At 41.2% G+C, this 72,089-nt stretch overlaps 1 protein-coding gene across 2 annotated transcripts; it reads right to left on the bottom strand.

Annotated features, from left to right (window-relative positions):
- Positions 1 to 16,577: 16,577 nt before the first annotated feature.
- Positions 16,578 to 34,285, bottom strand: LOC104602044 (kinesin-like protein KIN-7E). Of its 2 annotated transcripts, none has more exons than XM_010265598.3 (16): positions 33,918 to 34,285; positions 33,600 to 33,760; positions 32,692 to 33,287; positions 32,360 to 32,603; positions 31,830 to 31,919; positions 31,632 to 31,732; positions 31,414 to 31,527; positions 31,261 to 31,342; positions 31,120 to 31,187; positions 30,945 to 31,010; positions 30,644 to 30,768; positions 27,894 to 28,230; positions 27,499 to 27,603; positions 26,424 to 27,410; positions 25,241 to 25,560; positions 16,578 to 17,208 (listed from the first exon to the last, which is right to left on the bottom strand). In XM_010265598.3, the coding sequence occupies exons 4-16, from the start codon at positions 32,577 to 32,579 to the stop codon at positions 16,905 to 16,907; spliced, it is 2,919 nt and encodes a 972-aa protein (XP_010263900.1). In that variant the 5' UTR covers positions 32,580 to 32,603; positions 32,692 to 33,287; positions 33,600 to 33,760; positions 33,918 to 34,285; the 3' UTR covers positions 16,578 to 16,904. The 2 variants fall into 2 exon arrangements, with proteins under 2 accessions (XP_010263900.1, XP_088745995.1); XM_088889869.1 differs by having other exon boundaries at positions 33,600 to 33,765; positions 33,918 to 34,219.
- Positions 34,286 to 72,089: the final 37,804 nt, after the last annotated feature.

Consider the following 72,089-nt stretch of genomic DNA (forward strand, 5'->3'; position numbering starts at 1 on the left):
ACGCCTTAGCTTTCCTGGCTATTCAACACCCCACTAAGATTGGTCGAGTGAAACTGAACTAAGTCGTCATGGTGCCAAGGCTGATGTCAGCTTGGTTGAGGACACGGTGCGCTTCCTACTTGGAAAAGTACTTAGGTTATTTTTAGTGTGTTTGTTTGTGGTAGGTCAAGGTCATTGGCTGATGCTTATAGCCGAGGTCCCGTCGTTCCTTGCATTAGCGCGAAGGCGAAGTTGACATATGGTTCGTAAGGAACCGTGTGCCTTAACCTTCCTCTAGTCTAAGCATGTAACATCAGGGGAGGTTGTATGCGTCGGCTGGTCTTGTGGCCGAGGGGTCCCGATAGTTAGCAAAATAAGAACTTATACACTAAGAGTTGGAGCCGAAGGGGGAGGAACTTTGAACTTTTATTCATTGTTCAGCCACTAAGGAGTACATTCACTGATAATACATATGAAGGTTCTCCGAGTTCAATGTTCGAGGGACTGGTCTTCCATTCAGATACTCTAGCCAAAATGTGTCGAGGCCGACAACCTACTTGATTCTATAGGAACCTTCCCAATTGAGGCCGAGCTTGCCTACACCAGGCTCGACACCATGACTTTCCTGAGGATGATGTCTCCTTTCTTGTACTGTCTTTCTTTCACCCTTGAGTTGTAGTAGCGGGCTACCCTCTGTTGGTAGGCCACCACCTTGATTTGTGCCTACTCTTGGACTTCTTCCAATAGGTCTAGGTTGGTTCTAAGTTCTTCATCGATTTTAGCTTAGGAACTTACATGATGACGAAGCCCGACAACCTGCTCTCCGAGGGGGTGCCATGTCAAGAATAGCTCAAATTTTTTCTGGGTTGGCCTCTATACCCCGCTGCGTGACGATGAAGCCTAGGAACTTGCCTGATGTGACATTGAAGGCACACTTGCTAGGGTTAAGCTTCATATTGTACTTCCACAAGGTGTTGAGGGTCTCGGCTAGGTCTGAGGTATGCTGGTTGGATTTCTGGCTCTTCACAACCATGTTGTCCATGTAGGATTCAATGTTTCTTCCCATTTGGTGCTTGAAGACTTTGTGCACGAGGTGTTGGTACGTGGCCCCAACGTTCTTGAGGCCGAAGGGCATGACCTTGTAACAATATGCGTTGTTCTCAGTGATGAACGGGGTCTTCTCCTCATCCTCGAGGTGCATCTTGATTTGGTTATATCTAGAGAAGGCATCCATGAAGTTGACTAGCTCATACCCTGCGGTGGCATCGACGAGGTGGTCTATCCTTGGCAAAGGAAAACTATCTTTGGGGTAGGCTCGATTGAGGTCTGTGAAGTCAAAATAGATCGACCACTTCCCATTAGCTTTCTTCACTAGAACCAGATTGGACAAACAGTTAGGGTAATGTACCTCTCGAATGAAACTGGCGTCGAGTATCTTGTCAACTTCCTCTCCTATGGTCTTCCACCACTCCGGTGTAAAGTTCCTCTTCTTCTTTCGAACTGGCCTAGAGCTCGGGTCCACGCTCAACCTATGAGTAAAGACCAAAGTGTCAATTCCGGGCATGTCAATGGCAGACCAAGCAAAGACGTCGACATTAGCTTTGAGGAAACTTACCAGTTTGGACCCGATACGAACCATTCTCTCAGGCTCGGCCTCGTCTAGGAGTATTGAGTCGAGGTCCTCGGTCGGTTGGCTTTGACTCGCTAGCTCCTCCCTAAGGTCGAGGCCTTCCAACGGAAGATTTTCCTTATTCTTGTCTTTTAGTGCCACCACGTAACACTAGCGGGCAGTTTGTTGATCCCCCCTGGATGACTCCAATGCCATGTCCAATGGGGAACTTGAGGGTGAAGTGGTAAGAGGAGATGGTTGTCTTGAGTGCGTGGAGGGTCGGCCGTCCAATGATGGCGTTGTAGGGTGAGCCAATATTCACGACTAGGAACTCATTCATCTTCATCACCTACCGAGGTTTTGTCCCTATCATGACTGGCAGGGTGACTCTTCCCTTCGGTTTGACCATGTTTCTGAAGAAGCTGACGAGCAACACATCAGTAGGTTGGAGGCTCTCGAGCGCCAGCTTCATTCTTTCAAAGGCATTGTAGAAGAGGATGTTGGCTGAGGAGACGCTACCCACCAGTATCCTCTTCACCATGAAATTCGTGATGACGACGAACACAACTAATGTGCTGTCATGGGGGACCGAGATCCCCTTCAAGTCCTCATATGTGAACGTGAGGACTTCACTCTGCTTTGGCTTCTTGGGGGCCGGCCCCTGGATATTTAATGATGACGTTTATGATGCCTGGTAACTGTTGTTGTTGTTGTTGTTGTGAGGATGAGGTGTCGGCCTCGCCACGCACGTATTGCTTCAAATGTCTGTGGCGGATGAAGGACTCGATCCCATTCTTCAGTTCGTAGCAGTCCTCAATATCGTGGCCAGTGCCGCGGTGGTACTTGTAATACTTCTTTGGATTGCCCCTTTTGGGGTTCCTCTTAATCTTTTCGAATCACTTCACATACTCCTCCTTCCCTAGTTGCATGAGAATTTTCGTTTGGGTGAAGTTGAGTGGTGTGTACTTTCTATAAGCCAGGGCTGGGGCCGGTGGCTTCTTGTTGTCCTTCTTGTTGTTGTTGTCGTTGTTGTTGTTGTTATTATTGTTGTGGTTGTCTCCATTTCTTCTCTTCTTTGGGCCTCCGTGGTGGTGGTCGGTCTCTCCCTCTTGGTGGTAACTGGTCGAGGCCTCCTCGGCGGTGATGTACTTATGTGACTTCTTCAAAAATTTCGCCTTGGACTTGGGCGGTGTCTTGGCTACTGAGCACTTTAGGGTCGAGACCGGCAAGAGGCCATTGATGGCTACATGCATGGAGACCATGGAGTTGAGGTCTTGTACCTCGAGCTCCTCCTTCTTGAAGCGATCGATATAGGACTGCAGATTCTTGTTGTGCTTTTGTTGGATAGTCATGAGTGAGATGACACTCTTCTGTTTTCGTTGGCTACTGATAAAGTGGGCGAGTAAGAGACTAGCGAATTGTTCCCACGAGCTAATGGACCTAGGGGGGAGCCAAGAGAACCATCGGTGGGCTGCACCCTTGAATGTCGCTTGGAAAGTCCAGCACATCAAGGCATCAGAGTATCCATAAAGGAGCATGAGTGCCTTGGAACTTTCCAAGTGGTTGTCCGGATCGGATGTTCCATTGTACATTTTGAGCATCGACGCTTTGAAGTGTGGTGGGTAGGGCTCTGAGGTGATGTCAGAGGTGAAGGCGTCCATCTTCCCAGACAAGGGGTTCTAGCTTGCTGAGGTGTCGGCTTGGCCCTTCTTAACCTGGCAGAGTTCATCTTTGACAGTGCCGAGTTGCACTACAGGTCAACGATTTTCTGGTTGATGGGGGCCTAGGCCTCATCCTGGTTCTCCGAGACACAGAACGGGTCAGCTTGTTCCCTGAGTACTCTGATGCGGGTACATGCCCGTTTCTTCTGGCCCTCCTATCATTCAGGAGTTCTCGAAGGTCCGAGACACGAGAGGGAGAGGTGCGGCATCGGCCTTCGGCCCTCGAAGGGGGTTGTGGGAGCCCGATCGCCCACCTTCGTCCCAATGGCTTTCTCGTTGGCGGTGATGATGTCCTTGGTCCTGGCGATGATCGCGAGACTGTGTTGATTCATCCCCTCGTCGGTTAGGGGGTCGAGAGGTCCTCGACAGCTGGCTGGCATGTTAGAAACTATTGGATTTTGAGGGGTTGGCCCTATTGGATCCGAATGGGCCAATGGATAATGGGTCCAGGGACACTCGTTCGCCATGGTGCCCTAGGCTTCCAGCGGGATGACTACCCTAAGGGTGGCTTCTTGCCAAGTGCCCCACCTCATCCAACCTTTGTACGAGGTTGTCAAGCTAGTTGAGGACCACTTTGAATTGGTTCATCGTGACCAAGTTCTAAGCATTCCTGGTGTTTCTTTCTATGTTGGCTGAAGTTTAAAAGTTAATTCTTAAGTTTGAGGTCAATGGACCGAGGGCAACAAGGTAAATCCACATCCAAGCGAGGACCGACTAAGGAGTCCAAGGTCTACCGTAGATGAGGGCCAGTAGGCCAGTCCTACGAAGAGAGAGAGGGAAAACGTTAGAGGCCCTAGGTGGAGACTCTGACAGTCAAGTTAATACAGGTGCAATGTAGGTTAGATGAGGCCTGAGGTTAGGACGTTTAGACGAGGCCACAAAGGGAATAAGGGTGCTCTTAGTAATTGGTGCACCCGGGATGCCAGTTTAATAATTTATATTTTTCCAATCCTCAAAACTAAATAAAGAACATAGTTTAGTGGTGAGGAAGAGGTCGAATCCTTAGGGAAGCAAGGTTAAAAATTATTATTTTGTTCCAGACAAATAAGAAAAAGAAAACAGATTTGGGATTTGCAGAAAATAAGAAAATAAAATTCAGAAATTAAATAAAACTGAAATTAACAAAAAATAAATAAAAATATGCTGAAATTCGGATCTAGTGGCGGTAGCTTTTCGGGAAGACAAACTGCAAGCAGTTCCTCCTCCGTTCATCCCTCGAACCCCTCAAGACACCTTAGCCTTGAACTGGACGAATTAAGATTTGCAAAAGACAAAGAAAAACAGAAATTAAATCAAACCAAAATCGAAAATTGCAGAAATTAAATTGCTAGAAAAACTGAATAACAAAAGAAAGAAAATAAAGCAAAATAAAAATGGTGGATCAGCCCCAGTGGCGGCAGTTGCAAGTTGGACGAATTGTTTGCAGGAACCCCTCCTGACAAGAACTAGAAGTCCTTCTTCCTGTAACCCTTGAACCACTCAAAAAGCCTTGGCCTTGTGAACTAGGCTAACCAACCCCTTCTCAAGGGTGGACAAAACTGGGATTAGAGAGAAAGAGAGGGGTGGCTAGTGGCTTTATGCAGAAAATGGGCATCCCTAGGGTTTAGGAATGGAGGATTAGGATTAAACTAGATGGATCCTACGGTTATAGTGAAAAGGAGAGGGCGCCTATAAGTATGGAGGGTTGGGATTTAAGCTCTTAGGATTGAATGGTGAAGATTTGGGCACCTAGGGCTGAAAGGTCGAGATTAAAAGGAGTGGGTGGCACCTTAGGGTTAGAATGCTAAAGAGATGGCGCCCTAGCATGGAGGGTGGAGATTGCAATGTGAAGATCTAAGGGTATGAGAGGTTGCTAAGGCTTGGATGGTTGAGATTAGATGTTAAGGCAGAGTGGAAGGTGAAGATTTAGCAGTTAGGGGCGGCTAGGGTTTGTTAGAGGTGAAAGGAATGAGTGGGGATGCACCCTAGGGTTTGCTAAGGAGAGGGGAGTATGCTAATACAGTAGGAGGGGCGCCTTTCTGTGTTTAGTAGATAGGAGGCGCCCTCCTGTGCTCTGTTTTTCACAGAAACACCCCCTCTCTCAACTGGAATTCTCACTAGCTTCCCAAAATTTACAGAAAACTCTATAAATTTCCCAGTTTTTACCCAGAATTTGCACAAGGACCCTCAGAGGCCACAACATTGAATTTAACCGAAAAAAATGGTACAGATTAGTCAGTCTAAGGTCTAAAATACCCCTAAAATGATGCCCTTAAGGCATCAAAATACAGAGTTATTAGTAATCTAGAGTCCAAATGTTTACCTTGAGAGGGTTTCCCCTATTTATACTTGAAGTCGCCAGGAGGTAGATGGGCGCAGACGATCAGGATGTGGTCCAGCCTTGAGGAGCGCGGCCATCCAAGGCCGTTGCGTATGGCCGCACTATTGGCCCCGCGTCATGTATCAACCTCTGCTTTGCGTGTACCCTCATTGGGTCCACCTTGCGCGTCGCTGTCTGCCACGTGCGCACGTGCTATTGATTTGGGCCATGGGCGCCTACATCAATATTCACATAACTTATCACACATAATTGATCAAGAATCAACTTAAATCTTGTAAAACCCAGGTCCACTTGTCTTCATATTTGATCCCAACTACAAGAATTAGTTCGGCCGATATTGTAGTCCATGCTGAAATGGGCTTATATTGCTTTAATCTAAACCCAACTAGGTTTCACAAGTGTGGGTCAAATGCAATGGCCTATCAAACCCCTGGCCTAGGTCCCAAATTGATCACTTAATCAGTTATCCAAGGGGCTATTAACCGTCCCTAAAGAACCCTAGGTTCGACCCATGTGAGGTAGACCAAAACTAGGCCAAATCAGCCTAGGCTTTGGTGCCCAAAACATGCATCAATTCAAAAGAACTATGATCTTGAAAATTCTTAGGTATGATTCACAATCAAATCAGCAAATGATCAGCAATATAATAGAATAAAATAACTAGGGCTGATAGTGTGATGGTTTGAATCTAATATGGACAATCTATAGGAATCCATCGACCTATTATCTCCACATCGATCTTGTTCTCCATCATTCTTTGTGATCTCTAACTTGTTCTAGAAAACCCTAATTTCTAATGCTTACATCAGGAAAAAGAAACCTAATACATTTTGTTTTGAAAAATAAAAAAATTAATTACAAACCATGAAAATCAAAATCGCATGGTGTGCTTTAAACTTGCCACCAATAAAGAATTTGATCTCCATCACACCTTCAGCCCAAGAATTCAAGAATTTACCATAAAATCATTCCAAATAATATAAAAAATATAAAGATAAAATTTCAGATCATTGTGCAGATTGTGCCACCCTCCCCAGGGATAATTTGGGGGGTTGGCCCGACACAGCCCACAACCCAAGCCCATGCAGGTCCGTGCTGTGCCATAGGCCTGGGCCAGGCGGGCTACAGGCCATGTCGGGTTGGGCCACAGGTTGGGCCTTGGGCATGGGCTGAACTGGGCTAGGCAATTTTTTTTTGACATTTTTTATTTTTTTATTTCTTTTCCAAGTAAAACTAAAATATTTAACTTTCCTTTGGGAACTATTTGAAAAATAAGAAATCTAACAAAGAAATGAAAAAAAAAATACTTAACCAAATAAGATGTCAAAGAGACAAAGACTCAAAGTGAATAACAAATTGGAATTTTATTTCATTTAAATTTGAATGATAAAAAGCATACAATGATTGGATGAATGAAATATGAAAATTGGAATAAATTAATAAAATATAAAAATACAATATAGTTACAAATTGAAAATAAAAAAATTACGTTATTAAAAAAATATCAAATAAATTAAATAAAATTAAAACAAAATTTACAATATTTTGAAAAAATGCTATACAACTTTTGAGTATACAAAAAATATTGACTTCATCAATTTCTTCTATTGTTCTTGACTTTGATCATTTGCTTCAAGTGAAACATCAGGTGTAGCATCATGCCCTCCTTTGTCTTGTAGTCTATCTTCAGCATCCAGTCAATCTTTAAAGCAAATGCACATCTCTAAGCTTTCATCATTCATACAACTTCTCTTGTCGTCCAACACCCCAGTACCTACACTAAAACTTGTTGAGGCAGTGGATTTCTTTCTTCCACTACTGGACTCAAGTTCAGAAGTGGAAGATGCAGTTGTACAAGTTATAGAATTTTAATTATTCCCCGTTACTTTAGATTCATATAAACTATACATTTCAAACAATAAACTATTAATTTCTTCTTTTTTATTTCCAATTTCAATATTCATATTTTCACAATATGTTTCAAGTAAAATATCTAAACCATCTTTCTTACTCCTAGGATCTGATATTGAACCAAGCAATAAAGAGGAGAAATGTTCTGCCAATATTTTTTAAATTTATTTTCCAGTATTTCAACATTACTTTTAAATTGTGGATTCTTTTTATATTTTGCAAAACAATCACTAATCATCATTAATTGATAAGATAAATTTCAACTAGTTGGATAATAAATACCCGATAATTCATTAGTTGCATCATAAAAAAGTGTAAAAAGATCTCTTATACAAATTGTCATTTCCCAGTCTCCCTCAAATATAATATCAGTAGGCATTTTTGCATTATAAAAATCACTAAGAACTTGTTTGTGAGAAATACAACTTTCTAACATAGCATAGGTAGAATTCCATCTATATTTAACATCTAATATAAAATGTTTATATTTTAAACCATAATTTTGACATAAATATTTAAATTCTTATTTTCTTGCTCTAGAACTTTTAAAATATATAATACAATTTCTAATTTTAGAAATATGAGCAGAAATAATATTTAAAGCTTCTTGAATACATAAATTTAAGATGTGACATGTACATCTGATATAAAATAATTTACCATTTAAACATAATTTTAATTGAGATTTTAAAATATTTATTTCTAAATCATTATTACTAGAATTATCAAAACTAATGTGGCCAATATGTGGTCATTCAAGCCTAGTAAAACTTAAAATTCTTTTATTTAAAAGCCAATTTTCATCAATAAAATAACCGGTAAACAAATATAACTTATGTTAAATTTAGAAGTCCAAATATCAGAAGTAATTGCAACTTTAGAATTAAGATTTGATAACATATAAATTAAATTTTGTTTATATGAATAAAAAAATTTTAAAGCATTTGATCTAATAGTATTCCTAGAAACTTTTGTAAATTGTGGATTTACAGAACTATGTAACCATTTTTCAAGTTTAGTATTTTCAGTTAACAAAAATGGTTGTTCAGCATATAACATGTATTTTGCTAATTCTTACCTCATTTTTTTTAGAATATTTAAAAGTACCAAAATCCCCCGTCCAATTTGTGTTTGTGTTGTTTCTCTCTCTCTCTTCTTCTTCTTCTTCTTCTTCTTCTTTCTACAATAGCTAAAGTTTTTCCTACATTTTTGGCAAATAACTCTTTTTCCCTTCCCCTGAACCTCCTTTATTTTAAATATTTTCCAAACCGGGCTAATCAACTTAGTGGCCTTCTTTTTCTTTACCCTAGTATCAGTATTAAGGGTGGAAGTTCCATCAATATCAATAGCATCCATATCGGTGCTAATACTACCATGTTGCGACTAAATACTGATGACTTTGAACATGTTGAGAAATTGGTTTTTGGAGGAACCGGCCATTTTTTAAATTCTAAAAAAATAAAAATTAATTTAATTGCACTTACCGGATTGTCGATTCAAAATCCCAACTTGATTCCAATGGTTGAAGCCTTTCAACTCCAAGACTCCAAGTCTCCCAAATTGCTAACTTGAGAATTGAGATACTTGAGCTGTCGAGCAAGCCTTCTTCTTGTTGAAACTTCAATAAAGTTGAGAATTAGAGAATTAGAGAATGTATGAGAGATTAAGAGATTGAGACTTGAGAAAGTATGAGAACTAGAGAAGAGATTAAGAGAATTGTTGAATTGGTGTAATGAGAATGGTGAAGGATATAGCTATTTATAGGAATTGAAAATAACTTAATTGCCCAAAATACCCTAAAAACTAGTCGTTTTTTAGTTATTGAGAGGGGTATTTTGGTCATAGTAAAGTTATTTATCACTTTACCCAAAATGCACCCCCAAACTAGTTGTTATATAGTTGTTGGGGGCATTTGTGTCATTCTTTCTCCCCCCAAAACCAAAATACATAAATACCCCCTATATAGCTGTTAGCGGTATTTTTGTAAAAAAACCCCAAAAGCTGGAACTAGTCGTTGGGCCCCTAATGACTAGTTCATAGGATGGGCTAAGTGTGGCCCGCTACGGGCCCACGGGCCGTGTCGTGGGCTGGGTCATGCCAGCATGTGGGCCGCGAGCGACACGGCATGGACAGTTGTATCGTATCGTGCTGGCCTGTGGACCTGGAACCAGATAATTCTGCATTTTGATGCCTTAAGGGCATTAATTCAGGGGTATTTTTGGCCTTAGAATAGTCAAGATGTGCCCTTTTCCCAATTAAATGCAATGTTGTGGTCTCTAAAGATAGTTGTGCAAATTCTGGGGAAAACTGGGAATTTTTCATGGCTGAAATGCAGGTTTTGGGAATCTGGTGTGAAGTCTAGCTAAGAGAATGGGTGTTTTTGTGAAAAACTGAAAGCAGGAGGGCGCCTCCTAGCTACTAAACCCAGTTTGGTGCCCCTCCTACTGTATTAGCATGCTCCCTACGCCTTACCAACCCTAGGCACCTTTTAACCCATTCTTTTCACTCTTAACAAACCCTAGCCACTCCTAACTGCTAAATCCTCACCTTCCATCCCTTATAATCTCCACCATCCATTCTAGGGCACTCTTTTTTTAGCATTCTAACACTAGGAGCCACCTAACCTCTAATCTTCACCATTCAACCTTTAGCCATTAAATCTCAGCCTTACATAATATTGGGTGCCTTCTCCTTTTTTCTCAGCCTTCTAATCTCCTTACACGTCGTCAACAAAGTGGCCCATACCCAACCTTGTCATCCTATCCATCATGTTCCATCTGTGCAAGCCTGGCCCATCATGTTAGCCAGTGCCCTACCGCGGGCCCATGTCAACTAGTCAGTCTAAACCAAGTACATGTGGCCAACAGATTTTTCCAACCCAATGCTAACCCATTCTTTAGTCCATATAACCTTGGGTGGGAAAATAAGCCCAACTTCACTTACAGGGCCCAAGCCCAAGAAACCCCCTGCCAGATATGCACTCTCAATGGGAGTACAAAGATTACCCTGGGACTCAACCGGCTTAACCATGTCAAACATATACACAGTCTCAACAGTATCATCATCCATCTAACTCCATGGCCCAGCAATTTCAAAGGCCACAAGTACAAAGTTAATTCCAACAAGTGTACCCTAGGAACCAACAGGTCCAACCGTATTAGGCTTACCCTCAACCTCCTCAAACCCGTACAGTAGATGACCAATTCATGCAGCTTCAACAGCTGATCCTAAATTAATAACAGTCCATCAATAGATTAGAGAGCCGAATATGACAGTTAGCCAAAGCCAAGAAGAGGAGAGGAGTAGGGCAATTACCGAGTCAATCGGTTTTGAGTCCTAGAAATCAGCCACCGGGTTTTCCTCCACAACAAATTCAACCACTTAAGGAGTGGGAGGATTCCCTTTTTTGAGGATGTCATTGTCAGGCTAGAGGGTTGTCACTTCCTAGTGGATTTCATCATCCCAGACATAACCCTAACTGAGGAACTGAACTATATCCCGATAATCTTAAGATGTCCGATTCTAGCGACGACCAATACAAACATCAACTGTAAATCGAGAGAAATGGACATTTCATTTGGGGAAAGTCCGGTTAAATGTTTTTAGTGCCTCTAAGTATCCAAACCTAGGGGAATATGAGTTCAAGGTAGATATAGTGGATGACTTTTTAAATGACCTGTCTACCCTTGGTTAGCCCAATCTGAACCATGTCTATCGGAAGATGAAAGTGAATTGGGGAGTATAGATGGGAACAATGCGTGAATGTGTCTGGCTGAAGACGTTAAACTTAGAGCTGGTTGGGAGGCAACTCAACATAGTTTTCAGTTGATTTTTGTCTATAGTGTTAGAATTGTTGTTTCTTTTCTTGATTCAAGACCATGTGGCATACCTTGAACCCCTTAGGAAAACCCTACTCGTTGTTCCCTTTGGCCCAAATCTTCTTTGTATCATTCTAGTCATGCCATTAGGGACAATGGCATTTAAGTTGGGGAGTAAAATTAGTGAGGAAATTGAAAAGAAAATTTGAAAAAGCTAAGCCTTTAAATGTGTAGAATTAAAATTTTACTAAAATTTAAAAAAAAATCCAATAAAAGAGACTCCCAAACAGAAAAAGTTAAGAAAGCTAATAAAAGAATATTGAATTCTGTAGAAATTGGTAGCAAGTGATAGGAGTAAAAAATTGGTCTTATTTGAATATTGTCGAAACCGTTTAGAAATTTGAAAAACTCCTAAGTTTGCCCCTTCCAAGATAAGAAAAGAAAGATTGAGAGATTAGACAAAAAAATTCATCAAAATTGTTAGAGACAGTGGACTACCGTGAACTGTGCTTCTGAAAAAAAAAAAAGAAAGAAAAAAGAGAGAGAGAGAGAGAATAAAAGGTCAATGGACACCCTAACCGGGTCTCTTCACCTAAGTCAAGTGTCGAGATTCGCGCCAAATGGAAAAGGGAATACCAAAGACACTCACCTAACACTTAGTAACTAGGTCTCTTCACCTAAGGCAAGTGTTGAGATTCGCATCAAACGGTGGAAGGTAGCAATAAAAAAAAGTGTGCAAATCAAGTTAAGGGGTAGAAATCCACTATCGGAAATGATAAGAAGAATACATGTTTGATTTTAAAAATCAATCTCAACTTATCAAGATAGTTTGCAAATTGAGGGGTAAATAAGATTTTGAAGCCAAGTTTCTGTAATATTCAAAACAAAACGGCTTTACCCCTAAAACCCAATACTGATCTATATAGAGTTTGAGAATGCTAGAATCATGATGCTTGACTAATTCAGTCAGGGAGGATCTTGAGATGGGAAAGATCTCTATGATCAGTGTAATTTTAAGGCTACATTGCTAAGGGACTAGCAATGTTTAAGTTGGGGGGTGTGATAACTCTGCATTTTGATGCCTTAAGGGCATCAATTTAGGGGTATTTTCGGCCTTAGAATAGTCAAGATGTGTCCTTTTCCTAGTTAAATGCAATGTTGTGGTCTCTAAGGGCCTCTGTGCAAATTTTGGGGAAAATTAGGAAATTTTCTTGGCTAAAATGCAGATTTTGGGAATCGGGTGTGAAGTCCAGCTGAGAGAGGGGGTGTTTTTGTGAAAAACTGAAAGTAGGAGGGTGCCTCCTAGCTGCTAAACTCAGTTTGGCACCCCTCCTACTATATTAGCATGCTCCCCACGCCTTAGCAAACCCTAGGGCGCCTTTTAACCCATTCTTTTCACTCTTAACAAACCCTAGCCACCCCTAACTACTAAATCCTCACATTCCATCCCTTCTAATATCCACCATCCATTCTAGGGCACTCTCTTTTTAGCATTCTATTCCTAGGAGCCACCTAATCTCTAATCTTCACCATTCAGCCTTTAACCATTAAATCTCAGATTTACATAATATTGGGTGCCTTCTCCTTTTCTTCTCAGCCTTAGGATCACCCTAGAACCATCCTAACCCTTTATTCTAAACCCTAGGACACCCATATTTTTTCTAAAACCCAGTTGTCGCCCCCCTCTTTCTCTCTATTCCCAGTTGTGTCCATCCTTTTCTATGAAAAGGACCTCAGGGGCCCTACAAAAGGGGTTGGTCAATTCACCTAGTTAACAAGGCTAAGGTTTCTTGAGGAGTTCAAGGGTTGTAGAAGGAGAGAACGCCCAGATCTTGTCAGGAGGGGTTCTTGCAAGTTGTTCAACCATTCTACAACTACCACCACTGGATCTGATCAACCATTCTTTTCTTTTCTATATTTTCTTTTTTGTTATTTTTATTTCTGCAATCTTTTGGATTTGATTCTTGTTCGTTTCTTTGTTTTGTAGATCTGAATTCGTTCGGTTCAAGGATAAGGTGTCTCGAGGGGTTCGAGGGTTGTAGAAAGGACAGACGCCTGATTCTTGTCAGGAGGGGTTTTTGCAAGCTGTCTAGCCGATCTGCAACTATTGCCACCGGATCCGGATTCTGGATTATTTTTATTTATTTATTTATTTTATTTCCTTTGTTGATTCCCATACTTTATTAAATTTTGATTTTTATTTATTGTCTTATTTAAATTCGAAACATTTAAATTTAGCAATAATAGATTTTATTTTCATATTTTCTGCCATTGCCGACTGCATTCTCTTGTTCGGATCTAAGTACATATTAATTTTTCCCTCGCTTCCCTGTGGATATGACCCGTTCTCATCCATTTACTACATTAGTAGTTGTTTGAGAAACGGAAAAATGTTATAAATAATTAAACTGGTGTTCTAGAGTGTTTAACGACGCGCTTCCAAACACACCAGAACCCCATGCCCAGCACGACCCGGACCATTGTGCCGAACCCGTTACGATTTGCGTGCCATCTTGTCAGGCCACGGGCGGCACAACCCGATTTATACCTCTAGGTGTTTATTGGAGGGGCATTTATCAAATAAACGATTTTTTGATAAACACTCATTTTAAATGTTTTTTGTTTGGTTGTTTGGTTGGGCCTATTTTGGGTGTTTCAAGAAACAACCCATTTACAACTCAATAGACATAAACATTTTCTCATGGGTTGGCTGTTTAGTGGCACATTTCAAGAAACAACCATATGAGTGTTTTAGTGTGACACTTTCACTTGGACGTCTAGGAGCCATTAGTCGATCCAATGGTCCAAATTACCCATGCTTGCACGCAATGGGCCAGTTTTTAGATCCAATGATGGATCTATGATAGGGGTGATCATGGGCTAGGACCAGGCCGAGCTTTGCCTTCATAACAACGGGCTTAGGCTAGGCCCGGGCCTAGGCCGGCCTGCATTATGGTCCTAAAAATATAAGCTCGGGCCAGGATTCGGAGCCTAATTATTGTATTTTAGTTCCAAAATTAAGCAATTATACTTTTTTTTCACTTATTGACATGGAGACTATAGTAACTTGTAAACTTTAAACTTAATATCGAGATAAAAGCTTCTAACATAAAAGATATTAAATAATTATACCTTGTAATTTATAAGCTTCAATTGTTCATTAGTATGCTAAAAATGATAATTTTAACAAACCAATTCTTCTATCAACAAAAAATCAACCTAGAACCTATAATATCTATCAAAAAATAACCATCCATTGTCATGTAATATCTACAAAACAACTTTAAACATCTCTGTAAGGGGCTCCATCTTCCATTCAACTCCTACAAATAAAAAGTGAAATAAAAAAGATATTAGCAAACTAAGAAAAATTAGTTCAAATTAATGTAAATAAATAAGTAATAAAATATTGAAAATGGTTTCAATTTTACCCAAAACTTGCAACCACTCTAAACTTTAGATTTATCTTCAGCAATGGTGTCTTCATCACTAGAAGATTTGTCTTTTGGTGAGAGAGAGAGAGAGAGAGAGAGAGAGATTGGGCGCAGTAGTGGTTTTGTGAAATTGGTGAGAGAGAGAGCCGAGAAGATTAGGGTTTAGTAATTTCTATATTTCATTAAATACTAGATTAGAATCTCTATTAATATCTATTTAATATATAAAACATTAATTATCAAATATTTTTAAATAACACATATACATAAAGATATATATTATTTATAAATATCTGGGCTAGGCCTAAAAAATTAGGCCCAAGCCTGGCCCTAAATTTTGCAGGCTTGACGCAGGCCCAAGCCCGAACTGGGCCTTAATAAAAAACCTAGGCACAAGCCTGGATTTTCCAGGCCAGGCCGGGCCAAGCTGAAATGATCACCCCTAATCTATGATGCAAACCACATCTAATGGTCAAAATGTGTGGTATAGGTCCTCAAAGTGTGAAATCAATATTTATTGATGTATATTATATGCAAATTATCCTTTTTTTTCTCCTAACATCATCTCATTCCTTGTTTGCTACTTTCCTTTGTTTGTGGATTCAAGAAAAATATTTTTTGGTAAAATATTTGTTTGATAAAAAAATTATTATGTAAAAAATATTTATTTGCACCTTGAAAATAAATTTTGAAAGTGGGTTTTCTACTTAAGATGTTTAAGCTTATGTGAAGAAGACTGATAAAAAGCAAAAGTTTTATTGGATGAAAGCTCAAATGGGATTGGTTAGGGATGAAGAGTGGAGCGACCAAATGGGACTGGTTTTACTCTGGTAACAGATCTAGGGCGAAACCTACAAAAAAAGAGAGTTATTGGCTTTGTTTTTCCCCAAAAAATTCAAGGAATAAAGGGGTTACCGACCAGAATGGCAACAGATTTAGGGCTAAACTTGCAAAACAATGGAGAGTTATTGGCATTTTTTCCTAAAAAAACAAGAACAAAGGGCTTACTAGCGTCAAACAGCACGACGAAATTTTTTTTGTTTGGTTGCTGAACCTCTTGTACAGAAGATGATGGACTGCCTTCGAGTAGATACCAGTCTATTAGCATTTTCTTTTTGGTTGCTCTTTGGTGGCCCGCAATACACAGAATCAATTCAAACTTCGGTGTTCACGAAACGAGGAAGCGAGAATTTGAAACTTCCTCAAACGGTTAGATGCACAGAAATTGATGTTTTTTCATCAAAGTCGAGGTAGCAATGTTTTTCAGCATTTTTTTGATGAACACATGAACCAAACAGTAGTTCAAGTCCAAATAAATGCTCACACTTAATGGGGTAAACGTGGCACCGTTTTTCAGGAAACACCAACGGTACGAAACATAGCCATTGTTTGATTAAATTGTTTATGAATAAAATGCTTTTCTCATTTTGTGTGAGTCTCATCCATTGGGAGATTTCTTCCAGCGTTCTACTGTTCAGCTTATAAATAAAAGCAACAATAAATATTTTGTCCCAATTTTCAAGAAAAAAATAATATAAAACGTTTTGAAAAACGGCAATACAACTAAACAGCCCCTAGTCGTTGAGATGATCATTTGGCGTTACTCCAAAAATAGAGACATGGATCAAAGCCGTGGTCTAACAGCTCTTTGTGCTGGTAGGCTGGTAGTAAGTGGGCCTCACATTCACCCTGCTTTGTCTACACTATACACACCCCTGAGGCTGAAACAAGAAAATGTCATATAAAAATGTTGTGCCATATGATCAATTATGGAATTAAAAAACCTTTTTCTTCCTTTTTAATAATAACAAATAATGATAATAATAAGTTCCTGATAATAAAATTAAGAAAGAAATACAACACGCATGTGACCATTACATACAAGATGGGGATGAACATTCAAACGAAATATAACTACACTGAGCAAATTTACAAGCCTTTTACTAATTTCTACATCTCGGTCACAGTGACAGCGAATCAGTCAAAATTCCATTCTACTGGAATTTAGCCGATATGAAACCACGATTACCACCAGATTTCCATGTACGTGTAGCACAGTGCCTGTGATATAATCATATAACCTCAGAGGAGAGCGAGAGACGTGTTTGTTTTTCACTTTTTCCAGCTGAAGGAGCTCCGTGTTGACAGTTCGGGGGTAAAGCAGAGGCCAAACATCTCCTTTAGGGCTTGCCCTTGCTCCAAGAATCCGACCAGCTTTGCGACAATTCTGGCGCTCTCCGTTATGTGGTCCATGTCTTTTGCGTCTGTCCATATGCGGCGAGCCAGCTGTAGCCTTCTCTGCTTCGTGTTCAATCCGATACCCCACTTCTGATAGAGTTGCTCTCTCTCGGCTACGGAGAATCTCTTCTGCATTTGCTTGCTGAGCATCTCCCTCTCGCGACGGAGGGCCCTCGCGCTGTGTCCCCAAAAGGAATTGTTAGCATTCTCGTGGTTAGGTTAGGTACAATATACAAAATAGGAAACATAAAAGAAAAGAAAGCACAAGGATCTGACTACTTGTGGATTAATATTCCTTCTTTTCTTGTTTATCTATATCTGCGCACTCGCCGGTAAGGGTGTCAATTGGACTGGATTTTGATCCAATCAGTATTATAGATGGACCAGGTCCAATCCAATCCAATGAATATTAAACAACTTTGGATCAATCCAATTCAATGTCTGAACCATCATCTAATCTATTTAAATTGGTTTTAATTTAGATTGGTTTCAACTCAAACCTGGTTCATTAACACGTATATTCTTATTTTTTATCAATAGAGTGGATATTAGTTCAATTTTTAACCCAATTCAATATAAATTCATTATGGATGGACTAGCTCCAATCCAATCCAATAAAAACTTTAGACCATTAAGTCTGAAACTCTGAACTGATCCAATTCAATATATCTTATTCCGTCCAACCAAATTGATTTTGATTTGAATGGGTCCAACCCAAAACCGATCCATTTGTTTCCACTGGAGTCGAGAAAAACCGTCAAGCTGCAGTCTGCTGCTATATTTGTTTCCAAACGATTCTTCAAGACAAAAACAGTGTAACATTTCATCCTTCAGTGCTTCATACTTACTGTGCGTGTGTTAGTTAAAATTGCAGCTTAGGCAAAATTACCATTTGTAGTTGCATCCAATGAAAATGAAAGCTGGGTCCCAAAATTTCAAAAAGGAAAAAAAAAAAAGCAACAAATGTTTCTTGCATTTTCCTCTTCAAAATTTGACTCGAGTAAATTAAGCATTATTATGTTACAATCATGCTTTTCCAACCGTCGTTGACCCAGACGGTCGGACCGTTCGGCCCGGGAACTGTCCAGGCAACCGGTTTCATTTTATCCCAAACCTGGTCTCTAACCAAAAACCATTGAATCAGTCAATGACCCGTTGACCCATTCAATGGTTTTATCCGTTTTTTATTTTTAATTATTTTTTATTGTTTATCAAACAGGTTGTCTGTTCAAACCGAACAGTCAAACCATCGACTAGAAAACCAATGGCCAAAACTAGGGGTGAGCAAAAAAAACTGAAAAATCAAACCGACCGAAAAATAGGTTAACCGAACCAGTCAGTTTAGTTTCGGTTAATCATTTAAAAAAACCGATGGTTAACCGAACTGACCGATATATATATATATATATATATATATATATATATATATATATATATATATATATATATATATATATATATATATATTTTAAATCTAATAAAAACATTTAAACTGTCGAACTGACTAATGATAGTCTAAGACTTTCAGGCTGCCAGACTAGCGAATAGCCTGTCTGACAGTTTGAGTCATCTGACTCTGACACCCACCGCACAGGATCCCTATTCCCTTATCCCTTTCTTTCCCTCCTTCTCTCTCGGACTCTCACTCCCTCTCTCTCTCTCCCAGTCTCTCTCTCGAGTCTCGCCTCTCTCTCTCTCACCTCTTGGACTCTCTCTCTCTCTCTCTCTCTCTCTCTCTTTCGAACTCTCACTCTTTCAGACTCCCACTCTCCATTTTGGGTTGTGACCTTCGGCGCTCCGCCCTCCGACTGATTCGCCGATGGCCTCGACACTAGCGATCCCTCCTGCTTCGGCGACACTAGAGGCTTGGCTATGGGTTAGAGGCTCTACTGCATCTCGGCGACACCAGCAAAGTGGCATCCCAGTTTTCTTCGACTGTGTTTTTCTTTTTTTTAATTCTCAGGGCATAAAATACCAAAAAACCGAATCGCGGTTAACCGATCCACCGGTTAACTAGTTAACCGGTTGCACCAGTTCGATTTTAGTTTAGTTAAATGTATAAACCGAACATACCGGTTCGATCCAAAATTTTACCCCACGGTTTGGTTAACCGAACTGTGAGCACCCCTAACCAGAATGGTTCCATTTCTGGGTCATTTTTTAAAACCATAGTTACAATCTATGTTATATGATCACTAGGCATCTAACTTATACGGCTGTATCCAATGTTGGTTCCGATTATCCATTAGTGGAATGAATTATGGACATGATAATGCCAGAAATAATGACATCATTATTATTCTCAATACACGGTGGGGATGTGCTGTGGGACATTGTGGGGGAAGAGGGGGGGAGGCAATCTTGTGGGGGGGCTGATTTGAACTCCACAGTCCCGATTGTCATGCTTGAAGCAATGGTTTCTATTGATTTATCAATCTACAGCTAAATTCTTTTATTTTGACAATTATTACATCTATCTATGTTACTATGTATATATAAAGCCACTCGTGAACTTCTTTCTCTCCAAAACTTACCACAAAATCTCCTTTTAGAATTTTTTTTAAATTTTTGGAATTTTTTTAATTCTATGTAATCTATATATATATATTAAAATTGGTCCTGCCATGTTAGCAGTCCTTTCCTTGCTTCAAACCCCCTTACTAATTTTCTGTTTTTTTGAATTTTTTATTTTTTTAATTCCACATAATTACCCATTAAACCAATAAGGAAATCACATATGCTTAACTATTTCTAATAACCATAAAGAAAGAGGGATTTGTTTTTCTAATGTTTAGCCAAGTGGCACCACTTTCCCCCACTTCCTCCTAAATTGTCTCCAATTCATATTTATCTCCTAAATTATCTCTAACTCCTATTTATCACTTAAATTATCTATAATTTAGTAGAGAGATTCCCTCATAAACTATCTCTAATTCCTATTTATCCTCTCACCACTTTTTATTTATATCTATCTAAAGAAAGTTTCAATTAAAAAATTCAGAACTATTTAAATGTTATAATGAAATTATATACTAAATTAAAAGTATTTATTCGAAACACAAAAAAAATAATAGATTTAATAATATTCATATTATTAATAATCCAATATTTTTACAAAAATCATCATGAAATTATGTAGTAACAATATAAATTATAATTTTATGAATTATTCAATGTAAGAGTTATTCAAATAATAAAATTTAACATTAAAAAATAAAACATTATTTAAATATTTCAATAACTAAAAATCTTAAATAAAAACATTAAAAATAGCTAAATAATATAACAAAATATTTAATATTACATAATAACATTAAATTAAATAAAATTCAAATCATGAAAATTTTAAAATATTTAAATAACAAAATATTTAACATGACAAAATTTTAAATAGTTAAAATAACGAAATTATGTAATAAATTTAAAAAAAAATTCTTAAAAGTAGAAAAATGATTATAATAGAATTCATAACATTCATATTAATAATAATTTAATATTTTACAAAATTAAAAACAAATTATGTAATAATAGTACAATTATAATTTTATGGATTATTAAATTCAATAAATAATTAATATTTTAAGAATTTAAATAACAATATTATTTAAATAAGTAAATCATATTGTAAATAACTAATTTCACTTATATCAATTAATAATTATAGAAAACACCTATAAACAAAATTATATTTATTATTAATAATTTTACAATAATAGTGTATATTCATTATATATTTATATTTATATAACTACTATTTATTTTATTTTCAGTAATTATTTATTGTTTTTTATAAATATGCATTCAATAATTATTTATAAATGTATTTTTATTTTTGTTATTTAATAGAAAATTATCAATAATCATTGGAGATTAAACAACTATTATTTAACTTTTGAAATTTAATTTATCATATTTATTGTATTTTTGTTATAAATTTATTTTTAGTAAATTATGTAATTTTTATAATTTATAGATTAATACTTATTAGATATTAAACTATTATTTAAGATTACACTATTTATTGAATAATTTAGTATACTTTCAGTATTTATTATATTTTTATTATATATCTATTATATTTTCATTATAAACTTATTTTCAATGATTGTGTACGTTTGCTATAAATTTCCAATAATTATTAGAGATTAAACTATTGTTATTTATTAGATATTAGACTTTAAATTTAGTTGAAATTAGAAGTGTTCAATGATTGGTTTAGTTCAGTTGCAGGTTGTTTCGCTAACCAAATCGATCTGATCAAGTCCGCAATTTGTAACTCGAAACCGATTGACCATTAGCGAAAACCTACCAACTCGGGTTGTATCGATTTGAGTCTATTTTCGGTTTAGTTTGTCTATTGAAAAGATTTAAACTTAAAAAATTAACTTTAAATTTCATAAATTACAATGATATTATTAAAAAATAAATTACAAAAATTAAATCTATGATATAAAATATTTTAGACTAACAAATATGGAGTTTTCCTACTTTCCCGTATTAAAAAATTAAATTTAAAATATAAAATATTAATATATATTTATTAAACCATAGTCGATCTGAAATACTAGAAAATCAACCAACTCGGGTTGAGTTTGATCAGATTGTTTATTAAAAAGTTCAAATATAAAACAATTATACTCTTATGTATTTCTATTGTTTAACTTTTGCTTAACAAAACACAAGTCCCCGTCACCATGCCTCTTCTTGCTCCATTATCCCCACCCCGCATTCTCTTTAACTTTCTCTCCTCTCCCCTTTCCACCACTCCCATCACCATGCCTCTCCTTGCTCCATTATCCCCACCCTGCATTCTCTTTGACTTTCTCTCCTCTCCCCTTTCCACTACTCTCATTAAGCCATGTCACCTAACTACTTAAAAATATTCATATAATCCCTCTCCTAAGGTATCTCATTTAAACCAATAGGAAAGTATCATGTTGCCCCACTCCCTAATGAATTCCTAAAATGCATCCCCCCAATCTATATCCACTCTCCCTCATTTAAAATATTCATATTAATTAATAAATAGTTAAATACGATTAATATTTAATCCTACCCATATTCAATGAGTATAAAATAGTGTTATTACCAAAAGTTAATAAATACGGTTAGTAAATTACCAAAAATTAAATATTCTTATTAGTACAGTTAGTAAATTACCAAAAATTAATAAATATTGTTATTAATTAACTCACTAACAACATTTTATAGAAATTGAAAACTCTTTTAACTAATTTCTATAAAATTGAGAATTATATTTAACAATTATCAAAAAGTATAAAATTTTAGTTATTGTTATTATTATAATTAATAACCAAATACAAATGGGGGAACAAAATATTATAATGTTAGAAAATGAAATTATTAATTTATTTATATTGAAAAATAAAAGATAAATTAGTGTAATTTTGTTAGTAAATTACCAAATAAAAATATTAAATCCCCATAGTTACACAAATGTAATAAAATTTTCAAAAATTTTCATAAAACAACATTTTCGTAAAATAACATTTTTGAAATTAAAAGATGTAACGTATTTGAAAGCTTATTTAAAATTGCATTAATTAATTATTGAAAATTATTAGAATAATTTAGAAAGTTTAGGAAATTTTATTACATTTGATAGATTTTGCAAAACCATTGAAAATTTATGTAATTTTCATTGCAAATTATTGAAAATTATTAAAGATAAATGACTATGAGAAATGGAAAACTATAATTTGAACAAATAATTAAGATAAATTAGTATAATATTGGAAAAAGGAAATTATTGGTTAGTTTATATTAGAAGTTATAAGATAAATTAGTAAAAATCTATAAGTAAACCATTTAAAAAGAAAATAAATTATTTAATAAAAATTTAAATAAATTTGAATAAATTTTCAAAATTACACAAGTACAATAAATTTTCCAAAATTTTCGTAAAATTACATTTTTCAATGTTAAAGACAATTTATTGTACTTTTAGAAATTTACCATGTGGTTGATATTCAATATATCCTTTTGATCATTTCTATCATCAAATTGAGTATTGGGTTGACGAGGACAGTGTTTTCAAAACTTGATCAAACTAGATGGTTAGACCAAAAAATTGGGAACCGGATATTGTTTAACCTCAAAACCGCTTTTTGCCCAAAAACCGTTTATTTGGTTAGCGAACCGCTGACCTGGGTGGTCGAACCGTCAACTCGAACAATAGTTTTTGGCCTTTTTTGTTTTTGTTTTTTTTTCTTTTTTTTTTTTGTCAGAGCAGGTCATGTATTTGTCAGAGCGGGTCATGGTTCCTTATCCGGTCCAATTTTAAAATCCTTGGACGGGGAGTGGGTGCCTTGCCTTGAACTTGGTTTGGTGTGCGGCATGGCCTGGCCCATGGACCAGCCCGACCCGCGGCACGACACGGGCTCGTGCGGGCTCAAGCTGTGGGTGTGCCGAACCGACCCCTAAATTATCCTAGAGGAGGGAGGCAGGGCCCAGGATGCCTCGTGGGCCAACACGGCACGACTCACACTTTGTGAAGGCCACATGCAGGTCGTGTTGTGCCGACCTAAGACGACCCAATTTACACCTCTACTTGAACCTGCCCAATACTGGGGATAGGGCAAGGAAATTCAATGATCCTCCATCCTTGATGAGGAGTGGGATGCCTTGCCCCTGAACTCACCCGACATTGAGGAGTGATTACCTTGCTCTAAACCCACGTAACACTGGGGACGGGCGAGGATGGGGTAGAGTGTCTTGACAATGGGGTAGGGAAAGGGATGGGGTGCCTTGCCCTGAACCCATCTCGTTGTCATTTCTATATAATTATTAATTATTAGTAGAGTTAATAAAAATGTTAGCTTTTATAATTATTTTTGTTTGTTTTAAAATTAATCAAAATTTCATTTAAAAATAATAAAAAGAATAAAAATTATTAAAATTACTACAAATTATTAATAAAACTAAATTTATTAAAAGTTATTTGTTCACATTCAATTAACAATAATTATTTTTTATAAATCAACATTAAATAAAAAATAAAATTATTAAATCTTTTAGATTTCCCGTGCATCGCACGGGTCCCTTCTAGTTTTCTAATAAACCCCCTTTTTCCATATCGATCGTTGCGGGATTTGATTCCGCTTTAATACTGGAGTTAAGCAGCTCACATACCAACGGAACTTGTGGAGGTGGGAATAAAAGGAAGCAAACCCTCGCAACAATCTCTCTCCCTAGACATCTAAATTCCATTAGATATTAAATAATATATATATATATATACGTGGGTTTTGATTGGCCAAAACCCTTTTCATGCCATATCTTTTCCGTATCATAGATTTTCCCAATTATATATATATATATATAAACTACTAAAATTAGCTATCATTGATTTACTTAAATTACAAAGGTGGACTTTTATTAATTGTAATTAGTAATTCTTTTAATTACTTAGATTGAGCCATTCAAGTTAACATACTAGATATATAAATTTTTAAACTTAAGTGAACCAATAAAGTTTAAATTAGAAAATTACTTAAGTTACTAACATTATTGAATTAGAAAATTACTTAAATTACTGAATCAAAAATCAGTGAACTTCTTAAAATTACTCATTTAGTAAAGTTAGTTAACGACAAAATTAATAATTACTTAAACTACTAGAATATAGTATATTAATAAAATGTTTATAATTAGTAAAATTTTTGGTAAATAGTACATTATTAAATTAGAAAATTAGAACATTAATAAATTAGTAAAGTTACCATAAAATACTAAATTAAAAAATTAGTAAACTAATAATGTAATCATAAATTACTTAATTTACTATAATAGAAATAGAAAGCTAGAAAATATATTTAATAATTTACTACTAAAGTTACTATTTCAAGTAAATTAGAAAAATCAGAAAATTGGTTATTCCAATTGGGATAAACCCTCAATTAGAAATGTTATACGTTGATATTCTTTCACTCTTGCTTAACAAATCCCATGGAATTGCACGGGTCCCCACTAGTTATTTATATGACATGAATGATAAATATTATTAAAAAATGTAATTTAAAACCAAAGTATAACAGTTAATCCCTGAATCATATTTTTCAGTCTTGTCAAGTTCCTTACCTCGTACCTATACCAGAATCCATGTAAAACAGGTTTCAATAGATTTGTTTTGTAGTTTTTCCTAGATTATAAAAGAAAAGAGAAATATATGAAAGAAAGGAAAACTGTACCTTGAAGCTGGACTGAGAATGCAGCCATCTACCATAGAATGTTTGGCGAGATTTCCACTAGAGAATATGTCTCTGAGAAAGGACAGTCTCCTCAGTTCTACCTTCATATATATGGAATCTGCTGGATCTCCTATAAAGAGCAGGAAGAAGTAGGTTCTGTGGACCAATGATACATTGCAGGTGTTCCATAGTTCAATAATTTCTTTCCGCTGCCTTTCGAATTCCAAGGGCCAACTTGGAGATTCCGATGAATTCTCCACTGGATCCAATCCCACATCCTTTACAGTCTTTCCAGATTTATCAGCCTTTGGTTCTGTCTCCTGAACTCCAATGAAAGGAACCCGTGTGAAACAAAAATTAAAAACAAAGATACAAAAGAGTAAAATAATATTTCCAGGTTTGCTAAAGAAAATTTCATATTTATCTATGATTTTGTATATTTTTATTTTACCAAGAAAATAACTAGTTTTAGCTAAAAAACATAACCATTCATTATAAAAAATTTCTCAGTCAATCAGAAACCTTGGAATGGCCTATAATTATGCATTTTATTTTATCCAGGACAAAGCAAATCTTCCACTCCAAACCGGAACATGAAACAGAAAGACAGGTTTGCATATCTGAGGAGCCAAACATTGTACACACCATGTGGCCTCAAATGTTATTTCTGTATCCTGTTCAAGTATTTCTACAAAATGACAGGACTATAGAGTGACTAAAATGGATGAATACAGAATATGAATATGTTAATGATTTAGATTCGAGGAGAGGTTCCATCTAATAGGATAACCAATCAATGGTCATCTATCACTCAGTTATGAGTATCAGTTGTTTTATTCTGAAGTGCGGCATGCAGTATGGAATTCGCTTTACTGATATGTGTAAACATAACAAGGGGATTTGATTGTATGATGAAACTAACTGTTCTCCAGTTCTTGATATGAACAGGAGAAACAATAAAAGACCAAAGATCTATTAGCAAATTTAATAAAAGACCACAATATCATGATTGTGAAAAAATTCAAAATTTAAAAGCATGACAAAGATTAATACAAGAGAACTGGAAAATAGAATAGCTTCATAAAAAATAAACAAGGGAAATGCCAAGATATTTGCATGCAAAACAATGTTTGTGAATGTCTCTTCTTTTAGTAGCAAGAAATGAGTGATAGCACATTCTAACCTGACCATCAATAGCCTGGTTATCATACTGAAGTTTAGCCATTTCCTTAAGCTCTTCAACAAAACTTTGGATGCTAGTAACATCTTCAACTGAGGTCTTGACATTGTCTGCTTTTAGCTCATTTGTGGAAGCACTCCCTTCAGAGTTCTGAGAATCTTTTCCTGACAAACTTTCAGTATTGGAACCATAGTTTAATGCAGAAAGATTCTTTTGGAAGCCATCAAGTCTTCCAGGGAAAACTTTCTCAAACCCACTCTGTGGTGTGTTCTGATTTTGTTCTTGTTTCCCAAACCAGGAAGATGAGCTAGTCATGAGAGTTGCTCTACAACTTTGGCTCCTTGTCAACTTCATGCCTCTAGAACTTGATAGCTCAGCTTCAGGTGGCCATGGAGATGGTTCATCAGGATAGGGATTGACAAGACAGGCAATGGTTTTTTGCATGTCCTGGAGTTTCTGCTCCAGTGCATCATATGAGGAAATAGTACTTGTATGCTTTAAATCTTTATCTGTCTCAAGTGGGGTTGATATTAACTCCTCTGTTGTACCTCTGTTCCTATTCTCTGTCAAAGCTAAGAGTTTATCATTTTCTTCAGGTGACAAGGCATTAGATTCCACATTTCTGTCTGTGCTTGATTCTTCCATTTCAATGCATCGTACTTCCTTACAAAGGTCTTCATTATCTTCATCTGTTACTTGAGCAACTTCTTCCCAATTCTGACAAGAACCAGGTCCAAGCCCATCAAACTGATGACTACTAATTGACAATTGGGAAGAGGTATCACCATTTAGGAGATGGTCTTCTGAGTTTTTGGGAAGTTGTAAGAAGTGATTATTGGAACTAATTCCACTGTTTCTGTCAGAATACTGAGATATGTTGAATCCTGTGCCACCTACATCAGAACTTTGAGGATAAACTAAGCCTGATAAGTCTGATTCATCTTCCCATGCATTGCATGCTTGGAATTTAGGATGGTTATTGAATGAATCCTGAAAATGGGAAGAATAGAAAGTTTTAGTAGCTTATAACACCAACCAATGTGCAATAGTCTACCTTCATTTTATTAACATTAAATACCCATCGTCTTGGAGTTTGGCTATCTCCAACCACTTGTAGAAAACGCTCAAGCTGAGATTGAGCAAGGTCACGTTGCTGGGTTAGTTCGTTTATCTCTTTCTCCATCTGCATAAGAAAAGGCCATATAATGCCTGCTTAGCCAATCAGAAAGAGAAACTTGCTGCTTGCTGAACAATATTACAAGTTGAAAGAAGAAACTAATTTAAATGCACTAATTGATGTTTGGAGTATACTTGGAAATCTAGATAGTATTTTTGCAGCCATAGTTTTTTTTTTTTTTTTCTTTTTTGATGCATGTATCTTGTTTTTTCTCTTTTAAATGCTCCTAGCTTTACATACATGTAAGCATTTCAATATGTATAGGTGTATTTTCTTAGTATAGAAAATTATCCAACCTTTTCGATTTGAAGATCTTTCTCTCTCAACAATGCTGCATAATTATCAGGTGTGGAAGTTGGTCCTGTACTCCTCAATTCACTCTCCAGCCTGGCCAGTTCTTTTTGCAAATGCTTTACCAATGCCTTATCAGACATGACTACATTGACCTGTGCATTGGTGGCCACTTTATTTGCACAGCTTGCAAATAAAAGAGTATTCCTGGATTGCTCAACATGGCTTCGTGCAGGGCTCATTGTGCAAATGATGGCAGTTCTAGCATTTCCTCCCAAGGAAGGTTGCAGTATGCGTGTTAGCTTAGAATCTCTGAAGGGAATATGCCCAGTTCTTCCTTTGCTGAATCCAGTAATAGCATCAAATGAATAATAATGTTACTTTCTTAACTCAAATATGGTGCCTGATGTATTATAGTTAAAAAGAAAAGGGACAAAAGTAACACAGGATTCAGAAGAAAATAACCAAAACCAAATTTCCTAAATGGAACTTCATTAAATTTCTAATTTTATACAAATAATATAACCATAACCAATGCCCTCATTCGACAGTTTGGTAGCCCTCATTCAACAGTTAGGTAGGATCAGATAGAGGAAAAATTGAGGTGACCAACTAACAGAAAAATACTGCCAAAAAAAAGTAACAGAAAAGTACCTCGATGTGAGTTGCACAGCCATTGACCAAAAAACAAAACTTGATTGACATTTGGGATTTGAGAAAATAAAAACCATCAGAACTGAACGTTAGGCCTTATATGACATGATAAAATCAATAGCTTTTTAAACCAAATGCTTGATCAACTGATAAGAAGGAACTGTACATGGTGCACTAAATCAACCATCCTTTTTGATGATTTGAACTGTTGCAGCATAAAATATTATTGGTCATTTTTTTTCAAAAATTTCCACATTAGTATGGAGATAGGATTAACTGAATGCAATAGCCGTTCAGTGGGCTGTAGAACCAATGATAAATGCCCCACACCAGTCAAAATACATGGGGTCTACAAGCATAAAACCTCTCATTGTGGGTCCCATGCATTTTATGACTAGTATGGGGCATTATCATTGGTTCCACAACCAGCTACACAGCCATCATTTTCAGCTAATCCAAATTAATTAGTATATGCCTATTCCATTTAGTTATATTAGTTCTCTATTGGAAGTCAATAATCATCATATCTAAACTTTAAACTTCAATTAAGGAAATTTATTGATAATAACAAAGAAAAAGGAAAAGAGTCATACAATGAAAGGAAAGTTGTATCTTGATAATCCAAAACTAAATACAAGGTCATTTCTAAACTAAATATATCTCCAAATGGTAGCAGGTGACAGGTTAATCTGACCCAGTATCTGCCTGGGTGAAGATGTGAACTATCTGTTCAGCTCAGCTCTTGAAAAACCAGATAAGGTAAATGTTTCGATGATGAAATCCTTAAGATTAGGAACCCAATTTGTCTCTAAAAAAAACTGTAATTAGTGGAGGAATTTCACTAGGGCATGTAAACCAAATATTTATGTTAACCAGCAAAAGACCTTAGCTCAGTATAGAGCTGTACACTACCTATTTTGTTTGGAGTCCACTATTCAGTGAATGAGTCCCAGCTTATAGGCTGCCCATATTAAATTTCAACACGAAAGATAATTATTACTGTATATATAAAATTTAGTTTCATGTATTTATTTGATGGTGGAAAATAGTCTATTAAAGCCCCAAGGTACTCTACAGATTAGATTTTCAAAATTATGGGATCATATTAATCTTCATTGCAGAAGATCCTTTATGTAGTGTCCATTCAATGGTCAGTTTGAATCCTATACATGGAGCATGTGGCAGTTGAGGAAGCATCTCTGTTGCAAACAGTGCTCCTTCTAGGACTGGGTACAGATATTCTGCAAGACTTGCCTGTTAAAATTGAAATAGAATCTGCAAAGGTTGTCTTTTTCTTTCACACTTTTGTTTCAACTATTTTTTGAGAATGAGAAAGTAACGGGAAAGTCATGGTGTACATTCACATTGAAAAACCAACATTTTATCAGTAAATAAGATATATAATGGTGTTGTTTGGCATGTCTTTTTAGAAAGATCTTCCAGCAGCCCAAATGGCCAAAAGACATATTGAGCTTTTTGGGGTCTTAGCTTTAAAACCAAACACTGTTTGGCAAGTGGCTCGGTTTACCGGGCTTTTAAAAAATGCATTTAGAGGCTATTTATCACATGGAAAGACCAGAAAACTTTGTTTGGAGCTTTCTGAAATTTGGCGTTTTTGGTCTTTTTGGGTCTTTCCACGCATGCATCTTTTGGTTACCAAATGGAAAAAGACCAATTTTCAGTCTTCCGAGCTTGTCAAAGCCCAGAAGACCACATGGAAAGACTTGCAAACACTGCCTTGTTTTTGTTCTTTGAGAACTTTCCTGTTTCTTGGTTTAAAACCTAGACGAGATGCTTACCCCTAATCCCAGATTTCTGTCCATGAAATCTTGGCCCTTGGAGTAACTGGAGATTGCAAGTGCTGGCATGTGCCACATTGACACATTTACTTGTAAAAAATCAAGAAAGAGTTGATAATAAAACAGAGAATTAAAAAAAGCAGGAATAATATTCCATAGTTTTAAAAAACTGCTAAACATGATACCAAGTTTATAGAATCATTTCAAAAGTGCACTGCATAGTTGGATCATACTTGATTCAAAAATCAAATTACTATTTAATTTAGATGCCAAGAGGAAGATTCCTATAAACAACATTCAACCTTAGTTTGCGAATAACAGTTCCCAGGGTGAGTAAACTGCGATTTATGTGGCAACCTTCTTTCAACCTTGCCCCAGCTGATAGTGCCTGAGAAGCACGTTCACTTCCAGCCAGATCAACAAAGTCCTGTACAAGAAAACCAACTCAAGTTACTACCGCTTTCTGTATATTTATGTTCAGACATAGACATACATATTTAGTTGTGTAACCATGTATGTATGTCCAATAATTATCAGAGAACATTCAAAGGCAATACCTTCTTTTGCATCAGCAACTGAAAACAAAATCTGAAGGATACTTACCACACTGGCTGCAAGGGTACTCGAGTTGTCCTTGCCCAGAAACTCACGTGCAGAACTTTCTATTGTCTACAAAATCCATCATTGGATAAAAAGCAACAAGTTAGATGAATGAATTTTTCAAGACTACATACAAATCTTTGTTTAAAATGACTTCTCTAACAGAAAAGAGGCACACCAGTCTGAGAATTTGATGAGATCTGGAGCTTGTTTCATTGAGGGAGGTCTCCCCTATCTGTCTTTGAGCTGCAAGTTTGTAATGCCGTAGATAAGGATATGCAGCCATCAAATAAAAGGACTCTTTTAGAAATCCCCTTACCTTCACAAATGCAAAGGAGCTCCTGTAGATGGCTCCAGTCTCTCAGAGTTTCCTCTGTCAATCTCTCCACGACAGTACCTCTCTATTAGAATAGGTTACTGTTAGCATGATTAAACTCTCATTAGATGAAATTACATAAAGAATGATATTCACCTCTGGATCATCTAGAAGCCTAAGCGGAGTACTGTCAAAACCGAGGAGATCTCTGACAGCTTCATTGTAGATCTCCATTGCAGAGAACTTCAAAACAAATTCTCTTTCTCCGTGCTACAAGAAGAAAGAACCATACTTGTCAGAAAAGTTAGAGCCAAAAAAGATGTAATTTATAACTGGAAGTGTGCAAGGAGAGTCTAACTTGGGGGTTCCTTTACCCTATGTATATAGTCATATATATCCGCTACTGTGTATTCTGTAATTCCACTCATGGTGTATGTCTTTCCACTGCTGGTTTGCCCATATGCAAAGATGCTTGCTGAAAACAAAATTTTTGGCGGTTTATTTGCTAAATGGAATAGTATCCAAGTGGCATTCGGCAAACAAAACGGCAAGATCATGATGATTGTACTTACAATTAATACCACTGACAACAGAAAGAGCAACTTCCTTGGCTCCTAACTCATAAACCTCCTTAGTGGAGCAGTCGCACCGAAATACTCTGTCTATCCAATAAAAAGAAACACCCACAAAAAACACGATTAGATGAACTTTTCTATTAAGAGCAGATTGAAAAATTACGAAACCCAAGAAACAGAACCAGCTTTTACTAAGTACTATCAAATTCAAACTCCTTAGGATATAATTGGATCAACATTCAACACCAGTTAGTTGACTGAAACATCTTCACTCAACCACAGAAAAAAAGACTCCTTTTTAAACCAAGCCGTAATGGTGAAATGGGGAAAGAAATGAAAATAAATAAATACGTAAATAAATAATAAACTAGGAAAGGAGAGGAAAAGAAAATCACAATGGTCTTTACTGTTTTAGTTACCCTCCTGAACCTTAAACTCTTAGAAGATTTACACCTCAAATTCCACATACATACAAAAGGCGAATAAATCATACAGAACAAAGAAAAATATGGTTCCTTAATCCTTACCAAATGTATAGGCAGCCGGATACATGGATCGCTCGGCAAGATTGTTCCTACAAATAATGGTATTATCGTTGATGCATTCCCAATCGGACATATCATGTCTTGCAATCTCCTTTGCATTCAGTGGCCTTAGCCTCACAGAAACAAAAATCTTCTCCTCCTGGGCACCTTTCTCCTGCGTCTTCTCCCACCCCATCAGTTCCTCCCTACCAATAGCCCCCATGTGTCACCCCTCCGTCCGCGATTCCTGAAGCAGGAAAGAAGGAAGAAGGTGAGACTACATGACGGAAGAAAAGTTCACAGGACAAAGACAAAATATAGATAAAGATACTCACAGCTTTTCCTCTGCTCCACTGAAATGTGAGATGGTTCAAATGATAACAGCGAGATCATTTCCCGTACACAACATTGGGCCCCCTTGGCCCTTGCAACTGCAATGTCTGCAACAACTACCTAATCATGACTTGATATCAATTAAGCTTTGTTGATCACTTCGGGAGCGAACGGTTTGAATGTCAGAGAACTAAATTCTATTTTGTTTTGTTTTTCTTATTCAGCAACGAAGGTTTGAATGTCAGAGAACTCAAACCAGATGGCTTTCCGAAATCGTAATCTATTTATGCCTTGCGACGAAGTAACGGTGTTTCAAGTGTTTTAATGCCCCGTAATGTTTGGAATTATCTCAAATGGTCCCCGCATTCCAGACTGTCTTTCAATCTTTTTCTCAGCCTTTTTTCTTGTATTTTTTTCTCAGGCTCTTGAAATCTTCACCAGTTTGAGAAGTTGCGAGTTCAGAAGTTCAGATTGAGTTCTCAATTTTTTTCAAGGAACAGAATGTTCTCAGTACGCGCAACTCTTTCTGCATTGTATGGAATTCGTCTTTTCAGCCGTCTCGCCGTGTCCGCTCTAAGGATATTCTTCAAATTTCGCCCTGTAACATCAGATTCCGAAGTAGAATACAGAGTTTTGCACAATAGTGAGAAATTAATCGTTAAGTATTTAAATACTTGACACGAAATCTAGATTTTATGGACATATAGACTACGTAGAACTCCAATTTTCCTGCATTTATCGTGCATTTATTTAAAAACTATTTCCAACGGAAAATTCCGTAAAAAATGCACGAATTCACAGCAAAACCAATAATCTTGCGCCGTCGAACTAGCAATGGGTTTAATGCCTTAACAGTATCCTCGCTGACTTGAATTATTGGGACATTTCCTTTCAATTCGTAATACTTTACCTCTTAAAAGTTAAAACTCGAAAATCTTCTTCGAGCTTCAGATCCCGTATGTTCAACCGAAATGCTTCTTCAAATGCCACAGGACTTAAAATCCCGACAGTCTATCCATCATGATTGGAGATGTTTCCAAAATTCCTCAACGTAAATGCATCTCCGAAACCCTGATCTTACCAAACAGTAAAACAAAATCAATGCAGAACTTCTTCCACATTTGTATCTCAGATCTCACCGAAAAAAAAAAAAACACAGAACTTTAACAGCTATAATGAACCAAGTCAAATTAATCCGAGGGAAACAACAAAAGAAGCAGAAATAGACCTTCACGCAATGAATGTGAGAGGATCGAATACAGAAAAGAATGAGGAATCAACAGAAGAAAACGAATAGCGGACAGCGGGAGAACAGGCAAAGAAGAGGAACCAATCGGTGCTCGAAAACAGGCAATGGCAACGAAATCTCTGTCACGATCTCAAAGAATTTGAAACAAAAGACGAGGGAAAGAGAAAAGAGAGATAGGAGGTTACAGCAGGAAAACCACTCTCTCTCTCTCTCCCCCCTTCTCTCTCGCGTTTCAACTGTATTTCAGATAAAAAAAAACCAGTGCTTTTTCCCTTCTTTTTCTCTTGAAATTTGATTACAGGTATCTTATCTGCGGCCGAGGACGGGTTTCTAAGTGTCAAGATTATAGCGGTAGTTTTCTTCTTTTCCCTGAATATTAATATCAGCCCCTCATATAAAACTGCCCCCGCCAACCAGAATTAAGAACTGAACATCTCAATTACTGTTTTGACCTTCATTTTCTTTCGAATCTGCAGTTTTGCCATGCCTTAGTTTAGTAGTATCGCTTTTGTCTTTTTATGGCTAAATGGGGAGGTTTTTTAACGAGTTGGTGATGGAGCTTGGAGGAAACGAAGTCTGTCTCGCGGCGTGGATGGGCGACAGCTCGGCTAATCCAGACCATCTGATAAGGAAGTTTCTCAGTTTCTTACTACGCACGTGCATTATAATACTGTATATTAAGAAGGTGTTTGGTTCGTTAAACATTTATTGAGGGTGCCAAATAGGCGCTATTTCAGCATTTTCTCTCTTGCTTTTCTGCATGCATCAAAAAATGATAAAAGTCAACTTTAGTTAAAGTGCATGCCAGTGTAGAAGTTATTTTTTAAAGATTCTACGGCCAAGCATTTTTTCACTATTATGCTGATGTGGAGCCTGGTGGCATTTAGCAACACCTAATTGTCGTAAATAGTTGTAATTATTGCATTTCTCAGTTTTACCAACAAATAAAGTACAAATATTTATTCAATAAACATAAACAGAACCAAACACATACTAAGTGATCACATTCGCACCTCACAATCACCCCACATGCACATCTTAGCGTGCATTGGGAACACCTCCCTAAGTTGTCAATGGGAGATGTTTTCAATATACGGTCGGGATATGGTGTAGACGTAAAATTCTTATATTAGATGTGAAAATTTGGTTTTCTTCATGCCACATGTTTAATTTAGATGGGAAAATTCCCCAATACCCTGTACTTTGACCATCAGTTATGCATATCACATGACCTCATGTGCGATTTAAGACTATTAAAAATGTCAAAATTACCCTTAAAAATAAAACACACTATTCATCATCTTCTTCCTCAAGAAGATAAAACAAAGCCCAAGTTCTCTGTCACAAATCAGCAACCTACAAATTCTTATGTTCATCTACACATAAACACCCCAAAAGTAATTTTCATTTCACAAACACCATCATTTCTTAGTCTTTGGAAATTAATAATAAAAAGGAAAAAAAAAACCCAAGAAATTTTATCTATAATAATATGAGTATTACTATTATATAAGAGATCCATATGAAATCCAAGAACGCAAGCGCGAAAAGAAGAAAAAAGGAAAATTAAGGTGATGAGCAGAGCATAAAGCTTTTTCATCTACCACTGTTGTTAACATTCATCTTCTCGAAATTGCAAATCGAGAGGAGAGACAGGGAGAGTTGAACCTCGTCTTTTCCCCCAATAAACTGGTGTTTTTGATGGAATTAGTAGAGCTAGAAACGAAGACGAGAGAGAGGAAGTAGACAATGACAATGATGCGGCCCATGGAGACAGTGATAGTGATGGAGGTGCTTTTAAGAGAGGCCAGAGGCAGTGAGAATGGAGGCAACGAAAACCTTCGAGAGCAAGAACCACAGAACGGAGTTGTTGAATGCCGCAAGTCCACAACCGATGTTCATCTAGTGTCGGGTGCTAACCAACTCCCACAACTGCTCATCATGGGTCGTCTTATGCCACTGTTTGTTAACAGAAGACACGATCACAAGTGACCACATGTCCAATTGCTTCAACACCTCGAAAAGCAGATTGATGGAGGGTGATTTGACCCGACCTCCGAACCAGGCGACACGTGGACATGATTCGACGTAAGTGATAGCTCAGCATGACAGCATGGTCACAACTCGGCATAGTGATCTCGTTGAAACCCCAGCAGAACAGCTCGCTACAAGACAGCTTGCTATAGAACAGCTTGCCGCAAGGCAGCTCGCTATTGGAGCAAGCTACGAAGGAGTTTGTTACAAGTGAGCTCGCTACAAAGGAGCTCGCTATCGAGTAACCCGGAGTCTTCAGGAAACTTCTTATTCGACAGGACTACGCATGCCAGACTGCTCCCACATCTCTTGTCCGGCAGTGCAGCACCTACCAGTCCAGAGGACTGCGCCCACGTCTCACGTCAGGCGGTGCCGTGCATGCCAGCTCTGCATAACGTCTCTCGACTGACAGGACTGTACTCTGCGACAGATACCTGCACCAATTGAATCAGCCTGGCGAATAACGGCTAGCAGAGAATTAGAGGCGGTTACACCCGATTTGACAGAGCATTAATATATAAGGGCTCTGACCCCCAAGGAAAAAGGTAATTGAAAATTGCGCATCTTCACTCTTAGCATTTATTTCTTTGCAACTCTCTAAGCTCTCCACCGAGTTCTAACTTAAGCATCGGAGTGTTCCTGCCGGGCGAGCTCCCCAGGAATCCTTCGTCTTCTTCTCCTTCTCAAGTGACTAGATCATGCTACATCATTTGGTGCCGTCTGTGGGAATACGCTTCAAAAAGCCTCTCACCAAGCAACTTCAGTAAAACTTCAATGGCTTCCTCCAGCAACGCCGGACAAAGTGACGATCAAAACACCTCCGGGGAATGACCTCAGTTCCCTACCGTCTGCATTGGCTAGTTCACTATACCCCTCTCCGCAGACGGAGTCCCTACCCTGAGCGTGCCTCAGGTCATGGCGCCAGTAAATGCTCCACTCCCTTCGCCGGTAGAGGCGACCTTTGCAGAACCATCAGTTCTCCCGGTGGTCGAACAGAACCAGCTAGAAAACTTGGTACACTACGTGCGACCTATACAAGCTCAAATGCAATAGGTCCACCAGTTTCAGTTGTACCAGCAGCAAATGTTTCACCACATCTACCAACAGCAGTTTCCACCGCTGCCTCAGCATCGACAACAAGTTCCACCTCGACACCCTACTGCACCACAGGCCCAGCCCCGCTGTCGCAGTGAGCGTCTCCCCCGCCGAGGAGAGACCTCCCGAACTCAGAACCCTCTCGGAAGCCAGGTCTCATCCCATGGCAGGAGGGAAAGACAAGTTACTCCCCCCATCTCATAGCCTGTAGTCAGGTCGGGGGCCTCTCAGCCAGTCAGACCCGCGTCGCCTCGGCCTTCACAGTACGAGCTTCCGCTCGCCGAGAACCAGTTCGAGGTCCTGGCTGTGGATTGTAGACAAGGCCCTTCAGTTCATAGCCATCAGCAACAATCCGAGCCCCACCCTGGGCCCATCGAGCTTGGCAACACAGAAGCAAATTGTACTAATGCCGAGCTAACGAAGCAGCGGAGACGCCGCCGAGCTCGTCGAACTGCCACTCACAACCTGCCCGAGCTCAAGGGTAAGGAAGAGGTGAGCTCGGATGAAGTAAAAGCCACTCCGCTCCTCTCAGTGCCATCGCCCCTATGCCAAATGACTTCAAGCTTCCTCTCTTGGACAAGTATGATGGATCGTTTGATCCAAATGACCATGTCGATGCCTTCCAATCGCAGATGCACTTGGAAAGGGCCAGTGAGTCCTGCATGTGCGTGGCCTTCTCCACCACTTTCGAAGGAATAGCCTGCACATGGTACAGGAACCTCATGCCCGGGTCAATAAGAAGTTGGGCGTAGTTCGTGCAAGTCTTTACCTCCCATTTCGTCACCAGCAAGCGGTGCCCGAGAACCCAAGAAAGCCTCCTCGGCATAGTCCAGAGAGAAGGGGAGCCTATCCGCAGCTACATCAAGCGGTTCAATGACGCTTGTTTACAGATACCCGACCTGGACCCCGCAGTGCGGCTTACAGCAACCAAAAGAGGCATCACCCACAAAGAGTTCAAGTGGCACGTGGTGGTCAATCGACCCAAGACTGTAACCGAGTTCCTCAAACTTGCGGACCAGTTCATAGGGACGGAGGAGGAGATCAACTAAAAAAATGAAAGTGTGCCCGAGAAAAGGAAAAGGGAAGGTGAGTCCTCGATCCAAGGGGACAACAAGAAGAAAAAAGACCCAGCTCGGGGGGCAAGGCCAGGACAGCCTTTCCGAGCTCCTCCAGTTGAAAGGACTGACTACACACCCCTGAACGCGAAGCGGGCCGAGATCCTTATAGGAATCAAAGACGCCCCCGTATGTGAAGTGGCCACCCCAGCTGAAAGGGGACCCCAATGTAAGAAATAAGAATTTGTATTGTAGTTTTTATAAAGGTCACGGTCATAGTACCGAGAATTGTAAGAACCTCCGTGACGAGATAGAAGAGCTCATCCGTCGCAGATACTTAAGGAATTTTGTTCAAAATAATAATAATAATAATAAAACAGGTCAGCAGGGGGAAAAAGGTAGAGATGCTCCCGAGTCCAGTAGTAGGCAAGCAGAGCAGCCGCTAGACCTGTTCATGAGCTGGGTCGGGCCGGGCTCGGGCCTATTCAGATAGTTTTTTTTCCTATTTAAATGAACAATGGGCCTACAAGATGGTTTTTTCCCCTTTCTTTTATATTTTAAAACACAGTTTTACATTCTTAAATCAAAAAATTTATTCAAATGGACATAATCACATTACTCACTTTAAGTCTAATATTAGGTCGGGTCGGGCCGGGCTATTTTGACAAAACCCAAGCCCGGCTCGAATTTATTGCGGGCCGGGATTTTTGGCCCGAATTTAAGCCCACGGGCCTATAACCACATTCAAGCCCGTCCGGGGGCTAAGCCGGGCCGGGCCGGCCCGTCGGGCCACCCGGTCCATGAACTGGTCTAGTAGCCGCAGAGGCAGCCCCCTAAAGAGAGACCAGTTTGAGGGACTATTCATGTGATCGTCGAAGGTTCAATCGTCGCGGGCTGCACCTCACTGCAGCTCGGACATCAGTCCGTGAGGTCGGAAGGGAAGAGCAGAACCCCCCGAAGCGGCCAAGGACAGAAGACCCAATCTCTTCACTGAGGACGACGCGCGCGGGGTCCACTACCCCCACGATGACGTGCTCGTCATAAAGATAAGGATTAATGACTTCGAAGTCAAGCGTGTCCTCATCGACTCTAGTAGCTCGACATACAATCTTTTCAAGGCAGCATTCGACAAGCTTTAGCTCCAAGTGAGCGATCTCAAGCCCGCAAGTACTCCCTTGGTAGGCTTCAGCGGAGAGGAAGTCAGGCCCCTGGGGAGAATCACAGTACTTGTGGAAGTCGACACCTGGCCTAGCATAGTGAGGCTCAACCATGACTTCTTGGTGGTCGCAACTCCCTCCCCGTACAACACCATAATAGGTCGGCCAATCACCCATACTCTTTGTGCGGTGGTCTCCACCTATTATTGGGCGATGAAGTTCCCCACGGACTTCGGAGTTAGGGTAGCACGAAGCGATTAGCTCGAGTCTCGCAAGTGCTACGTCGCCGCCCTCAAAGGGAAAACCAAGGTGGCCGACGACCTCGAGCTGGAGCGACCTACGAAGCAATGCGAAGAGCGAGCCACACCTACGAAAGAGACTGTTTCTGTGCCCACTTCGGTGGAGGACCCAGCTCGGACACTCCAGATCGGTGCTTCAGTCCAGGAGCCCCTGCGATCTCAATTGGTAAGTTTTTTACTTCAAAATTTAGATGTTTTTGCATGGTCCGCGGCAGAGATGCCCGGTATAGACCCTAACATCATAACTCACATGCTAAATACTGATCCTATAGTTAGGCCCGTTATATAGAAGAAACGCAACTTAGCCCCGGAGCGCTAGAGAGCAGTTGACGAGGAGGTCGGGAAGCTCCTCGTAGCCGACTTTATCAGAGAGGTTCATTACCTGAGCTGGGTAGCCAACCCAATCCTGGTAAAGAAGGCCAACGGTAAATGGCGCATGTGCGTCGATTATACCGACCTGAACCGCGCTTATCCGAAGGATTGCTTTCCACTCCCAAAGATTGACCGCTTGGTGGAAACGACCTCAGGGCATGAGTTGCTGAGTTTCTTGGACGCCTACTCGGGCTGTAACCATATAAGAATGGACCCTGCCGACAAAGAAAAAACAACTTTTATAACCGAGCTAGGCCTGTACTACTACAAGGTCATACCCTTCGGACTGAAAAATGTCGGGGCTACCTTCCAAAGACTTGTAAATAAGTTGTTCGATCCGTTGATCGGCAAGAAAGTAGAATGTTATGTAGATGGCATGGTCGTCTTTTCACATGATTTAATAAAAGATTTGCATTCTGTTTTTGAAATTCTGCATAAGTTTAACATGAAACTGAACCCAAACAAGTGTGCCTTCGGTATCACCTCGGGTAAATTCCTAAGGTACATTGTCAACCGGCGTGGCATTGAGGCCAACCCAGATAAAATTAAGGCTATCCTATATATGAGACCACCCCGGAAATTGAAGGAGGTTCAGAGGTTGAATGGCCGCATAGCCACTCTGAGCCGTTTCATGTCCAAATCGGCAGATCGCTGCCTGCCTTTCTTTAAGGCAATTAAAAGCAAAGGCTTTGAATGGACCAAAGAATGCCAGCTCGCGTTCGACGAGCTCAAAAGGTACCTCGCCAGCATCCCGGTCTTAACCTAACCCGAGGAGGGTGATGTTTTGGAGTTGTACCTCTATGCAAGTGACAAGGTGGTCAGCTCGGTACTGATAAGAGAAGTAGATCGGGCCCAATGACCTATCTACTATGTTAGCAAAGTGTTGCAGGGTGCAGAGACGAGGTATCCAGAGATCGAAAAATTTGCATATGCGCTAGTCATTGCAACTCGGAAGCTCCATCCATACTTCCAAGCTCATACTGTCGTCGTCCTCACCAACAAGCCTCTCAGGCAAGTCTTGCTCAAGCCCGAGGTCTCTGGTAGGTTGATAAAGTGGGCATCGAGCTCAGCAAATACGACCTCCAGTACAAGCCGCAAACTGCTATCAAGGTCCAAGCCTTAGTTGTCTTTGTCGCGGAATGCACTTTCAGCACCAAAGTCCCTAGGCCAGTCGAGCCCGAAGCCCCCAGGTCGGATGAGCCCGAGGTTCCCAGGCCGGTTGAGCTCAAGCACCGTGAGGTAGCAACCAGTGCGGCTTCTCTCCTAGTTAGATCGAACCCGAGCTGGGATGAGGAGCCCTGGATCCTTCACGTGGATGGCTCGTCCAACCAACAGGGCAGCGGAGCTGGAATCGTTCTGTATGGGCCAAGCAGGGTGAAACTAGAGTATGTGTTATGCTTTGAGTTCGCAGCGTCCAACAATGAAGCAGAGTACGAGGCGTTAATAGCCGAGCTGGCTCTAGCAAACGAAGTGAAAGACAAGCACATCGTCATCTGCAGCGATTCTCAGCTCGTGGTCAACCAAGTTACTAGTGAATACGAAGCTCGCGAGCCAACCATGATCGCCTACTTAGCCAAAGTAAGAGAGACTCTGCTCAACTTCCAGTCACACTTCATCAAACAAATCCCGAGATCAGAGAACGCTGAGGCCGACGCTCTATCCCGGTTAGCCAACACCAATGATAATACCATGAGAATCGTGTATATAGAAAACCTGCCTCGGCCTAGCATTCTCGGGGGGGGGGACAGAGGAGGCCGCTCCTATCGTACAAGCAGAGCTGAGCTGGATCGATCCGCTCGCGAGCTTCCTGCTGCACGGGACCCTCCTTGCGGATCGTAATGCCGCCAGGCGGGTAGAGCATCAAGCGGCCAAATACGTCATAATAGACGAACGGCTATACCGAAGATCTTACATGCTCCCCTATCTACGCTGCTTGCGACCTTCCGAGGCCGAGCTCGTGCTCCGCAACACTCATGAGGGCCTGTGCGGCGGACACTTGGGGGGCAGGGCTCTCGCCCAGAAAGTGCTACGATAGGGATACTACTGGCCAACGATGAAGGCAGATGTGATCGAGCTCGTCAAAAGATGTGACAAGTGCTAGAAGCACGACAACATCCACCACCAGCCTGCCGCCCACCTGAAGTATCTCACTAGCCCGTGGCCTTTTGCATAGTGGAGGATCGATATACTCGGACCATTTCCGCCAGCGATAGGGCAGAGGAGGTTCTTAGTGGTGGCAATTGATTATTTTACTAAGTGGGTAGAAGTTGAACCTCTTACAACGATCAAAACGCGGAATGTGCAGAACTTCTTCTGGAAGAATATAGTGTGCCATTTCGGACTACCCCAAGTACTGATCTCTAACAATGGTAAGCAGTTCGAGGATATTAAATTCCAGAACTGGTGCAAAGATATGGGTATTCAACAAAACTTCACCTCGGTGGCGCACCCTCAGGCAAACGGCCAAGCGGAGGTCACGAACAGATCCATTCTCCGCGGATTGAAGGCACGCCTCGACCGAGCTAAGGGACTATGGGTAGACGAGCTACCCAGTGTACTATGGGCTTATCGGACCACGGTAAAGGCCCCAACAGGTGAGACTCCCTTCAACCTCACTTATGGAACTGAAGTAGTCATCCCAGCCGAGATCGAGGTTCCCACGCTACGTCTAGAAGTGTATGACGACAAAACAAACGAAAATGAGCTACGCACCAACCTTGATCTACTTGACGAGGTACGGGACCTCGCATACATTAGGACTGCGACCTACCAGTAGAGAGTAGCTCGGTACTATAATGCCAGGGTCAAGAAGCAGAACCTCCGCATCGGATACTTGGTTCTCTGTAAAGTTATGGTGCCTGAGCCCGGTGTTGGTATGCTCGGACCAAATTGGGAAGTACCCTACTGAGTAAAGCGGGTGCTCGGGGAAGGAACGTATGAGCTTGAAACCCCAGAAGGTGGTGAACTGTAGTCGCTCCCAAAGCCTAAAGGCCAATACGCCGAGCTAACAAAGACCTCGACACTATAAGACCCAATCGCCTCTTCAGCATGGGCGAACTCTAGAAGGGGGTAGACCGTAGTTACTCCCTGAGCCTAAAGGCCAATACGTCAAGCTAACAAAGAACTTGACACTATAAGGCCCAGTCGCCTCTATGGCATGGGTGAACTCTAGGAGAGTGGACCATAACTCACTCCCCCAGCCCAAGGGCTAAAACGCCGAGCTAACGAAGACCTCGGCATCGTATAAGACTTAACCGCTTCATCGGCAAAGGCTAAGTATTAATACCAAAGGCGCAGGCAGCTCGGGTGTGAATCCTATGATGCATAGCCCGCCCCGGTATACAAGTTGGACCCGTTAGGGACAACCAACTTCAACTTAAGTAACCTAGGTGCATACAGGTCGGGCATATGCTCGCTATGTTGGTCACCTCGGTGTACGTTATAAAATCACCCCTACCAAGTACTGGGAGACAGCTCGGGGTAACGATAGTCGAGAAACCCCACTTCGGGCACTTAGCTCTAACAGTTCGAGTGAAATAGTCACTTTGGCAAAAGAGTAAAGCGCAGGAGAGTACATCAAGCCTAACAGCCCAGGAGAGTGAAATAGTCACTTTGGCAAAAGAGTAAAGCGCAAGAGGGAAACATTTCATTACAATTCCTTATAAAAAAAAACCCAAGCCTAACAGCCCAGGAGAGTACATCAAGGTAAAAAGAAAAGAAAGAGAACCGGGATTCAGCCGCCCGGGAGCAACCACTTCAAAAGATTCATTCATTCAGAAGAAAAAGACAACCAGCATCAAGGGCCCACCACCTCTACATCCTCGTCGCTCTCCTCCAGGGAGTCGGGCTCCTCCTCCTCCGAGAAGCCATGAGGAAGTTGGTGACGCTTTCGTCCCTCCCCTTGGTAGGAAACCGCGGGAAGACGGTGGGGCCAAACCACGCAGCCAGAGGGTGCTGCTCCTGGGGTGGGACCTCTTCTTCTTCGTCGCCTCCTGCGACTACTCCCTCGGACTCGGCGGCCCCAGAAGTGGGTACTTGGTCGGGGCGTGATCTCTTCACCCTACGCTTCTGGTTGTTCGACAATAGGCGACGTGCATCCACACCAGACATGTTGGCTGCAAGAATCACAAGGCATTAGTCCAGCCTACAAAAAAAAAGAGGAAAAGAAAAAAAGGCGACCTAAAGGTAACCTACCGGGGCTCAGGCCGGCATGCACGAGCTTGTCCTCAGCCAAGTAATCCGAATAGAGAAAGTCGACCCCCACCCAGGACTGCAACATTTCCCGAACCTTCAGGTCCAAGTCAACGCCCAGATCCTGAATGGCGGCCCTCCAGTTGGTCGGAAAGAGCCACCCCTCGGGGTTGCGAACTACAAAATAACCCCGCTTCCAAGTTAGGATCCTGTTAGGCAGCTCGTGGAGGAGCTTGAAGCCAAGACGGGGGGGAAAGTAATAAGAGCGCCTTTCTAGAGGGGCTCCAGGGGAGGCATTCTTAATTGACAAGATAGTGGCAAAGGTATCAAGGGAAAGAGGAAGACAATACTCAAAAAACAGAGAAATTGTCCCGACCACATTCTGGATTGAGTTCGGGTGGAGTTGGTCTATGGTGACATTGAAATGGGTAAGAACCTCCACTATCAAAGGATGTAGAGGGAGTCGGAGACCAGCCACGAGCTGCTCCTCAAAGATCACGATCTCATCGTGGCTGTGCTCCCAGGGATAGTTACTAGATGGGAGGCTGTAGATGAGATCCCTGGGGAGGTCATACTGAAAGACTAGGGCCCGAAGCCTCTCCATTGACATGGAGGAAGGGCCGAAGCTATCCGGCTCCCGACCCCAGGAAGTGGAAGCTGAGTTACCGGAGGCCTCTTGGACCTCCGGAGCCTGCCCTTCAGGGAACCCCCAAGCTCCCCCCGAGCTCGAGGGGACCTTGCCCTGATTACCATCTCGGGAAAAGCCACCGTAGTATGGATACCCAGACATTGTTTGGACAGAGTAGAGGACTCACCAGAAAACTGAACTGAGAAAGAGACGACAACGGGGAGAGCTCGAGCAAACAAGGTGAAGGCGCGACCTCAAAACTGAAAGCAAGGCAAGTTGGTGTAAAGAAAATGAGGCCTAGGGCCCTCCTATTTATAGCCACTGTGCCCAACAAACCAGCAGTCTCGATCAAAGCGAATCCAATGGCTTATAATAAAGCTGGTTGCACATCCTCCGAGATTGAAATAAAGCTGGCTGCACATCTTCCAAAACTGAAGGCAGCTTGACGCGTTTTTTGGCACCCAAAAAATCCAGAAATCGCCTGACATCTGCACGTATACATCATGCGATTGGTCAACCTAGTTTAAATTATGGGTCAAATCCATCCATCACTTCATGAACTCCCCGCGCTAGAGTAAGACCCTTAACCCGAGGAGTGGGGGGCAATTGATGGAGAGTGATTTTACCCGACCTCCTAACCAGGCGACACGTGGACATGACTCAACGTAAGTGACAGCTCAGCATGACAGCTTGGTCACAACTCGGCGTAGTGAGCTCGCTGAAACCCCAACAGAACAGCTCGCCACAAGACAACTCGCTACAAAACAGCTTGCCGCAAGGCAGCTCGCTATTGGAGCTCGCTACGAAGGAGTTCGCTACAAGGGAGCTCACTACAAAAGAGCTCGCTATCGAGTAACCTGCAGTCTTTGGGAAACTTCTTATTCGACAAGATTGCGCCTGCCAGACTGCTCCCACGTCTCTTGTCCGGCAGCGCAGCACCTGCCAGTCTAGAGGACTATGCCCACATCTCACGTCAGGCGGTGTCGTGCATGCCAGCTCTGCATAACGTCTCTCGATTGACATGACCGTACTCTGCGATGGATACCTGCACCAATCGAATCAGCCTGGCGAATAACGGCTGTAGCAGAGAATCAGAGGCGGTTACACCCGATTTGACAGAGCATTAATATATAAGGGCTCCGACCCCCAGGGAAAAAGGTAATTGAAAATTGCGCATCTTCACTCTTACCATTTATTTCTTCGCAACTTAAGAATCAGAGTGTTCCCGCCAGGCGAGCTCCCCGGGAATCCTTCGTCTTCTTCTCCTTCTCAGGTGTTGTCCATTGCCAGCTAGGAGTGAGGCCCCTGCCAGATAGGAGTGACCAGATCACGCTACATCATAGATCATCGAGAAGCACAAACCCAGTCTCTTGACCACTCTCCTCCTCTTCTTCTTCGCTCATTTTCTTCTTCCTTCTTTTCTTGTCATCAACTGTTGGATCATTGTCGATGACGAGTGCTCTCTTCATCTCAAAATACAACCAAAAAACAAAAGACCCGAAAGGAAATTTTCGATCTCAGAAGTATGGGTCTAGGACTCTTCTCATTTGCTTCTCTTTGTTTGCTCGCTGATTCCGTAGCTCTTCTCTAAAATTGGCTTTGATTTGATAACAACAGTTTGATAATGGAGAATAGAATAGAGGTCCCCAGACCCATAGTCCCCAACCTTAGTGCTGAGTAATTTATCTTGTTTGGTTGAGTTATTAAAATATTTAGGACTAGGATTTGACAAAATAACAAGGGGTGCCATTGATGGATGGGCATTTGTCACTTTTCACATGCCCCTTAACGGCTGGTTCTAGATTATCGCATTTTAAAAGTTCGAGTATTAGATTGTCACATTTTAAAGTTTAGGAATTAAATTGTCACTCAAGCCAAAGTAATAGGTTCTGATGGGGAATTTTCTCAATTTAGATTAATTAAACGTGATGGTTATTCAATAGGCTTTGGAATCAATGATAATATTACACGTCAGTTATAAATTCATGGGCCCCACTGTAAAAGTGCGAGCCTAATGTATTGTATAGATGACATGAAACATTACCACTGGTTTCACATTGCTTGCTAAACAGCAATGGTGTTCAGTTAATCCTTGCTCCCATGGCAGGAGCAACTTGGGTGAAGGTTACGCCATGGGTTTACATGGATCACTTTGGGCTGCATCACACATGGGTGTAAGCGAACCAAGCCAACTCGCTTGCTATTCGTGTTGCCTAAATATCTGAACTCGGTTCAAAGATTATTGAGTCGAGTTTAACTTGACTCAAGTTGAATAATTAGTAGCCTTAAAAAAAGTTGAATAGTTAGTAGAGTTGAGTTTGAGCTCTACAATACTTAGCTAGCCTATTGATCTTTAAATAAAATATTAACTTATTAAGTATGATTTATCAAAAAAAGATTAGGCACCATTTGGTTTGCGGGAATAGGGGTTTGGAATAGGAATTGGAATGGGTTATTTTGATTATAACTGTTTGGTTGGGCGGAACCGGAATTTCATTCCCATTCCTAATGGAATGAAATCTCATTCCTATTGATTCTAATTTCCATTCTCATTCCTATCTGAACCAAACAGATTATGGCAATGGAGCATTTTGATTTTGATTCTAGAGGATTTTAATTTCAATTCCGACTATAAACCAAATGGATCCTTATTTTCTAATATATTTTTATTTATAATATAAATAAATATTGATTTTTAAATTAATTTATTCATAATATTTTACATATCAATTTACTTATAATATTTAATAGAAATTTATTTATAATTGGTCTAAGCCTAATAAATCTCGAATAGCTCACAATTATTGAGTCCAGTTCAAATATAAAACTCAAAATCCGATCTCAAATCAAGTTTTCAACTCTAAGCTTTTGCATCGAGGTGGTCGAATCCGATCTCAAACCACCTAAAACTCAACTTGATTTGGCTCGGTTACACCCTCTCACCTACATTATGTGTACCAACAGACCAATTGTATGTTCACATTGGGTGAAGCTTCAGTGTATTCCATCATTTCTGGTTTAAGATTATGATGTAGGTGCACATGGTAAGCCCAGGATGGCAACACATGGCATGGGTCGGATGGAATCCTAGCCGTCCACTACTAATAACCTCCAGGCGAGCTCAAGTATAAATAAGTGACATCACTCCCTAGGTAAGTTATCTTGGCTTTTACTGCTCTAAGCTCCCTAGCTCTCTAGTGACCTCGTCTGAGATACCTCTACTCAGGCCTCATTCGACCCCTTGTTGTGCCCTTACTAACTTGACCATCGGAGTCTCCGCCCCTGGGATAACACTCGAGGCCTCTAACGTGTTCCTTTGCTCACAAGTCAGACCTTGAAGCCCTTGGATCTATCAACCCTTGGACTCAACTAGCCCTCATCTACGGAAGCATAATTACATTGTTGCCCTCAGCCTATCCTTGACAGCAACAATTGGCGCTATCTGTGGGATCGACTGCTAAGACTTCCCCTAAGTAAACACTTGTCATATAGAACAACTAAGCTTTCAATGCAATGGCTAATGACCAGGACAACATTCAAAATGCTTAGAACCTGATCACCATGGACCAATTCAGGGTGGTCCTCGATCGGCTCAATAACATCTCTCAAAGGTTGGACAAGGTGGGGTGCCCGGTAGGAGGCCACCCTCAAGGTAGCCGCCCCGCTGGGAGCCGTGGGCATCACAGTGGACACTCTTCACATGCTTTGCTGGTTCAACGCTCCCTCAACCCCAAGAAAGCTGACCCCTCCATATCCAATAGTAGCAACCAACACACCAGCAAGCCATCGAAGACCTCCTGCCTCCCCAGCCAATGGGGGGAAGATCCAACAGGGCCCACAACAACCGTCGGGACCACGAACGACATTACTGAGTTGAGAGCCCCCAGGACAAAGGCGGGGCTCTAGCCATTACAGTTCCCTTCCGAGGGTTGGATGCTAATGCCACACCTCTCCCTCATATGTGTTAGACCTTTGCAACCTCCTCAACGACGACGAGCCTGAAGGAACTAGGATGTGCCCACATCAGAGAACTCTGGGAACTGGTCTGACCCATTCTGTGTTCGAGAGGACCAGGACGAAGCCCAAGCTCTCATTGGTCATAGGATTGTTGACTTACAAGCGCAGATCGGCGCAATGCAAGATGAACTTCAGCAGGTTAAGGAGGGCTGAGGTGAACGCCTTCATCGGCACCATCACCAGACGACCACCTGGAAAGCTTTCGAGCGCTCATGATCCTTTACAGATATTTCGACGCCTCGACGTGCCGAGCTTTCCAGGCGACCTTCAAGGGAGCAGCACGCCAATGGTTCTTCAGTCTCCCACCTGGGTCCATAATCTCGTGGGAGCAATTCACCAATCTTTTCCTCTCCCATTTTGTCAGCAGCCGATGGTGCTAGAAGACCATCGTCTCCCTCATGTCCATCCGACAGAAGCATGGAGAGAGCTTGTGGTTCTACATCAATCGCTTCAAGAAGGAAGAACTCAAGGTTTAAGACCTCGACCCCTTGGTTTCAATGCATGCAGCAATCAATGGCCTCCTGCTTGGACCCCTCAAGTGGTCCATCGCCAAGACACCACCAAAGACCAAGGCAAATATTTTAAAGAAGGCGCAGAAGTACATCGCCACTAAGGAAGCCTCAACCGGCAAGCGCCAACAAGGCGAGGCCAACCCTAGCCAAGGGGGGTTAGAGAAGAAGAGGAAGGTTAGAGACGGTCGTAGCCATGGTCACAACAACAAGGACTCTGACAAGAAGCCACTAGTCCCGTCCTTCAATAAGTATACACCACTCAACTCCACCCGAATGCAAATCCTCGTGCAAGTAGGGAAGGAGGACTACATAAAGTGGGCAACCAAGATGAAGAGGAACCCCAAGAGGGGTAACCCAAAGAAGTACTACAAGTACCACCGCGGCACCGGCTATGATATCAAGGACTACTACAAACTCAAAGACGAGATCGAGTCCCTCATCCGCCGTGGTCACTTGAAAGAATATGTGGGGGGCGATGCCAGTGCCTCGTTCTCACAGTAACAACAACAACATCATCACAACAATCAGGTTGGAGTCATCGATGTCATAGTAGGGGGCATGGCCTCGGGTGGCGCCTCAGCCTCGACCCATAAGGCCTACGCCAGGCAACTCAACATCCAAGGCCTGATGCCCAAGAAGCAGAAAGCAAGTGAAGTCATCTCCTTCTTGAACAATGACTTGAAGGGGGTCCCGGTACACCATGATGACGCATTGGTGGCATCAATGACCATTGCCAATTTCATGGTGAAGAGGATCCTTATTGATAGAGGATCATCAGCCAACATCCTCTTCTATGATACTTTTGGAAAGATAAAGCTGACTCCAGAGCGGCTACAGGCGACCGACATGCCACTCGTCGGCTTCTCCGGGAATGTCATCAAACCGAAGGGAAGAATCACCCTACCAATCACAGTAGGAAAAGAGCCTTGACATGTGATAAGGATGACTAAGCTCTTAGTTGTGAAGATCGGCTCTCCCTACAACACCATCATTAGGAGGCCGACCATGCACTCAAGGCGGCCATCTCCTCCTACCACCTCGCCATGAAGTCCCAACCGAGCACGACATCGGAGTCGTTCAAGGGAACCAACAAGCAGCCAGATAGTGCTATGTGACAACACTAAAAGGCAAAAATAAAGAAGCTTTGCCGTTAGAAGGACTTGACCTCAAGGATGAACCAGTGAGCTGAGGTCAGCCGGCCGAGGACCTCGTCTCAGTATCCCTAGACGAGGTTGAGCTTGAGAAAACGGTGCGCACCGGGTCCAAACTTCCTCCAGACACCCTTTTCTGAACTAGTAAGCTTCCTCAAATCTAATGCCAATGTATTTGCTTGGTCTATTGTTAACATGCCTAGAATTGACCCTTCGATCATTACTCACAAGCTGAGCACGGACCCGAGTTGTAGGCCAATTCAGTAGAAAAAGAGGAACTTTGCACTAGAGCGTTGGAAAGCCATCGGAGAGGAGGTAGACAAGTTACTTGACGCCAGTTTCATTCGAGAGGTACATTACCCTAACTAGTTGTCCAATGTGATAATGGTTAAAAAGGCTAATAAGAAATGGAAAATCTGTATTGATTTCACAGACCTCAATCGAGCATGTCCCAAAGACAGGTCTCCTTTGCAAAGGATCGACCACCTTGTTGACACCACCACAGGGCACGAGCTGTTGAGCTTCATGGATGCCTTATCAGGATATAGACAGATCAAGATGCATGTCGAGGACGAGGAGAAGACCTTGTCCATCATGGAGCATGGCACTTACTGCTACAAAGTCATGCCCTTCGTCCTGAAGAATACTGGTGTCACCTACCAACAACTTGTGAACAAAGTCTTCAAGCACCAAATGGGAAGAAGTGTCGAAGCCTATGTGGATGACATGGTTGTGAAAAGCTTGAAGGCCGATAAGCACACCTCGGACCTAGCCGAGACCTTTGCTACACTAAAGAAGTACAACATGAGGCTTAACCCCAACAAGTGTGCTTTTGACGTCACCTAAGGAAAATTCTTGGGCTTCGTCATCACACATTAGGGTATTGAGGCCAACCCAGAGAAGATTCAGGCTATACTTGACATGGCACCACCTGGGTCGATCAAAGAAACTCAAAGACTTACTGGCTGATTGGTTTCCCTCAACCAATTCACGTCGAAGTTAGTCGACCGCTGCCTACCCATCTTTTGAGCCATCAAGAAACTGAAAGATTTCCAGTTGGCCGAAGAGTGCCAACGAGCCTTTGACAAGCTGAAGTCTTACCTCGCCTCGCCCCCTCTGCTCACTCACCCCCTCTGCTCACTCGCCCCCTTCCAAGAGACATATTGTTCCTATACCTCTTGGCCGGGGACGAGGCCGTCAATTCTGTTTTAGTGAGAGAAGGAGTGCAGAGGCCTATCTTCTATGTCAGCAAGGTCCTCTGTGATGCCGAGACCAGGTACCTTGAAGTGGAGAAGTTGGCCTTCGCCTTAGTGGTCTCGGCTAGGAAACTTAGACCTTATTTTAAATCCTACAACATCACTATCTTGACCAGCCAACCTCTCAAGTCGGTACTTTCCAAGCCCGAGACCTCAAGTCGACTGACCAAGTGGGCTATTGAGCTATCTGAGTTTGACTTGCAGTACCAACCGAGGCCTACAATCAAAGCGCAAGCCTTGGCGGGTTTCTTGGTGGAGTGCACCTTCAGTAGAGCCCTCGGCCAGGCTCCCGTAGAGGATGAGGGACCTCGGCCGATTTGAAAACTGTTTGTGGATGGATCTTCCAATGGTAGCCTGGCCTCATACTCCTCACCCCGAATGACAATGAGGTGGAGTACGCATTGATATTTGACTTCTCAACCTCCAACAATGAAACTGAGTACGAGGCCCTACTCATCGAATTACAACTTGCCAAAGACCTCGGCACTTGGAAGATTGAAGTCTTTAGCGACGCTCAACTGGTGGTGAACTAAGTAAATGGCGAGTACAAGGCCTAAGAACCCAACATGACTAAGTACTTGGCCAAAGTACAAGAGTTTTCCCGCCACTTTCAACGCTTTGCCTTGTTGCAAGTTCCGCGGGCCGAGAACATGAGGGCCGACACCTAGGGGTGCAACTTGGATGGGCTTAACCCGTACCCAGCCCGGCCCGACCCGATTTTTTCATGGGCTGGGTTGGATTTTTTGGGCCTCGGGTTGGGCCTGAGCTTGAAAAGGTGGATTTTTATATTTTTTCGGGTTTGGCTTGGGTTGAGGTCTTGGGTAACCCGAGCCTGGTCTGACCCAACCTAAGCCCAACCCAACCCGAGCCCGGCCTGATGTGTTGTACATGTACTTTTATAAATTATAATATATGTGTATATAGTTGAATCGTATGTTAATGACTCAATGATAGTTGCTTAATTAGTAAATTACTAATTTAGTATTAGGTGTCACGTGTCAATGCCATTATTTATTAGTCATTACTCATTAATTAGTTTCTTTTTCTAAATACCGATTTCCCTCTTTTTGTCTTTAACGCTTCAACTTCTTTTAATTCAAATTTCAAATGGTATTATGGCAGCAGGAAACCCAAAACTCCAAAACGTGAAAACCTCTTAAAAATCTAAAACCCTAATACTAAAGTTTCCTCTTGGAGTCTTGGTTCACAAATCACAAGTACTCTCCTCTCCCATATTCAAAGTTTCAAATTGTTTTTCTTTCTACGTTGCTGCAGTTGTAGCCAAAACCACTATTACTATCTTGAAGAGAAAACAGGTATTCAATATTCATTCTTCTTTCTTAAAGTTCTTTTTTAACTTAAGACTTATGTATAGTCCCTTCTTTTTATTTTTTTTATTCTCAGTAGCACCACAATCTAGTAATTATCCAATATCTATTCTTCCTACAAACACCTACAAGCCATTGGTTTTTTTGGTTACATCTCATAAACATTATTGGTGAAGCAAAGACAAAGAAGGTATATATCATATCAACACCCTTGTTGCATTTTTCTTTATTTTATTTCATCTTATTTCTACTATGCATGAGTTCATGATGGACTAATTTTGAACGTAATTTTTTTGTTTTGTTGAAGGATTGATTTGAGAGCATCTTTAAAGAAAAGGAAAACCAATTTTCTATTACCATATAATTCAATATAGGGTTGCTTTAGTATGTAAATTCTTAGTTTTGTTGAAGGATTCATTAACCAATCCAAGTCTGGCCTGGGCCCGGGCCCAACCTGAGTGCTTGACATTTTAGTGCAGGCTGGGCTTGGGTTGGATAATTCAGGCTTGACCTCGAGCTTAGGCTGGGCTTGGGCTTTAGGTCTAATTCTTAGGGTTGCACCTGGGTTGAGCTAAAACCTGGCCTAGTTGATAACTCTGTATTTTGATGCCTTAAGGGCATCATTTCAAGGGTATTTTAGACCTTAGACTAGCTAATTTGTACCATTTTTCGGTTAAATTCAATATTGTGACCTCTGAGGGTCCCTATGCAAATTCTGGGTAAAATTTGGGAAAATTGTAGAGTTTCCTACAGATTTTGGGAAGTTGGTGCGAGTTCCAGCTAAGAGAGGGAGTGTTTCTGTGAAAAATGAGCACAGGAGGGCGCCTCCTATCTGCTAAACCTAGAAAGGTGCCCCTCCTACTGTATTAGCATACTCCCCTCTCCTTAGCAAACCCTAGGGCGCCTCCCCACTCATTCTTTTCACCTCTAACAAACCCTAGCCACCCCTAACTGCTAAATCTTCACCTTCCACTCCTCCCTAGCATCTAATCTCAATCATCCAAGCCTTAGCAACCTCTCATACCCTTAGATCTTCACCTTGCAATATACACCCTCCATTCTAGGGTGCCATCTTTTTAGCATTCTAACCCTAAGGTGCCACCTAACTCCTAATCTCCACAATTCAGCCTTTAGCCACTAGATCTCAGTCCTCTATTTCACTCTCTATCTCAGCCACTCACCCTAGGACACCACCCACTCCTTTTAGTCTCCACCATTCAATCCTAGGAGCTTAAATCTCAGCCCTACATAATATTGGGTGCCCTCTCCTTCTCTTCTCAGCCTTAGGATCACCTTAGAACAATCCTAACCCTCCATTCTCAACCCTAGGGCGCCCATATTTCTATAAAAACCTAACTGTCGTCCCTTTCTTTCTCTCTAATCCCAAACCTATCCTTCCTTCTTATAAAATGACCCAAGGGGTCTTGAGAAGGGGTTGGATTCTGCCCCCAGGTAAGACTGAAGGCTGTTCTTGAGAAGTTCAATGGTAGAGGAAGAGGAGAACGCCCAGGCAAGAGGAGGGGTTCCTGCTTGCAGTTCGCCTAGCCACTACTTCCACCTCTAGATCCGGATCCCAACCAGTTTCCCATAGTTTTAGATTTACTTTTAATTCGCGTTTTTATTTTCCGTTCTTTAATTTTCAGTTTTTATTTTATTTCTGCAATTTATTTTTATCAAATTTAATTTTTGTCTTCCTTCCTACAGATCTGAAATTCGGCCAGGTAAGACGGAAGGACCAGCTCAAGGAGTTCGAGGGTCAAAGGATAGATCCGGAGACTACTACCTCTGACCGAGTTGCAGATTTTTTATTTAGTTTTTTTATTTCTGTTATTATTTATTTTCTACAATTTTTACTTTTAGCACTATTAGAATTTTATTTTAATGGATTCTAGTTCAGTTAATTAAATTTTGTGTTTCTGCAATCTTAAATCTTTTTATTTTGTCCGGATTGAAGTACGTAACAATTTTTCCCTCGCTTCCCTGTGGATACGACTCGTTTCTCACCATTAACTGCGTTTTGTAGTTATTTTGAGAATTGAAAAATTTTATAAATATTGAAACTAGTGTTCCGAAGTGGTTAACGACATGCTTCCGGACACACCAAGTTTTTGGCGCCGTTTCTAGGGAAGCAACGGAGAAAAAATTTTATTTGCTTTGTTCGGATCTATTTCATTATTTTTTCATTTTCGTTTAATTACTTGATTTGTAATAGCAAAAGGTGGGGTAACGGAGTGTTACCGGACTATTGAAGAAAAGAGAAGAGAAGAGAAATTAGGATTGCGATTCAGGTGTAGTCATCCCAATTTAATCATCTTTTTTTATTTTTATTTTTGAATTCTTTTTGGTAAAGTAGTGTTTTTAAATTCTTAGTTAATTCTTTTTATTTCTTGTCAGATCCGATTTATTTTTTTTAGGATTATTTATTGTTTCGTTCTTAGATCTATTTTTTTAGGATTGTTAGGTTCTATTTTTTCTTTATTTTCATATTAGAAACTCATTTCATTTCTTGGATTTTTATTGTTGCATACTCTTATTTTTTTTTCTGTTTAATCTTTAAGTAGCGAACTCCCTTCTTAATCTTCATTTATGTAGTATTAATTTTTTGCAAAATTAGTTCCTTTGCTTTTCTGTTTTTTGTGATTAATTGTTGCTATAATTAATTGCTCCCTTGATTAGTGGTTTAATTGAATAATTGATTGTTAATTAGGAAATTATTCAAAATTTTGAATTAGAGTTTAAATTTCAAATTTTGAATTTGAATTTGAATTTGAATTTGAATTTAGTTGCTCCTTTTGCTCCTTTTGAATTTGAATTTAATGTGGTAGGGTTTTTCATTTTTAATTGCTCCTTTTGCTGAATTAGTTTGTTTTATTATTTTATGTTAAATTGTTGAATTGCATATTAGAGATAATTGTTCATGCATTATAATTAGTTGCATTTATTTTGTTTATTGTGTTTTTCCGTTAATCCATTTAAGGGCAATATAATTTAAATAAGATAAGGTGGGGATTTCACCACCCTTCCTTGGCCCAAAAACCACCACCCTTTCACGTGTGGTTTACCCCAAACCTTAATTTAAAATCTGGATAGCAATATCCTTTAGAAGGCCCCACACATTTGGTTCAAAAGTGTGCTGAATTTTAAAGAAGCTTGTAATTACTTTCCATAACCGGCGGTTGGTATCTAAGGAAAGAGGTTAACCGGCTAAGCCTAAGCGAGTTTTGTGGTTACTTAATTAGGTCCTCTTACCTGGCTAACCAAAGAAAGTGGTGTACTTCCAAGTGAACCTAAGAGGATTCACATTGGTTGAACCACTAGTTTAGGAAACCTTAGTTCAGCCCGTAGGTCGTGTGTTTGAATTGTTTGCATTTGAAAAAAAAAGGTTAAAACAAAATAAAATAAAATGAATTCAATGGCCGGAGTTTGGGGAATGAGAAACTACTTTCAACCTAAGCCACGAATAGATTGGAACCATGTGTCTCAACAACTGGATAAGATTAATGGGATGGCCCAAAGACTTGACCAAGTCCTTGCATTTCGTCAACAATTTAGCCCATTCCCAACCTTGTCATCCCGGCCAACATGTTCCATCTATGCAAGCCCGGCCCATCATGTTAACTAATGCCCTGCGACGGGCCCATGTCAACCGGTCATTCTAGAGCAAGTACATGCAGTTAACGGATTTTTCCAACCCAATGCTAACCCATCCTTTAGTCCATATAACCCTAGGTGGAAAAATTAGCTCAATTTTTCTTATTGGGCCCAAGCCCAAGAAACCACACTACTAGATGAGCACTCTCAATGGCCAGAAGCCCAGACTCATTGTGAGTATAATGATTACCCTGGGACTCAATCAGCTCAGCAATGTCAAACCTCTCATCAGCCTTATCAAACCGATTCACTTGATGATATGTTTTTACAGCTCCAACAGTTGATCTTAGCTCAACAACAGTCAATCCTAAGATTAGAGAGCCAAGTAATTCAGCTCACGGATGCTAACCTGCAATGGGGGAATGATTCAATGCTTAGTTAGCCGGTTGTCGACCCTAGAAACGAATCCCTAGGTCTTCCCCAATACCAAGATCTTATAACCTCTAATGTCCTATACTTAGAAAATGCTAAAGAAATCTCAACTCTTCAAAGGGAAGGAAAGTTTGAAGACTTGTGTGAGTCCCGGAGTCCTTTTGCTTACCTAGAACATAATAGGAATTGTTATACGATAGATGTAAAGAGAAACCCCAGAGAAAACAATCTAGTCAAAATAGATGACCCAATGAAAGAAGCTAATGCCTTAATAAATTCTCCTCATCCATTTCAATCTTGGCCTACTGTTGAACCTCTACCAGAGCTAAAGAGTGAACCACCTGTGCCTTCTCTTGAATCTCCCCCGCAACTGGAACTAAAGCCCTTATCGGACTCCCTTAAGTATGTGTTTTTAGGATCCAACCAAACACTGTCGGTGATCATAGCCGCGGACTTAATCCCTAGACAGGAAGAGAAACTGATTGAGGTATTAAAGGAGTATAGGGGTGCCATTGGTTGGTCAATAGCTGATCTGAAGGGATTAGTCCGTTCATTTGTATGCACCATATTTACACAGAGGAGGGTGCCAAACCAAGTAGGGAGATGCAATGAGGGTTGAACCCAAATATGAGAGAGGTGGTCACGCAAGAAGTAGTTAAGTGGTTAGATGCGAGTATTATCTACCCGATTTCAGATAGCTATTGGGTAAGTCCCATGCAAGTGGTGCCTAAGAAAGCTGGACTCACCGTGGTCACTAATGATCAAGGTGAAGTAATCCCTACCTGACTTACCACGGGATGGTGAGTGTGCATCGACTTTAGGAAACTCAACGTAGTCACGAAAAAAGACCACTTCCCTTTTCCCTTCATCGACCAAATTCTAGAAAAACTTGCTGGGCAAAAATATTTCTGCTTCTTAGATGGGTATTCTAGGTATAACCAATTAGCCATTTACCCCGAATGGTTACTTTCCCTTATGGAACATTCACCTTCTGACAAATGCCATTTAGATTATGTAATGCACCAGCAACCTTTTAGAGGTGTATAACGGCAATTTTTTCAAAAATGGTGGGTGATTTTTTGGAAATATTTATGGATGATTTCTCTGTCTTTGGGGATTCCTTCAAAACATGTCTTGAACACTTACGAAAAGTTCTTCAACGATGTATCGAGACAAACTTGGTCCTCAGTTGGGAGAAGAGCCATTTTATAGTCAAAGAAGGCATTATTTTAGGTCACATAGTTTCCGAACGGGGTATTGAGGTGGATAAAACAAAAATTGACCTAATCTCTAAACTTCCACCCTCCACTTCTGTCAAGAAAATCCATTATTTTCTTGGATATGCCGGCTTCTACCGATGATTTATTAAGGACTTCTCTCAAATCTCTAGGCCATTGTGCAACCTTCTAGCAAAAGATGTTCCATTCAGTTTTGATGAAGCATGTCTTTAGGCTTTCGAGTACCTGAAAGAGGCACTGACCAAGGCTCCAATTCTACAACCTCCCGACTGGTCTTTTCCCTTTGAAATCATGTGTGATGCCTCCAACTATGCCATCGGAGCTGTTTTGGGACAAAGGGTGAATAAACGTCATGTGCTAATCTATTATGCAAGTCGTACCTTCTCGGAAGCCTAATTGAATTATACCATCACGGAGAAAGAATTGTTAGCTATTATATTTGCTTTGGAAAAATTCCGCCCTTACCTATTAGGCACTAAGGTTGTTTTATACTCTGATCACTCAGCCCTAAGACATTTGTTGTCAAAAAAAAGAGGCCAAACCCAAGCTCATCAGATGGATCCTTCTATTGCAAGAATTTGACCTTGAGATTCGAGAGAAAAAAGGGGTCCAAAAATGTGGTAGCTGACCATCTGTCTCGAATTCAAATTGAAAAGAGCGAGCCCATCCATGACTATTCCTTCCAGATGAGCACCTCTTAGCTGTTATAATGCTCTCCCGTGGTACACTCATATTGTTAATTACTTAGCAGTAGGTAAAATTCTCGAAGGGTGGTCTAAGAATGAGAAAGACAGATTCTTTTCTCAACTCAAATACTACTTCTGGGAAGATCCCGAGCTATTTTGTATCTATTTGGATCAAGTGATCTGGCGTTGTGTCCCTGAGTCTGAACACCAAAGCATCCTCAACTTTTGTCACACTCTCGCTTGTGGGGGGCACTTTTCAGGAAAGAAAATTGCGGCCAAGGTTCTACAAAGTGGTTTTTACTGACCAAATTTATTTAAGGATGCCTATGTCTTTAGCCAAAATTGCCTAAGATGCCAATCTGTCGGGAATATGTTCCATAGAGACATGACGCCACTTAACCCTATTCTAGCTGTAGAAATCTTTGATGTTTGGGGTATTGATTTCATGGGACCATTCCCGCCATCATCTAGTCACCAATATATCTTGGTAGCCGTTGATTATGTATCAAAATGGATTGAGGTGGTGGCAACTTGAACCAATGATCACAAAGTCGTCATGAAATTTGTTCAAAAGAATATTTTCTCTAGGTTTGGGTGTCTGCGGTCAATCATTAGTAATGGGGGATCACACTTTATTAATGCGCAATTCTGTGCTTTGCTCCACAAATGCGGAATCACCCATAAGATAGCAACCCCCTACCATCCCCAAACAAATGGTCAAGTGGAAGTGTCCAATAGGGAAGTTAAAAGTATTCTGCAAAAGTCCATTAGGCCCCATCGAAAAGATTGGTCCGAAAGACTAGACAATGCACTTTGGGCTTATCGGACTGCCTACAAAACTCCCATTGGAATGTCTCCTTATAGGCTAGTTTTTGGTAAAGCATGTCACCTTCCCGTCGAATTAGAACATCGGGCTTATTGGGCCATCAGAAAAGTTCAATCTAGATTTAGGCCAAGTTGGATCCCACTGAGCCCTACAATTAAGTGAACTAAAGGAATTGCGCAATGTGGCCTACGAAAGCTTGTGCATTTATAAAGCCAAAACAAAAGCCTTCCATGAGAAAAACATTTCAAGAAAAACTTTGGAACCGAATCAAAAGGTCTGGCTTTTTAATTCTAGGCTGCGTTTGTTCCCTGGTAAATTAAGATCTAGGTGGGATGGGTTGTTTATTGTGGAAAAAGTGTTTCCATATGGTGTAGTTAAAATTGTTGATCCAAAGAATGAAAGCACATTCAAAGTCAATGGTCAAAGACTTAAACCATGTGTGGATGGAGTCTCTAAGAGCGGAAAGATTGAGAAGATAGGCTTAAGTGATCCAAAGAGAATGGCGTCTGGTTAAAGACTTTAAACTTAGTGCTGATTGGGAGGCAACCCAACGAATTTTTATTTCAGTTGTCTTGTTAGAGTTTGTCTTTTCTTTTGAATAAGTTTCATAACTCAGTTGGCAAATCCTGAACCCCTGTTGAATCCTTACCTCTTGATTGTTCCCTTTTCCCTTTTGCATCATTTTAGTTAGGCCATTGGGGACAATGGAATTTAAGTTAGGGGGTGAGGAAAGAGTGAAAATTTTGAAAAATTGAGAGAAAATTAAAAAAATATATATATTGAGAAGCTAAGCCTTTAAATATGTAGTTTTAAGATTTCACTGAAAATTTTAAAATTTTTTCCATTAAAAGAAATTCCCGAACAGAAAAAGTTAAGGAAACTGATAAAAGAACATTGAATTTTGTAGAGATTGGTAGCAAGTGACAAGTGTTAAATTGGTCTTGTTTGAATGTTGTCGAAACCATTTAGAAATTGGAAAATACTCCCAAGTTTGCCCCTGGCAGGATAAGAAGAGAAAGATTGAAAAATTAGACAAAAATTCTTCAAGTCATTAGAGATAGTGGACTACCCTGAACAGTGTTTCCAAAAATAAATAAAAAATAAGAAAAAATAAGAAGAATAAAAGGTCAATGGACACCCTGGACTTAGTAACCGGGTCTCTTCACCTAAGTCAAGTATAGAGATTCGCGTCAAACGGGAAAGGGAATGCTAAAGACACTTACCTTACACTTAGTAATCGGGTCTTTTCACCTAAGTCAAGTGTCGAGATTTGTGTCAAACGGTGGAATGTGGTAATAAAAATGTGTGTGCATATTAAGTTCAGGGGTAGAAACCCAGCTGTCGCCCCTCTCTTTCTCTCTAATCCTAAGCCTATCATTCCTTCTCTATAAAAAGGACCCAAGGGGTCTTGAGAAGGGGTTGGATTCTGCCCCCAAGTAAGACAGAAGGCTGTTCTCGAGAAGTTCAATGGTAGAGGAAGAGGAGAACGCCCAAGCAAGAGGAGGGGTTCCTGCTTGCAGTTCGCTTAGCCACTACTGCTACCTTTGGATCCGAATCCCAACCAATTTCCCATAGTTTTATATTTACTTTTTATGCGTGTTTTTATTTTTTGTCCTTTAATTTCCAATTTCTATTTTATTTCTGCAATTTATTTTTGTCAAATTTAAATTTTGTCTTCCTTTCTACAGATCTGAAATTTGGCCAGGTAAGACGGAAGGACCAGCTCGAGAAGTTCGAGGGTCAAAGGGTAGATCCGGAGACTACTACCTCTGATAGAGTTGCAGATTTTTTATTTAGTTTTTTTTTATTTCTGATATTTATTTATTTTTCTATAATTTTTACTTTCAACACTATTAGAATTTTATTTTAATGAATTCCAGTTCAGTTAATTAAATTTTGTGTTTCTGCAATCTCAAATCTTGTTATTTTGTTTGGATTGAAGTACGTAACAATTTTCCCTCGCTTCCCTGTGGATACGACTCCTTTCTCACCACTAACTATGTTTTGTAGTTATTTTGAGAATCAAAAAATTTATAAATATTGAAACTGGTGTTCCGAAGTGGTTAACGACACACTTCCGGACACACCAAGCCCGCCTGACTTGCACCCCTACTAATGCCCTATCCAAATTGGCAAGTACATTGGGTCCAACCCTCGACCACACTATCCATGTCGAGAAGCTAGTGCAACCCAGCATTAAAGAAGTTCAGGTACTCCCTGTGCAAGACGAGTCCAGTTAGATGGATCCCATCCTCGCCTACCTATAGCATGAGCAACTCCCCTTTAATAGAAATGAAGCAAGACGAGTCCGACGACAGGCAGCCCATTATGTTTTGTTTGAAGGGAAACTGTATAGAAAGTCCTATACCTTACCCTACCTCTGATGCCTTCATCAGGAGGAGGGTGAGTATGTGCTCCAAGAGATCCATGAAGGCATTTACGGCAACGACCTCGAAGGCAGAGCCTTGGCCCAAAAATCTCTAAGGCAAGGGTATTTTTGGCCGACCATACAAAATGATGCAGTTGAGCTAGTGCAGAAGTGTGATCAATGCTAGAGACACTCCAACATCTCCCATCGGTCAGCCACAACCCTCTCAGCCCTCAGCAGTCCATGGCCCTTCACCAAGTGGAGAATGGATCTCCTCGGCCCCTTCCCTCAAGCCATTGGGAATAGAAAGTACCTCATTGTTGCTATTGACTACTTCACCAAGTGGGTCGAAGCTGAGCCATTGGCCACCATCACGACCAAGGTGATTCAGAACTTCTTTTGGAAAAACATCATTTGTCGTTTTGGCATCCCCCACATGCTCGTCACTAACAATGGCAAGCAATTCTCCGACACTAGGTTTAGAGAAGGGTGTGCTAGCTTCGGCATAAAAAAGCAATACACCTCAGTAGGCGACCCCGAAACCAACGGCTTAGCCGAGGTTACCAACAAAACTATCTTGGACGAGCTGAAGACAAGACTAGATAGAGCCAAAGTCCTCTGGGCTAACGAGCTATACAATGTCCTATGGGCCTATCGAACGACACCTCAGACTGCCACGGTGAGACCCCGTTCAACTTGACTTATGGCATCGAGACTGTCATTCCAATAGAGATCGGCCAATCGTCAGTTCGGACCAAGGCGTACAATGAATCCAAAAATGATGAAGAACTTAGAAACAACTTAGATCTGTTGGAAGGTGTCTAAGAGCAGGCCCAACTCAGGGTTGTGGCCTATCAACAGAGGGTAGCCCGCTAGTACAACTCTCGAGTGAAAGAGTGACATTACAAGGAAGGAGACCTCGTCCTCAAAAAAGTTATGGTGCCCGTGCGTGGTGTTGGAAAGCTCGGCCCCAACTAGGAAGGTCCCTACAAAATCAAGTAGGTGGTTGGCTCCAGCACCTTTTGGCTAGAATACTTGAATGGAAGACCGGTTCCTCACACTTAGAACTCCGAGAACCTCCATATGTATTATCAATGATGTAATCTTTGTACAAGAGGTTATCAATGAAAAGTGCAAAGTTCCTCCCCCCTCGGCTTCAGCTTTAGTGTAAACATTCTAGTTACGCTCAACTGCTAAGACCCCTCAGCTGTGTGACTAATCGAAGCACATAACCTTCACCAAGGTTATAAGCTCGAACCGGACGACACCAAGGCACATGGCTCTTAGTGAGTCATACGCCTACTTTCCCTTTTCGCTAAGGCAAGGAACCTCAGGGACCTCGACTATGGCATCGACCAAAGACTTTGGCCCACCATGAACAAACACTCTAAAACAGAAAAATTACTTTGCTAAAATAGGAAGCACTTCATGACATAGGCCAAGCACGTCCCCACGACCTCGGATGCCCATAGGCTCACACCTCAAAGTCCTCAAGGAAGGCTAAGCCAAGCAAGCTAAGGCATGCGCCTCGCCTTGAATTCTTGGTGGCACAACTCTGCATCGGCCTAGCTAACTTGATGGGGACAGAGAATAAGCCGTGAGAGCGGAACTCGCCTCCCTTTCCTTCTCGCTAAGGAAAGGGGCCCCAAACCCTCGGCGGTGGAGCTCAACCTCGGCCTAGCTACCATGATGGGGATGGAGAACAAGCTAGGAAAGCTAAGGCATTCACCTCCCTTTCCTTCCTGCTAAGGAAAGGGACCCCAAGCCCTCGGCGACGTAGTTGGGCCTCAGCTGGACTCCCTTAACTTTGTTTCCTAAGCGAACGTCTAAGTAACAAGCCACTACCTTTTTCGCTACTTGTGACCTCTTAGAAGGGGGCATCGGCCCCTAGCACAATGAAAAAGAAAAAGAAAAGAAACACAAGCATAAAAAAGGCACAAATTACGCAAAAAGTTTGTTCATTAACATCATCTTTGAAACTTTACAAAAAGTGGCCTCGGATGGGGAGGCCCAGCCCCTTACAAAATTTTGGAGAAAGAGAAAAAAGGGAAGGAGCAACAAAGGACAACCCTTCAAGTTTCAGTGTTCCCCTTGATCGCTTTAGTTTGGGTGGGCTGCTGTCCACCAGTTTGACCTTTGGACGGCTACACCCTGTCAGCTGGCAGGGACCCCTCGGCCACTAGATCAGGCTGGAGCCCCAACCGGATAACATCAAAGTTGGGCATCAAGGCCAGCACTTGGGCCTTCGTGTCTTCGATACCCTCCAAATACGAAGAGGCACCGAAGGCGGTCAACTCCTTCTAGTAGTTCGGGGTCTCATTCCATGCCTCCACGGCCTCCTCGGCTCGTTTCTCAGTAGCCTCACACCTTTCCTTTGCTGCGAGTAGCCTTTCCTTGGAAGCCTTCACTTCTCCTCGGCCGACTTCAAAGAAGTCTTCAAGGACCTCATCAACTCCCTCTCGGCCTCCAGGTCCTTCCTCCAGGTGCGCTCCTCCCGCATCGCCTGGGCAATCGCCTCTCGGCCGCTTTCCACCTCGGCCACCCAGATCTCCATATGCTCCCTCTTCTCCTTAGAGGTCCTCAATTGCACCAGGAGGACCTCCACATAATCGCACAAGCTAACGACAGTACAAGATGCCTACAACAGAAACACATTTGTCAACAAATGGAAAGCAAGAAGAAGAAAATTTTCTAAGTGTAAAGAGAAGTATTACTCACCTTGGCTAGACGATCCAAGAGAGTGTCCCGGACACCCTGCACGCCCATTTGAGTCATGGCATGCCTATCCGCAGGCAGCAACATCCCCGTGAGCAGGGCCTGACCGACCCCTGGGGTTCTCAAGGAGTCCCCCTCTTTGACGCTCCATTGGGGGTGGAAGGTGTATTGTGTGATCCGCGGCATGTCGTCCCTTAGCTCGGACGAGGTACAAGACCCTGGGTGGCGGGACCCCCCAACGGCTCCTTCGATCGAGCACCCCCTCAGCGTGCTCGGGCCTCCTTTATCTCCCTCGACAGGGCGGTCCTTCGTCGTCAACCTCTTACCCCTCGAAGGCTGAAGGGGCTCAGCTAGCCTCTTTGTGGCAGGCTCCTTGCATCGGTCCGCCTTGGCTGGTCCTTTCCCCTCTCAGCCCCAACACCAGTAGGCGCCTTTGGCCGAGGAGTCTTCTCAGCTAGCGCCCCTTCCTTCAGCACCTATTTCTTCGACGGGCCCTCGCCCAGATTCTTCTTCAACAACTTGGCCGCTTCCAGTAGCATCTCCTTTGTGTTCCCTTACATCTCTACAAAAGCACAACCAGAACATTAGTATGTGGTAAGAAGGATGAGATTCAATGTGTTAAGCCAACAGGAGCTTCCCTATCGAGGTGGGAGGGGTTGAGGCTAGCCCACACCAAAGCTTCCTCTGATACCAAGGGCTCGGATCGGATTGTCCCAGTCAATCAGATACAGGTCATCACTTTGGGCTCCTCGTCCTTGTACCAAGGCGTTATCCTCTTGGCCATGAGGTCTGGGTTCCCCCAATCCGACCTGAACGACCAACCCTCCAGACAAGATATGAACAAATACTTCTTCTAGTTGTGCACGGACGACGGGTTGTCGACTACCATTCCATGACAGGTCTGGAAGTAGTATAAACCTGCCCCAGGAAGGGTGACTCCTTGGAACAAAGATACATCGGAAGATCTTCTTACTCATGTATACGCCTCAAAGCCAAGCCATCACCATCACAACAACGACTGTCCTCACGATGTTGGGGGCAAGCTGACTTAGTGAGATGTTGTAGCACCTCAACAGCTCAGAAACGAGGGGTGGAAGGGGGAACCTGAGGCCAAAGTGGAGATGATGCTCATATATGCACACCTCGCCCTCGTTCAGTTGCCACAGCTGGTCACCAGTGTCGGGGACTCTTAAGTCATTATCCCCTTGGAATGTGTTACTTCTTAGCAAGAGCCTTCACTCACTCTATGCTAACTGTGCTATCCATGTCGGAGTGTGGATAACGCATTACTTTTATGCCTCGGGCTGCGACCTTGGCCACGAATCTAGGGCTCGGCTCAGGAACCTCATCGCCCTTCACCACCTCGGGCGACCCTAAGGCACCTTCACCACCCCTCGGCCTTGTCAACTCCGCACTTTCATGGGGAGACTCATTGCCCTGTCGGGTGCACTCGACACCTCTAGGAGCAGTCCTCTCCCTCAGTACCTAGATCTCGTGCCTCAAAGACGAGCCCTTGGACTCACTACCATAGCTCTCGCTACTATTGGCCGACATAGTGCTACAAAATGAGCTTGCCCCCGATAGGTCAGGGAGGTCATAGCACTCAGGGCCAGAGTCAGAGTAAGACATGGCTAAGGTCATAGTGTTTACCTAGTGGACGAGGTCTCGAAAGGTTAAAGGATTGACTAAGATGATGACCAAGGTTTCTGAAGGTTCAAGCTGAAGAAGACAAATGGTGTTGACTGTCTCGACCAACGCTTTATTTAAAGGAAAATAGATGGCTCAGATCATCTATGATCCAACGGCCATAGAGTGGTCGACCTGATAATCCGAACCAACATCCAACACGTGTTGTTCACCTCGGGAAGTTGAAACGACTTCGAGCGAGTCAGCCGGTTCACTCACCAATTCTGAACTAGAGGCAACTTATCTCGATTGACCCGACGCTTGTCTTGCGTATAGTTACGACCCGACGCCCGTCTTGTGCACGGTCACAACCAATCAATGTGAGACCCGTCCTGTGTACGGCCACTACTCGTTGATGTCAGCACCATCATGTACACGGCTACGGAAAGCTGATTCGTCACTCGTACCTCACACGGAAGCAACCAGCCAATGCCGGCATCTGACTCCCACACGGGTTCATCAATACATCTGCGAAGCACATGACCGGGAGGCACTACGTCTTGTACCCGTACAAGGCACGGTACTGAGCCTTCGGCCATCGACTTTCTCAAGAGGCGGAGTCATCGGCAAAGCAACTGCCACCAAGGCAAGTAAGGGAAGCCCTCAAAAGCTGAGGCCAACGCCTCCGCGCTTCTGATTCAAGGCTTTCTCCGACAAAGTTGAAACCGAAGTTGAGGTCCTCTCTAGAACACACCACTTAGCACTTCCCAGTAATGACATTACACTCTCTTCGGCCGAAGCCGAGGTCCCCACTCAGACCACCACCATGGCCTCAAGAAGGGGGGGGGGGGGCAAATGATGTAAGCGCACATGGAAGGCCTACGATGTCGACACATGGCATGGGCTGGATTGTGCCCTCGTCAGTCCATTGCTAACGACCTCCAAGCGAGCTCAAGTATACATAAATGGTGTCACTCCCTAGGTAAGCTATCTTGGCTTTTACTGTTCTAAGCTCCCTAGCTCTTTGGTGACCTCATCTGAGCTACCTTTACTCAAGCCTCATCCAACCAAGGTTCTAAATATCGACACGGGCCGATATGCCCTACCAGCATATTGATCGGTTCTAAATATCTACTAAGGCTTTTACCGGCGTATCGGTCTGTGTCGGTGCTTTTTTTATGTTTTATTTATCTTTTTTGAAATCAGTTCAGAGAGGCCGATTTAAGGCCCGACTACCCTCTGAACTAGTGGCTGACCTGATACAACCCCTGTAGGGGCGTATCGGAAAGCCACTGGCACGATACATATTGACCTATACAAACCGATACATGTCGATACTTTGAACTTTACGTTCGACCCCTTATTACACCCTTACTAACTTGACCGTCAGAATCTCTGCCCCTGAGATAACAGCCGGGGCCTTTTACGTATTCCCTTACTCATAGGTTGGACCTTGAAACCCTCAACATCTATCAGCCCTCGGACTCAATTAGCCCTCATCTACGGAAACATAATTACATTGTTGCCCTCGATCCATTCTTCACAGCAACATATTCATGGTTTTTGTCTCTAGGCTCGGGATCCATGGTTTTGTTCATGGTTTTTGTCTCTAGGCTCGGGATCCATGGTTTTGTTTGTCTCAGGGCTTGGGAATCTATTCCATTGCATCGGCAAATTATTAGTGTGTCGAGTGGTGCATGTCATCCTCTCACCCAACCTTGAGACATAAGAGTGTAACTGTGTAACATTAAAAAGGGGTTTGCTACCATTGGTTCGTCGTTTTCTCGTTTATCAACAGATGGTGGGCCCGACAAAAGCTGATGAATGCTGGAAAATGTGGGGGCTACTTTGACTCGATAAAGCGAACACATACTTGCCACTCCAGTGTTTTATTAGACAATAGATACTTTTTTTTTTCTTTTCTTGTAAGGGCAGAGTTTTATTAGACTCTCGAAGGTTCAAACTTCAAACCTCCCATATTTATCAAAAAGGGTTCAAACCTCCCATGTGAGTGAGACGATCTTAAAATCTTTAGCATCATGTGCCAACTGCCACCTGTACGGAAAGATATGCAATAAAGTTGATGGCAAGGTTTCGAAAAACGGCCCGGAAACAGAACCAGTTAAGGCATTGTTTTTCGGTTCGACGGTTCAATCGCCTAGATTAAATGGTTTGACCTATGACATCATAAATAAATTAACAATAAAAAATATTTATAAATAATAAATATATTATAAAATTAAATAAATTATAGAAAAAATCGCCACCGGTAATGGAAGTGTGATGGTGTTAGGTCATAGAGAGAAGGGGAAAATCGCTACCGGTGGTCATTTGTGATTAAAATCGCCGCAGCAACTATAGACTTGCCGGCGGAGAAGAAACTGCCTTAGATCGCTGATGATATCGGTGGTCGCCACTAGTCGCTGGTAGTTTGTAAATGGTGGTCGCCACTGCAAAACCATGCCCTCGACGACCGCTCGGACTCAAAGTGAGAACTGAGAAATGCAAACCTTGCATTCACCGTAGGTGGAGCCTCAACCGCCGGTTGCTGAGCGCCGTGGGTTGCCATGGGTCGCTATGGCTTGCTGTAGTTCGCCGTCGCCACAGGTCGTCGGAGGTCAAGCTAAGTGAACGGCTCGTTCGAACCCTAACCTCCGATTACCAATTCGATGGGGCATAGGTGGATTTTTTTTTTTATTTTTTTAATACAAAAAAATAAAACATGTAACCCACGAACTGCTAAACGGGTCAAATAATTTAACGATTCAACCGCCTGAATCAGCAGTTCTTAGACCTTTTCAACATTTGATGAAAAAAAGGTTTATAGTACCACATGATCGGTTTCCGGTTTTTTCAGTTTAATTTTGAAAACTGTTAATAATCAGTTAAAAAATAAGTCTAAAATTTGTAGGTGCTTATTTTCATGGATAAGCATTTAATCAAGCTTATTTCCCATTTTTCAAATGCAAATAAATATTTATTGGTATAATCCTGATTCAAATAAGTATCTATTTGAAATGGGATTTAAAATCAGAATCGGAATGAGTCCAACTATTATTTGAGGGAAAGGCTATTCCCTCTCGTCTTATATGGGAATGAGAATTACAGCTCATACCAATTTATTCCAATTCCAATTTCTATCTAAACCAAGCAGATTGTAGAAATAAACCAACTGCAACTCAAACAAACGCTAAGCAAATAATGTTGGTTAGTGGCTACGGACCCAGCTGCTACAGCCGTGACCTTGGCATTGCAAGAGAAGAAAAAAGAGATTTTTATAATGGACTGAATTCTGCTCATGAATTGATACCAAATTTATGAACACGATGCGATTTACTTATAAAGTAGGACGAGACTTTAATTCAGATTTCTGAGGTCCATATATCCCAAGAAAAAATCTAGTGCTTGTACTGATCTTGAGATTCGTGAGGAGATTTGTCATTAAAGTTGTTGGTGAGACCAAAGAGTCATATTATTAATTAGTTCGTTGGTGACCATGAAAAGGAGGGTTACGTTGAAATCGAGACAAATGTTTTTAGGGCCGTCAAAGAAACAAATAGAATAAACTCATGCTTAGCACGTTAAGCGAACCTGGTAATGGAATTTAGAATATAACTAACTAACTATATAAGCCTGCAGTTTGATCATTGATGTATTTGTTTAATAAAAGAAAATGGACATTTCTTTGTAGGTTGTAGCTTTTTAAATTTTAACCATTCTTTTTTCCCTGTTTCTATGCCAAGTAAAGTGGCCTTAATTCGGAAACAGCTGGTAAGGTGGGCCAGCCTCACGTTGGCTCAATTGCTCAAAAACTAAAGTCCTGAATAAGCCATTTTTCCGAGGATTTTAGATCTTGTTGCTGGTTGGGTCAAATACAGTAAATAAGTCCGTGAGTGAATGGTCTAAAATGAGAGCTTGAGCCTTGATTAATGCATAAACATTATATTAGGTTATATTAAAGTAAGGGCGGAGCCACCTCTGTGTCGCGTCTTGTGTGTGGGCTGTGGGGTAAGTGGTGGTTGGGGCGCTGGAATTGGTTTCCAGCTAGAGTGGAAAAAGGGTGAATGATTAAATAGATATCTTCACCCCTGCCCACGTCCTTCACGGAATTAGGGCCCACATTTTCATGGATATCCCGGGTCCCACCCGGAAAAGCCATCGCCAAAAGAATCATCATGTTGGGATGATATACATTTGATTTGTATACCAATTCTTAGATTATGGAAAGAAAATAAATTAGTAGGACCCTCTATCCACCCTCCAAAATTGCATGCAACTAGAAATCATGTTTAGGTTTTTCAAAATTGCATGCAACTCCAAAATTTCGATTTTGGATTTTTCAAATCAGTTATTCAGGTTTTCAGTTTTTAGAGTTCGGTTAATACAGTTTTCTAAAATTTTGGTTTTGTTTTTAATTTTCAGATTTGAAAATTTGGTTAATCGCAAAATCAAATTAGTTGAATTTTATTTTGCATATTATAATATATATTAATATATAAATATATTATATATTAATGTAATATAAAAATTTGGTTTTAATCAGAAATCAAATAAAAAATTTTAGTTTTGGTTTGGTTTTTTATTTTATAAATTTGATTTTTAAAATTTCGAGTTTTAATCAAATAAACTAAATGTTCATCCTGTAAGAGGCGATAGGAGCCGATGATATATGGGTCCTGTGGCACCATGGTCATGCTTTTATCAAAGCAAATGAATAAAGCGACAGCAGGAGAATGGGACCAGCAAAAAATTTGACTGCCATTGCCATTTGTTCGACGTAATAGGTCTCTCCCCACATGACACGTTAGTTCAAACAAATTCAGTGCAACAATAATGGTGTTGAACAAGTTGTCTGAAAATTTTTGGTTGACTACATTTGACAGCGTAGCATGTATTATTGCCTGTTGTTCATAGGGCTTTTTTTGTGTTTCCTTGCTTGATCTGTTAGGCCATAATAAACAAACCACTTACTGTGTAGGGGTGTCAATTGGATTTGGTCCAATTCCATCTGGTCCAATATAAGTTCATTATAGATGGACCAGGTTTAATTCAATTTGGATATTGGTTCAATTTCACTCAATCCAATATAAATCCATTATGGATGGACAAAGTCCAATTCAATCTAATAAATACTTTGGACCGTTAAGTCTGGACCAAGGTTTTAAAAATTAACCTGGAAATGGATCTATTCTATCTATCAGTGTCCAGGTCAGTGGTTTGACTGTCTGGATTGAATGGTTCAGACGGTTTACATATTACGACAAATATTTATATGAGATTTGAGAAAGGAGAACCGGAGAAGAGATGTTATCGGTTGAGAAAGAAAAAAAGAAAGAAGAAAAGAAAGAAATGAAGGAAGGAAGGAGAAAGGTAAAAAAGAAAAGAAGATAAAGGAAAGGAAGGAGGGAAGAAGAAGAGAAGGATGATTTGATGCTCACCAGCAACGGCAACGGCGAGGCGGCGGCAACAGATGCAGATTTGAGATCTGAGATCTGAGTTCTTGGATCTCAGGTCTAAGATTGATTTCTCTACAACATTTGTAGTCTTCTTCTTCTTCTTCTTCTTCTTCTCTCT

This window comes from Nelumbo nucifera, chromosome 6, assembly GCF_055504915.1.
Source record: "Nelumbo nucifera cultivar China Antique chromosome 6, China Antique-T2T, whole genome shotgun sequence".
NCBI lineage: Eukaryota > Viridiplantae > Streptophyta > Magnoliopsida > Proteales > Nelumbonaceae > Nelumbo > Nelumbo nucifera.

Excerpts from the sequence above, each read along its gene's own strand:
- LOC104602044 (XM_010265598.3), bottom strand. The coding sequence starts at position 32,579 with ATGGGGGCTATTGGTAGGGAGGAACTGATGGGGTGGGAGAAGACGCAG. Across the intron at positions 31,920-32,359 it reads TCCGGCTGCCTATACATTTG|ACAGAGTATTTCGGTGCGAC; the intron begins GTAAGGATTAAG and ends TTTATTGGATAG. Across the intron at positions 31,733-31,829 it reads TGTTGTCAGTGGTATTAATT|CAAGCATCTTTGCATATGGG; the intron begins GTAAGTACAATC and ends TTTTGTTTTCAG.